The 72,089-nt window shown below is 42.0% G+C and overlaps 1 protein-coding gene across 1 annotated transcript; it reads right to left on the bottom strand.

Annotated features, from left to right (window-relative positions):
• Positions 1-13,796: 13,796 nt before the first annotated feature.
• Positions 13,797-71,765, bottom strand: arhgap35a (Rho GTPase activating protein 35a). Its single transcript, XM_065959966.1, has 7 exons — positions 71,070-71,765; positions 32,894-36,737; positions 27,920-28,061; positions 21,982-22,059; positions 20,243-20,374; positions 18,771-18,876; positions 13,797-17,875 (listed from the first exon to the last, which is right to left on the bottom strand). The coding sequence occupies exons 2-7, from the start codon at positions 36,620-36,622 to the stop codon at positions 17,392-17,394; spliced, it is 4,671 nt and encodes a 1,556-aa protein (XP_065816038.1). The 5' UTR covers positions 36,623-36,737; positions 71,070-71,765; the 3' UTR covers positions 13,797-17,391.
• Positions 71,766-72,089: the final 324 nt, after the last annotated feature.

Here is a 72,089-nt window from a genome sequence, read left to right as displayed (position 1 = left end):
CTCACCTCCACCCACTTACAAACCCCCAAAGCTTTCTTCTTAGCCACTTTTCATCTTCCTCTCCTCCCTCCTTCCCTTTCCCTTTTTTAATTTTCTCTCCTCTAAACCTCCACCTCCAACTAAAGACCCTGGACCCCAACCTCTTGCTCTCTGAAATGACCGCAGCACCCACTCGTCGCCCCCCCCTTGTTCTCCGGGCTCCTGAGCCTTGCTAATCGGACATCGATTGGCAGGGGCCCTCTCCATGATATCTCCTGAATATCGGGATCACGCTAATTGAAGAATTAACTTAGGTGAGACTTGAACCTGGGAAAAGGGAAAAGAGAGATAGGCAAAGAGACAAAATGCTTCGGCTTAAAGAAATACGATAACGTACACACGGGGGTGCATCCAGGCGCATTCTCGGGTGCTCAAATGGGGAAAAGATGTGCGAGGAAACAAAGCTACCATCAAAGACAAACAGGTATAGACGTTTTGCCACATGGTAGGATCCACAAAATGTTACCTTGATCATTAGTATCTGATTTAGAGTCTCTTTAATTAGAGGAACTACCACTCACTCCCTTAATAAAACAAAAAAAGTGAAAATTAAGCGAACCTTCCCAACTTCCTGCCTTTTTTTAATTCATGTCTAGCACACAAATACATCGTTCCTCTGTCTCTCCTCCCTCCAACACACATCCACTTCACATCAATCATGAATGCCAGACCATAACCCCAAAAGCAGAGTGCTGCTTTTGAGTCATTCTAAAATCATGATGGATGACAACTACCCAAAGCAATCCCTCTGCTTGCCAGCATCATTTAACTAAAGCCATAAGCCTGCCCCAGCCAATAGCACTTTTCTGTTTCCCTGGCCTGAGAGAGCCGGACCACACCGTTCAAACCTCACTCGACGCGATTCTGAAAAAAGCCTCCAGAGGAGACATATGAAGGCTGCCACAAAAAAAAAAAAAAAAAGAACGCGCTTCCAAGGTTTGTGATCGTCAATCTGTATTGTTTCCCAACTCTTTCAGGAGCGCTACAGACGACGAGAGAGGAGATTGTGCAGAGGTTAAGCTGACCTCAGGCTTCACGCTTTGGAGCTAGCTTACCCTGGAGTGTGAGATGACAAAACATTTAGCCCGATCTCACTCGCAGCTCACTGACAGGCTGAAACAAAAGAACAGCCTCGGAGGAATTTAAAAATCATTGAATGAATGTCAATTAATTTCACAGGACGGAGTTGAATTGATTAGAATATAAAACAATCTTTCTTGAAAGCAAAAGGGAATTGATGTCTAAGGCCTTCAAACAACGCGAGCTGGAAGACAGAAAAACGACAAAATGAAAGAAAGACGGATGATTTCGTGTGTACGTGCATGTGCTTACAGTGTGTGCGCATGTGTGAGTGTGTTTGCGTGTGTGAGCTCAGCAGTTGTGTTGCACGCTTGGCTGGCGGGGTGTGTGTAAAGTAATTAACATGATAGCCTCCCTCTCAGCCTGATAGCCTGTTCCCTGCAGCGAGGTCGTTCAGCAGACACCAACAGACACCTGAGCTGCGTCTCAGACACAAGCAATGAACGCATGTCTAATGCAAACACACACAAACATGTTCAACTCACATACGTCTAGTACCAACAACTACAGAACATACAGCTATCAGCAGAAACGACAGAGCACATGTATAGCTGTCAGAGGCAGTTTGCAGGAGAGCTGACAAACACCACTTTCAAAGTAAACTGTCTAATATTAATTCACCTTGACGAGCGTGCAGACGAAATGTAAAAGAAATATTTATGAGACAGCATAGCCAGAAATAAAGATAACTAGAAACTAGGGGAGCTCACACCTCCACCAAGGCTTCTAAATAATTTATTTCAATAAAAAGAAAATGTGAAGAGGTTTTTAATGTTCATGTGGATCGGAAGGAAACACGATAGTCTGATAAATGTCTGTCTTTAAAACAGTTGAAACCACTTTTAACCATATGGGTGTTTCAAATGACATGTTTAACATATATGGTTTGAGAGTGAATTCCAGCTCATTCTTAAGTCTACAACTTCATTATGTTGGTTCACTCTCACTTCTCTCGCTTCAATTTGGTTTTCAGATTTAAAAAAAAAGAAAAGGTCCAAAAACACCCTGAATAAACTTCCCTCACAGCACCAAGCAGGAAACAGTCACTGTGTGTAGTTATCTGGTTAATACAGTGAAGCTTTTAACAGATAAAGAGCTTGATACTTCTTTCAGGAGTTGGTGGAGACCAAAACAGATCGGTGTGACGGCTAGAGGTGACACTGTTTGCTAACATATTTTTTATATATTAATACTATGAGGGAATATTAGAGTTTGGTAGAAGGATAGTTTATTCAAAGTAAGATAAGGCTGATTAAAAGTATGGGTTCCTTTAGTGTCTCATAAAGCTGTAATGCCGTACAGTCTTCCAGTTTCTCAAGGGAATGATATGTTCACATTTTATCATCATGTGGTATCCACAGCACATTCACAGTTGTTAGTTTGTAAGTCAAATCCAAAACAATCTGACCACAATTTGGAATACATTAAATATGAAATAAAAAATTATCCTTTTTTTTCAACATCACCCAATTATAATAGTCTGAACTTTATGTAGAAGATAAGATAAGATAAGATAATCCTTTATTTATCCCACAACGGGGAAATTTACAATGATGAGTCACTTTTGATTATAAATGATCACATAGGAGAGTTATCGTCACCTTTTTATCATCCAAACTGAACTAACTGTTAAGTTGGAAAACATGGTGTAGGGAACCATTGGCGGCCAGAAAGTGCGAAATTCTTCTTCTCTTTTCCTCCATTACAACCTATTGTTTTCCTCTTCTTCATCCCGTCTAACCCCTGGACCTTCACTCTGGCCCTCTTAATCCTAAAGCTGTGGCTTCGCGCAGTCCCCAAACACCCCCTTCAGACCCCACAGCCCTCATGTGCTGAAGGATTAGAGTGAGGGCACCGGGGTCAAAGTGAGGCCACCACCAGAGACCCCGAAAAAGACGAAATGTACACACACCAGGGAGCACAGAGAATGGAATACACACGCAAACACACCCACATTAGCATTGTGTAAACTCTGCACCCATGACAGTGCTTTTACGACGCAGCAGACTGAGGAGCATGACAGCATTATGTATTCGCATAATGTAGGTGTGTGTAGGCTGGACCCTCATCCCTAGACACAAACTGAAACAGAGACACAATTGCATGAGCATGTGCTGGACTACATAACTTGACCTTAAATCTCTCACGAAAAATCACTAATAGATATCCGTGCGAAAAAAGCAAGGGTCAAATAACTTCAGAGAAAGGAGGGTTGTTGATAAATCGCAGCAGCTGCAAGTTGGCATGAAGCACACCTCTGAAAGAGAGAGAGAAAGACAGGAGGGAGGATGAGCCCGAGAAGAAAAGTGATTGTCAGGGAGAGAAGAAACATCACTCTGAAAACTTCTAAAGAAGGCCCTGCTCTGGGTTTTAAATGCTCTCCTCCCTCTATCACTCCCTCTCTCTTCCCACTTTCCTCTCATCCCTTTCATGAATTAAAAGCACGGCCGGTCTGTGGGGAGAAGCATAGTTAATTCCGATCAGATCTCCTCCTCCCCCCTCTCCGCCTTCCCCCACCCTCCTCCTCTCCTCCCTGGGCGACGGTTGCCGTGCAGTCTGACAGACGGAGATGGGATCTGACAGTAAACAGGCGTGTGGATGCCCGGCGCGTGATTGACACGTAGGCAGGTCGGCGGGGGCCCGCCCCCCTCCTAATCCTGCCCTGTCAGCTCTAATTGGGGAGGTGGGGCTCCGTGTCACCAAGGTGACTGATTGACAGGACCCCAGCTTTGCATAGATATGAGGGAAAGGTGGGGAGGTTCATGCATGGCATAACACTGTTAACACTACTATACTGCTAATAGAGATGTGTGTGTGTGTGTGTGTGTGTGTGTGTGTGTGTGTGTGTGTGTGTGTGTGTGTGTGGTGCTGCTATTTGCTCATGCACATTCAGAAACACTAAGATGCAGGTAGGTGAGCACGCTCAAGAACATGGTCGAGCACCCAATTCAACCCAAAACAATAACCATGAACAAAATCAATATGGAACAACGTCTGGAGTCCTGGACTGACGCAGAGTGCATCTACAGAGACACACTGACACACAATCTCCTGACATGCTGTGATGAAGAGCAGAGGTTGTTAATGCTACAAGCACTGAGTAACAAGATGCAGGGAGGAGCAATTTAGAGGTCTTCAATATGTTGAGGCCAATGAATGACATGTCAGGGGTCATACACTTTACTGTAACATTTTCACCTGTGGACACAGAACATATGCGCTGTGTTAGATGAAAGACTGTGAGTATATTTGTACGCATATGTGTCGGGGTAATGCCTTCTGGGTACATTTGATTTTCTGTATAGCAGTGGTTGGGTTCCACTATGATGGAAAAGACAGAACAGGTAAGGTTGTAGTTTGGCAGAGACATGACGTGAGCTTAATACTAATGCAAACGTGCTCACACTGAACGTTAAACATGCTGAAGTGAAGCATGTATCATGTTTACAATCTTTCTTTTACATTCCAACAAGTGTTAATGTTCAATCCTGAGGATGTGAATACAACACCATGGCATTCATGCAATAGTTGTAAAGGCATTTACTCCAAACTCAAGCTTGACCAATATACTGGTAGGCTGACGTAATCAAACTGATATGAATAAACCAAAGATTTATCATAATTGGTTTACATGTAGTTCTGATTTGTTATGATATGAAAATGTTCCTTCCAGAACATTTAATTCAGAAAGCAAAGCCTTGGTTCTTTAGGAAGGTTCTTTAAATACTCTATAAGAAAGTTAATTGATGAAATTCACTCAGAATCAGTAACCCTCATTAGTAATCAATACATTCTATTCTATCTTAAATATGTATTGGTCTCAAAAATCCCATCATATCCACCAGACAAAATCAAACACATCAACTTCATGGTTAAGCCTGAAAGAAAGTCAAGCAATCAGCAGTCTTAACATCATCTTGGCACCATGCCTGTGTGTACAAATTGTAATAATAGTCCATCCGGTAGTTAGTGAGCAACTAGAGTGTGGATCAATGATGCAGGCTGATCTCCAAACAAGCTGACAAAGACGATAAAAGAAACCTTCAGTAACTGTTTTATGAGTGAAACCAATGCAGTCTAATACAGCATCTCTCTAATAAATCCTACCTTTAGGAAGGGTTTAATGTTCAAGAGTTGTCACCATTCATCTTTATGGTCATTTCGCAGGCTGTTGTTTATGGTGTTGTTGAATTGTATGAAGTGATTCCAATTTATTGCTTATCCAATGTATTTTACAAAACATGACCTCACTGTCCAAACAATTTATATCGAAGTGGTTAACTACTGTAAGGTGACCTAATAAACTAGTCATGTTGGAGTTTATGTCTGCAAGTTAAACTTGAGTTTGTTTTTTTTAAGACTTTCTCTTTTATTTCCTTTTTTGCTCTGGAAATGTGCAACGTTTATACATCCTCAACCCTCTAAAAAAGTATCTGAAGAAAAATTATAGTGGCTGAAAATCTCAGAAAAGGTGCATGAACTATAGTGAGGGGTCTAATGTTCTTTCTACTCACTTCATTGTGAGGCTTTATAGAGCATAAAGGTTCAGGACAATCATTATGAGGAACATGGAAATTTATACCACAAAGCATAATTTGTATGGATTACAAATTGTTAATAAAAAAACCTGCCCATATCTTTGTGAATGAATTTATTTGAGTGTGTGTGTGAGTGCATGTGTGCACGTGCACGCGCGTTTTGACTGACAGCTGCCACTGACCTGTGCCAGTCAGAGTGCCATGCTGCAGGGCGGGGAGGTCGATCGCTACGGAGACGACCTTCGCCCTCATCTGCATCCTGCCTTCATTAGCAGAGCCAGGCAAGGAGAATAACAACCCAATAAATTAATAAAGAGAAAGGGGGAGAGAGCAGAGGAGAGGAGAGAGGGAGGGAGGGAGGGAGCGGACAAGAGGGGAGCAGGCGAAGCAAGGGTAAAAAGGGAAGAGGGAGCGAAGGAAAGAAAGAGGCCCGAGTGAGTAAAGGGCAGGAAAGGAGAGGTGTGAGAGGAAAAGATCGACGCAGTGAAGTATGGAAGGCTGGGAGCGAAGGAGATGGAGGGGGAAAAAAAAATCAAAAATTGTGTCTATGTGTGCGTGTGTGTGTTTGTGTGTGTTAAGGCTAAGGGTATGCGGTCAGTCAAGGTAGAAAAAAGCTCACAAATGAAAAGTAAGGAGAGGCTGAAGGAGATGGAAAGAGAGACTAAAATGTAAATAAAAATTGTAATTCATCCCCAGCTATAGAATCCATATGTGGGCACAAGAAGCATCTACAGAATATTATGACAACGCACCAAACCAGTTATTCAGAAATGGTGAATTTACCCAAGAAGGGCCAGGAACAGATTTTGCAAAACATATCTCTGGGGCTGATTTAGGAACGTGGCTCCGAGCCCCATTTATACCGAAGAATTGATACATTACCATCTGTACTGGCTGTTAATGCCAGTATAGGCAGGGATGCTCTAGCTGGTCCACAGAGCAGCAGTTTGACGGGGCCAAATGTTACAGATTTCTCTCCTCACATCCATCATTAGGATGAACTTAGCATGCCAACCACACAGCAAATGTGTTGATAAAAATCTGAAGTTTGACCATCAACTATTGAACAAGATGCAGAGCTTTGCCAGTGTTGTTCACTAGCTAGAAGATGGGATAGAGGAAGATACCTCTCAAATACCTCCACACTCGCTGTAAAACACACAGCAGAGTCCAGTGGAAGCTTGCCGTGTAAATAAATTATGAACGGGTATGTTTCGCTGGATAGACTGTTGGTTGGGAGCTTTCCCAGGAGAAATCCAGTAATGATGCGTTCTCATGTTGTAGCAGAGTTGTATAGCTAGCTACACCACCTTCTATTACTCTATCTTAACAGCATGTAGGACGGAGATACAGCCTATCCTGTTACCAGGAGATCTGCGTTTTAGATTTCTTAAGAGAGCAGCTGTTTGCAACAATCCAATCTAGTGTTCTTCATAGCAGAGCAGTGGTCCCACCGCCCTGACTGACTCACCTACCTTTACCTTTATTGATACCACCAGAAAGAGCTGATTTAAAATGGGATGCTCATTATCATTAACACTGATATCTTAACCACTCTCCATACATTCACATTGTCTATGCTTAGGTCACTTTGTTCTAGTTTGTATACTATTATCATCTAGATTGGAAGACCTGTGATGATATTAATGATATTTAACCATACAGTATATCTATTATTTCTGGACAACTATTTCAGGTGTTTATCGATGACTTAAGACTATTTATATAATCAGAAAAGAAAATCTATTTTGATCGCTTATCTTTAAGTTGACTTTTTCATTTACCATTAGCTAACTATTACTGCTTACAGACTGCAGTCCTGAGACAGCACCGTAACAAAGTTCTGCCATCATTACGCTCTTGTGCTTACATATTGCATCCGTAACGGTGTATTATTGGTGTCCCAATGCGAAAGAGTGAAAGCAGCTTATTTGAACACTTTTTTTGTAACCATTTATCAACCAAATATAGATTACTTCTTTAAAAAAATTTGGTTTTCTATCTAACTATTTTTCATCAGCTTACTTTTAGCTAACTTTTAAACCACTTTTTTTTTTGTCTAACAATTTAAAGATGCCTCCTCTACCTTGAGCCAACACTTTTGTCTACTCCTCTATACTTTAAGCCAACAAAAAAGAAAGATTTATCCACTCGTATCTTTTTCAAACACTCTAGTTCAGAACAAAACCTAAGCTATTACTTTTAGCTTTCATTTAACTTGTTTACAGTCATCGAGCTTACTCTTTCAACCATTTACCCATCACTGTAAGGGAACTGTTTAAATGGACTTGAGCATGTATAGCGCTTTTCTCGTCTTCTGACTACTCAAAAGTGTTTCCCAAACGGTCACACCCACCCATTCACCCACTGATGACCGAGTATCTCAGTATTAACTCATCAATTCATACACATTCACACGCCGCTGATGTAGCAGCAGGAGAAATTTGGGGTTAAGTGTCTTGCAAGCACAAGGACACATCGACATGTGGCTGCATGAGCTAGGGACTGAACAAACCCCGGACCATTCACTGAGAGACGATCTACTCGGCCACTGAGCCGCTGCCACCCCAACCAGTTTTCACCAACTCTGGATCTTCACATTGAGCTACTGAAAACTACTGCGTATCCTTTCCAACCCTGGCAACTGCAAAATTGTACAATGACCACTGGTTAGTAAAGGGAAAAAAAGGGAAATAGAATCTAAACTTCTTTCCCTTTTGCTCCTTGTGTTCGAAAAAGGCCGTGTAGATTGCTCAGTTTCAAACATGGAGAGCTGTTTATTGAGCCGATCACAGCCAAGTCCGACTGAATCTGAAACGCCAGCAACGCCAGTGCTCCTAGGAGCAACATGCAGCCTGCTATAATCACCTTATAACACACATCCCATCAACTAGATCCATCTGTTGAGAAGACACAGGTAATGTGCCTGACCCTATTTTCTCCGTCTCTCTCGCTGAGAAGTGCTGCCTGTTCAGGGTCGAGGAGTGTGAGTGCCAGGGAGCCGGGCCTGCTGTGCTGGGGAGGAAATTCTCAGGGCGATCGATGCAAAGGATTAGGGCTGGCTTTGGGGCTCAGAGGCCTGGATCTGAGCAGTATTCTCAGTTGGGCCCATGGGAGAGCTGCAGAGGAAGGCTGGAGGGAAGAGAAGAGGAGGGCCGGGGGAAAGAGAGAGCTAACCTGGAACTGTCAGGAGGCTGAACCAGGGTTGGCCAGGCTGGGAATAGAAGAGCAGTCATGGTCCCACTTGACATTATGAATGGTGCTGAAAGTCTGCCACCCACTCAGGCAAACACACACTGGCCGCTGTGATTAGATAACTGCAGAGCAAAGAGAAGATTTATTGTAACAAGAGATAAAACAGATTAATACAGATGAAGTTAGTTATTTTGTCTCCTTACACTCCATATTTTAATTTCCTTCAGGCCAAATTGGTAGTTGTCTTCTAACTTGATGAGTGCAGCGGACAACAAAAGCCCCCCCCCCTCCGTCTGTATGTCTGCCTCTGATGCTCATGATTGGTCAGCGCATTCGCCAGCTCGCCGCTCTCCCCCGGGTACAGACGGTTGGATCCATGATTCATTTTGCAATGAGGAAAAAAAAAAAAAAAAAAGGAGAGAGCGCATGTGAGAGAAGAAACAGCCAAGACCACAGGGAAATTATACGGTGGAGCGGCGTGGTGGATCTGGAATTAAACGGCATAATTAATCAAGCAAAAATACAAGCACGTTGCTCATACATTTATTATTTGCATGTTTTCCACTCCAGGAGATGTAATCAGCAGATATACATCGGGGCTCCTGATCCGTGTCACAGGGACCTGAAAGGCCGAGCACCCATTTCGACCACTGACCCTGAAAGAGTAAAGTGGTATCAATTTTGTTCTACGCTTTATTTTTTTCCTCACTGACTCTCCTCTTCACGCCGTGCCCTTTGCCTCCAAAGTAATCTCCACAACAAGCAGAACAAGTCCCTTAGAATCATGTTGTTGTCTCCCTGTCCTTTAAATTAGGGTGTCTGCAAAATTGGGTTCACAAGTCTGGGCTCTCTGCAGAATTGTTCTGCATTATGCAGTGTGTGCACTTGACCTCATGAAGAAAAAAATAAACACATTTTACAAGTTTCTGGGATGAAATTATCACAAAAATATATTCACACATCAGTAAGGAGCTGGAGAAAAAAAAATGTACATGCCACGTCGTAAACTCGCCAACAAAGATAACTTTAGGCTGCATGCCAATGACAAACATTGCTATCCCTTGTCCACTACTGTTTTTTTTATTAAATCATGTGTGCTCACTTTCTTATTTTTACTCCTGCCAGTCCTGCACAGATGATCCAACTATACTGAAGCTCTATTGGCTTTCTCATGTTCAATTAAAAACTAATTTATTATCCAAAAAAGATATTGTCGGCAAGTTAATTTTGTATAAACCTATTTTGTTCTTTGTTTTGTTGTTTCAAAATAAAATTCTGACTTGCGTACACACACTGGTTATGTGACCTTTACAATGTACACATTTTGGTCAACTTCGCTGGAGTTTCAATGTTTGTTTGTTTTTTTTAAATTAAAACTTTATTATCCAAAATAGTAGGAACAAGAATTATTTTGTGTCAGATTCATCTGGTTAGACTCCCATTCCAAGGTGGACCTTAGAGTCAAGGTGTCTTTTTAGAGAAAGCATTTAAGTTAATCCTGTAAAGACATTGCATACTCTATTAAAAGTTTTCACATCTTTCATGCTAAAATGTATTAGCCTATTTGTTATGTCTTTATCTTGTTCTATAGGCCTACTACAAATAACCACTTCTCTGATATATGCTGCTGTTACAGTTTCTTAACCCCCTTAATTCATTTCCCAAAAATGATTGAACAATAATTGTAATGTGATGCATTGTTTATATGATGTGGGAATAGTGACAATGTAGGATATTAGGGGTCGCCTTTATAACAAGTTGTTGTTATTGAAGAAATATTGATGTATTCTTTTCACATGTACAGAGCAGTGTTGAATCTTTTTTTGTACCTACATCACCTGTGCCTTCACCTCATGAAGCCTATCTAACCCTCATTATTCCCATTATGCATAAATAGGCTGCATCCGCCTTACAGTTTCAATCGCATCACTTTCCAGTTGGTCAATACGGCTTGTTCCTGGAGCGCCGTCATCAATCGAGGTATCAATATGGAAATACCAGTGTGACCCAGACATTAATCAATTGGGTTCCTCGGGGAGGAGAAGGAGGGCAGGGGCAACGAAAAATCATCAATGAGACGGATCGGGCCGCAGTCCGGCTCGGACAGTCCGTATTGATAAGAGCATTTCCACCTGTAGCGGCTGGAGCGGAGAGACAGGCCGCATCTGAATTCAATACCCGCCGCCGCAGCTGCGAGCTACGAGCCCAGAAAGACACGGTTGAGCGGAGATACGTGCCTCGACTCATCATAAGACCAGTCTCTTTTTCTCCATATATGTCCCCTTCCCCCCCCCTCCTCTGTCTACGTCTGAACTTTTTTTTTTTTTTCCTCGTGCCTCGCGCTAAAGAGGTAGGCTACCTCGCGCCTCTAATACAGAGCAACAATGACTTCAAATTAACTTCTTTGTCTGTATTCCGCGGCTTACTTTCCACACTCCTCACCTCCCCCTCCCCTCCCCTCCCCGCACACTCTCTGGAGTTTAGTCAAACCTTTTTCCCTCCTACAACTTCAAACCGTGAGAGGGGGAGAGGGGGGGGGGGGGCGGAAGCTCGACATCAAAAGCCTTCAGATGCCGCTCTCACGCGCCCATCTCTCTGTCAGCTCGGGATTAAAACGTCGTCTCACTGTCGACAACCAAACCTTGACCCCATCAATTAGGTCCTTGCTCTGCGTTTGCCTCCTCTTAACCAGATACAGCGAACTATTTGTCGTAGTGTGGGACAAGTCGGCCGCCTAGTGGTGCGTTCGCGTACGTACAACTAAGGAAATGAAGCGAAAATGCCCAGTGGAGAAATTTAAACATTAAATAGTAAAAGGGGAAATTACTAACTGACAAAGTATTGAGCTATTTGACAGCTTCCCAAATTGGCCAGTCAAGTAATGTTGACGATCCCCATATTTGCCTTCCAATCATATCTCACACTGCTCTCTCCCTCATGACACTTGTTAAAGGTTAGAGTTCAGGGGTCCTGTGTCCTGTGTGCACACAGACCTGCCCTTTTCATTCCCAATCAGCTGCTCTCTCTCTAACTCTCTTTAATTCCTGTGCCAGAATGGAGAGATGCACCACAAAGGTCATGGACATGGATTTCCTTTGGTTTGACTCAATGAAAAGGTCAGATGAGGGCACCATGAAATGGCAGCAAGGCCTTCACATCGCCCTCACAGGGACGAGTCCTTGCATCACCCTGAAATGGCAAGGCAGGACCCTCAGGGGCTGCTCCCACAACAGCCAGGGGGTCCACTGGGTCCCCCCCCCCTCCCCCCACCTCTGACCTCCTCTGGGTCTCCTCTGGCTCCAGCATATCTAATAACAGTAGGAGATACAGAGCGAAAAGAGGAGCAATTTGAATATCAATTTTTAGAGTAGGCCTATAGGTTTGAAATGAATGTTGCGAATTGATTTCTATTAAATTTAACTTACAAAAGATAAACATTTAAACCGTTTAAATGCTGAATAGGAGTATAAGGCTACAGAAGAAAAATAATGTTACTCTACTCTTCAGGCACTAACTCAAACTGTTTCTGTTAAAGTGTGTTTGAATATGAAATAGCAGCGGTATCTCTTTAGCTAGATCATCCATAATTGGAAAGGTTATAGACTTAAAAGATTCCCCCCGTCAACAGGCGTCCCTGCATGTGCAAGTTTAAGTGCCCCAATAAGCTCAAACTCTTTGTGTTAGATAATATGTGAAATTCCTGCCCCATGACCGCTACATACAAGCTACTATCTAGTCAACAAACTCATATTCTAGTAATGTAATATTCTGTATTTTATGTAAGATGAATTCAGGTATATTGGGACATATTCTAAATTCCTGTCTTGTGTTAATGTTCTTGAATGAATTTTAAAAGGAAATTCAACAATTACATGTATGTCTATCCATTTGAGGATAAACAAATGTTTCATCATTTCCAAGGAGGCACACCATTTTATGTTTAAACTGATCCAAAACCTTTTTTTTTTCTGGTAACATTTGGATGATTGGGACAACACATCTTATTATTGATTTTGGATAGTAGGGACATTTCTAGTAAAGGGTACATTATGAGTAAATTAAGGCAAAACAAAATGCTTTTAATCAACAATGAACAGAATTGTTACTGGACAGTTGTATATGAACTGGCTTTTTGAGGTGTTGTCATCATGACATTTTTTTTGTAGTTGATTAGGGGTCTGCAAACATCAAGAGGCTGGTAGCCACTAATCTAGAGCATACAGAGCTTAAAAACTGTTGAATTGCAAGGTTGATCATTTCTTTTCATGAGTTAAGCCTTTATAGCATTGGCCCAATATCACCCAAAACCATGTTGTGCTGGGTGGCACGACATAAAAAAAACAACCTAATCCCAAAAGTAAAAACATAATAAACACTTTGTTATAATTGATGTAGTCGGAGAAGAACTTAATGTTTTTCCAAATTAGTAGCTTTGACAATTTAATGACCTTAAATTGAAAACTAGCTAAAGCCTCTATGTAATCATGCTCACCACCCGCATTGACCTTGTGCAGGTGTAGTAGGCTACAGGGTCAACTTCCTGTCTGTTTTTTTTTTCCGTCTGATGTTTGCCTCGCTCACCTAGGCCTTTGTGAGGTCACTACAATTAGGGCATGTTATTTTGCATGTAGTAATACAAATAGGGCTCAGAAAAAAAAACGTTTTATTTTCTTTTATTAGGTTTGGAATTAAATCCTATACAATCCCATTCAACCTTGTCACCCTGATATCACCCTAATGATTTTTTTAATAGCCTACTTTTCAGCTATTTCTGACATCAGGTCCTGTACTCTGCAACTTTGCCGCTAGATGCTGCTGCACGCTCCAGAGGAGCGTTCTTTTGTTTAATGTAAAATTAGTCACATATAATTTTCCTACCTTCTCAATCTTGACCCGGATTATCCAAAGGTTACTTTTGTGTAAAGAACAACAACACAAGAAGCAGAAGTTTTACAAGATTTGATTTATTAACTATGGTACAGATCACATAAGGCCTTGCTGTATACATCATTCCCATTGAGACAAATTACCATACTCAGCAAATAATGAAAGTTTTTAAAGTTTGATGTTATCGTTTTACTTTACAGTACTTCATTTATTTATTTTGTTATCCCACCCTCACCCCCATCCCACCCATAATTTCTTAATATTTTTTTTTTTTTATCATCTCTTAAATAGTGAGAGTGGTGGAGCCCTCTTCCTCGGTCAGGAAGAAATCATGCACTATACTGGGCTGGTCTCTCAAGTGTTCACAAAGAAATCGTTTAAAAAATGTTTTGTATTTTTTAATAATTAAAATAAAACATAAAAAAGAAACTTTTATTTCTATCACCACTGACTAAAGGGAAAAATGTTAGACCCCTGACATACCAATAAACAACCATTTGAATATAGTTTGCTTGTTTCTCATTTTAACTTAACAGACATCTGTCACCATTGTTGAAAAAATAAACAAAAAAGAAAAGCAATGCAGCCACATATCACTGAACCAAAGTCACATTTTTTTTAATTCAACTGTTCTTCTAAACTGTCACTTTGCTTCCCCTCTCTCCCTCAACCCTTTATTTCCAGTCTTTGGCTGCCTCACAGTCAGTTCAGTATTAACGCATTGATATACACGGGTAACGCCACTGGCCAGCGTTCACACTCAAGTACCAGTGGTCACCCCTATTTCCTACCTCTGTCTCCCAAATAATGATCCTGTTCACCTGGGTGCCATCTGTCCTCCTCCCCCTCCCCCATTCCCTTCACACTTTCTTTAAGGATCAGTGTGTGTAATCTGGACGGGCTAACAGGGTTACAGGGTAATGATCGCAAGAAGAACTACATTCCTCTCCTATCCTTAGTTTGGATCAGGCTGGTGTCTGGCCATCTGCCAAGCACAGCTTGCTAGGATGTTAGCTCAAACCCACCAACCCAAACACAAACTCTTGATTCTGCTATCCTTGATCACACTCATACACCCACACACACACACACACAAACAGACACATACAAGGTAAATAGGTAGTGTAGACTGATAAAATCTCCCTTAAGAATTCAGTGATTGGTTGAACGTTTTTTTCTCCTTTTGGACAGAGAGGATAGTCCGGGGAGACATGCAGAGATGCAATTCAGTGTCAAACAGAATTAACTGACCTTGGTGAGCATCTGTTTAACATTAACAGGCATACAGTGAGTTCATATGCGCACACCCTTTCTGGAGCTCAAACAAACAGAGACGTAAATGTTTGCACACATACACAAGCTTCCAGATAAAAGCTCAGCAACTCTCAATGAGCACTACCGCGCTGGTTTCTACGGTAACAGCAGGCTGGGGCTGAGGAATTCTGTGATGCTCCATTCCAGTCATGCAGACGGATGAATGGACTGTCTGTTCTATCTGCTGTCTCTCCCAAACCCGGACTGTCTCTGTTGGACTGGGAATGACTGGGGTAATGTGGTTGCATAACGGGGACAACAGCGGGAGTCTGGTGTAGTGGTTACACTTGTGCAAAATACCTATTGAAGTCAATCGAGAGCAGGCTGGAGTCTCCTTTCTAAAGGTGTGATGCTGTATCCTAAAAGGGCAACATGCTGAGGCCTGGAACAGTTGTTTCCAATTATGTTCAACAAATAAAAAGCCTCCGTCCAGTCAAAGCGTGAGCTTGGTTTACAGCTCTTGCTTGTGCCTTAAATGCTACATTGCGCCCCAATCTCCTAAATCTTCATGTCCTGCCACCAATATACAGCAGACGTGGCATGCAAGTTTTTTAGCTGTGTAAAAAAAGACATTTTTATCATCTCTGATTAAATGCAATGTAGCCACGTGTGTGGTGGCTACAAATCCTGAATCTACTTAATCTCAATTTGTGTGTACCAGATTTATAACGGCTGTTCTTATTTTATTCACACGTTTACACTACATGAGCTCTAACGTTAAAGTTACTTGAAATACAATGATGAAAAATCCTAACAATTTAACCTCTTCAAGAGAATCTGACCTTACAAAAACCATGGTAGGAAAATGATGCTACACCCATGCAGTAATGGTGAGGTGAGGTTATGGCTGCAGTACCCAGTTCTTCCTCTAGATGTCAGTGGTGTGCTCCCAGAGAAAGAAAGACCAGGGTGGACTGTCAATAAAGTGAACTGTGGCTGTCATGTCACTCATGTCAGCTCCAATTTAAAATGTGCCTTCAAAGTGCTCAGGGAAGTGCTTTTTTTGAACAAGGTCCTTACTGTGACAACTGCAGCGCTGACTCACTCCAAAAAAAAAAACACCACAGCATTAAAGAAGCAACATGACAGGTGAGGGTCCAACACTGAAATAATTCCCAGCATCTGCCTACAGCAGGAAATATGGGCACAACTAAAAGGCATGGATATGCTCACACAGACAGGTAAGACAGCTGCACAGACACTTACACACAAGGCCACTCGTTGAGTGATGGCCGATTTTCCCAAGATTTTGTCTAATGAAATAAAATAAATGCAAATTAAAAAACAAGATTTTAACTGTTTTAAAATTCCCCTTTTTAAGCTTTTTTGTGTTAGCCAGGAGGTCGAAGTTCAAGCCATGAGAGAAAGAGCAAACAGGAGAAGCCTTCCCAGAATGCCTGAGGTGTAAGAGCCCCCATAATCCTAGGCTCCAATTTGTTTCCTAGCAGATCCAGTCAGTTTGGATTTTTTTTTCCCTCTGTGCTTGGCATACTGCCACAATTGAAACTCAAATGTATCCGTGTGTGTTGCTGCGTGTGGGGTTGATAGATAGGAATGTGTGAGATGAGGAGGACAGAACATCCTGTCGGGTGAGTAGCAACACGTGTCTCTTGCTTAAGTCCTCATGTGCAGTGGCAAAATAAACTAAGATGTGTTCCAGGACTCGCTCTCTGCTTGAATCTTTCCCAGTTGTGGCCTCCAGGTCGTTATAGCAGGTGGATACGTTTGCAAAAATAACATGTGCAGCCCATCTTAATTCCCAGCAAAGTTCGAGGCGAAGGGATTGAGGAGAATGGTTGTCGGAGGCACACTGGCCACTGGGTGTTTTGTTTGTGTGTGTAGTGACGAAATCTCAACATAACATAGTTCAAATCCTCTTGCACATTACTCCTGAGTCCCTCCCTAAGTCCCTTTAACAGTTTCTGCCATAGTCTCACTCATCTATAGTGTGTTTGTGTGAAGGTTCTCTATAAGGCAAGGAGGGCACGTCTAGATGTAGTGAGACAAAAGGATGAAGTTGTGAGGAGAGAGGAAGATACTGCCAGTTCAGTGATTTCCCCTTTTCTGCCTTGTGTGTCTGTCCATTTTTCTAAAAGCAAGAGGGTCAAACAGCTCATCTTCTTCTTCTTCTTCTATTTCTTCTCCTTCTCCCAAACATGTAGATTTCTCCCTGTACATACTGCAATCTCACTAAATATCTCCCAACCTCTCATCCCACTTCCTGTTCTCATTTCAATTCATCTACTTCAATTTGCTCCCCAAAAATCTCGAATCCCTAAGTCCTGTTTTCTGTCTTTGTTTTTTGTTTTTTTATTCTATTATTCCCTTGATCCCTGGTTCACAGTGTGTGTTGTTCCGTAGGGGGGTGATGGGGGTGCAGAGAGGGTGGCAACAGGGCTGGTAGTGGAGACTGAGGAGTAGGAGGTGGGGAGTGGGGCGGGGACTGATGTTGATGGTGGTGGTGATGGTGGTGGTGGTGGATAGGGGGGCCATAGTGTGGTATGACAGGAGGGGTGGCGGGGAAGACGTAGGGAGTTGGCGACGGAGTTGGAGAGGATGAGTAGCCACCGGCCATGCAGGAGTAAGCTGAAGAAGAGGAGGAGGAGAGCGTGGAGGTGGGGGACCCTGGGAGGCCGTCAGCCAGCGGCTGATTGTAGAAGAAGTATGCGCACTGGTGGATGAAGCCTTCGATGATTGTCTGGTAGGTGCGGGTGGCTGTCAGGGCGTCCATGGTAGTGAAGTCTGGTCTCATCAGAGTTGGCCAGAAACAGATGGAGAGGTTCTCACTAGTCATCAGGTTCTGCTTGTAGTTCTGACCCACCCTGGGGGAAAAAAAACAACAACAAAAGTGTGAATTGGAAATCAATTGGCCAAATTTCAATTGCTAATTTTAGAAGAAAATTTAAAAAGGGATACTTCAGTTGATTTGCTGCTATTGCAATTCAATTCACTTAGCAGACGCTTTTATCCAAAGCGACGTACATCAGAAGAGTAAGTACAACACTAGCCCAGTCATACACCGCCACCGAAGCAGCGGGAGCAATGTGGGGTTAAGTGTGAACATTAATTATGTCTTCTACCTTGATAAGAAACATCAGAATGCAGGGGGCTCGTTTTTTTAGGGTGGGGAAATGAAACTAGGTTCAAAATGAGAAAAAAATTGGGGGGGAAACGTAATTTCCCACACATAATTACCCTGTAGTATTGAAAACAATGGCTAATTGGCTATATATTTTAAACCTTCACTGATTGTTCAGTAAATGCCAACCTAAACATTTGGGCTCTTTATGTTACTAATATGGAATCAAAACTGGAAATGAAATGAAACCAGAAACAATAAGCAGAGCCAGAATCTATGAAATTAAAACAAGACGTAGCCCTACTTGTTGACCCATTGGAAATGGGGAATGTACAGACCATTAGCTGAGAAGGTTGTAACAGAATCTACATCTACTACTATGTTACTGTAAGCTCAACGCTAATGCTAACATGCTCACAGTGTAGCATGCTTTTCATCCTCTTTGTTATGCCATCTACACCCAAATAGAGATGAAATCATCACTGCAATAACATAGCTGGTCTTTTAACCCGAGTAAAGCCTCTATTCTGTTACTGTGCTAGGTACGGTGATGTCACAGCGAGGTCACTCGACCGTGTGACCGGCGGTGTAGTCAGCACCACTGTCAGAGACCATCTTTGACCCCGTCACTCACTCACTTGTTCAAGTGGCTGATGACATATTTGAAGACTTCATAATTCTCCCTGGGGAAGCGGCGGAGAATGTCCTTCATCGTCTGGAAGCGCTGTTCCCTATCGTTGAGCTCTGGATAGAGGCAGAGACAGAAGAGAGAGGTTAGAGAAGGGAGGCTGAATGAAAAGATTAAGGGGGAAATATGTCAGGGGTGTGAGAAAGCAGAAAGGGGGAGGAGGGGGGGTGGTGGGGGTGCAATGTAGAAGAGGAGAGTTCGGAGCACAGTCAAAGCAATTGGATTCAGTTTGAAGAAAATCTGTGCAATACAAAGTGATTTCATCCTATAGCCTTGCAAATTTAAAATAAAAAAAAAGGTCATGAAACAAAGAACAAACACATCCCAGAGGAGAAACATACCGCATACACCCATTACAATGTCCTACAGATTGCACACAAACACACTCACACACATACATGGACTGGGTGTGTTAAGCCTGACAGCGAGGAGTGACTCAGAACAGCTGACGTCACTGGCTAACACAGTCCATTCTGTGTGTATGCGAGCGAGGCAGAGAGCAGCAGAGAGCAGCAGTGGGACCAGCAGATGTTCTCCTCCTCATCACAAACATGATTTACAATCAGAGAATTTGACTGTATATTCCCCCAATGAGGTCAGCAGGGATCAAAAGCGGATTTTTAGGCGTACTGACTTTACACAGTTCCTCCCGCTTTCCATCCATCATCTGTAATCAAAACTTAACATCCTACAGCTAATTTTAAGAAACGTCACCATGACAATATGCACTAAAATCCGCCCGCCCTGCTTTTCTTCATCTCTCTTTTTGCTGAAACTCACAGTCAAATAACTCAAATTTGGAAAATGCCAAGCACAATCGTGTGCTTTTCATGTCTCTAACTCCACCTCTCTCTTCTCCTTTTGCTCTATTGTGGCACAGACTGCAGCAGCTTTATCAGGTCTCTGTCACGGCTGAAGGGTCTCACTGGGGCCGTGAAAACACACACACACACACACAAACACAGAGCTTGGTGAGTGACAGCAGCCTTGCGGCCCGGGGGTAAATCTCTCTGGTGCGATGCAAAACTAAGCTACGCCTTAAATCTCCATTGGAACAGATTAGGGGACAAAAAAAGAGAGGCAGTGTAGAGCCTCATTTATCTAACATATAACTGTTTTCTTATGACTTCATCCATAGTGCTGCTGCATCACTGCGTTATATGCAATCATCCGCACATCCTCCTGAAGCTTTAAATATTCTCTCCTCAATCCCTTTTTCCTCCAACCAGCAGGGCAAATCCGATTCTCCCCACGGATGGATTTGGATTGCCAGAGTTGTGCTTGTTAGGTTAAAGAAAAATCACAATGAACAGCGAAGGATTTAGGCAAAAATCCAATACACCTCGGATTTTTTAAGTGGAGAAGTTCCCCCCACATCTTCAGACCCCATATCCCCCTCCCACCACGCAGCCCAGGACTTACTGAAGGCCTCCACCAGCTCTCCCTGCATGCTGTAGGGCACCAGAGGGTCAGGTAACTCGGAGAAGAAGGCCTTCATGGCTCCTGCTACTGTGTTGATGGAAAAGTCTTTCTCCACCAGGTCCAGGCTGTGGTCTAGGGAGAAAAATGGAAATAGAAAGAAGACGTTTTTAAGCACATATCACAATTGTATTTGCATATAGTTAATAAGAGAGGAGCTAAAAAAAAAATTGAAATAACATCTATATAAAGATACTGAAAAATACTGTAATGTATCTTGCAACCGCCCATTAGTTGGCAATTTAAATATGTCAACAGTCAGAGATTTGTCTTCTTTTGAAACTGGTCCTCATTTTTAAATTGTCTGCTCTTATTGTGTTAAGGGTTTCACTACAGCTGGTTTATCTTATCACATATTAGTCATAATAATTACAATAATATGTCCGTGCATTTTCAGGGAAGGCAGCATGAGTTTGGCTTGACCAAACAATGAACAAAAGTTAATAAATGGAATTAATTGAGCTTTAAAATGAGTTTTGCATTGATGTGATGGAAGTATTTTAATTCATAGGGTTGATAAGACACAGATATTACTGTAAGGGAAATCATTCATGACATACAAATAGATGTAATATAAGCTACATTTGCAGTTGTAGAGATTTTTATCCTTCCTCCTTACTTATAACTTACTTTAGTGTGTACTAATTGTAACTTACTAAATTGATTGTTCACACAATTTGTAGACAAACCTACACCATCACCTGTGTTTTAACTTCTCAATTTACCATGATATACAAATTTACCACAGTTTCATTTTGATGTATGATGGACTTTAATAAAAAGCAGAACCTTGGACAATTAGAAAGAAGGTTTGAGAAAATCCAGAGATCCAGACACTACAGTGGAGCTCCAGAGACAGCGTGCACAAGAGACTTAATTAAAAAAGCCATTTTCTGATAAGTTTTGACTGTACAAAAGGTAGTGTGAGTCAAAGAAAGAATGGTAAGAAGAAAGTAGATGGGTGAGCAAGTTCTAAACCAGACTGAGAGAAGCCCCCATTTCTGAGAGTTATTAAAGTGCTGTGCTTGTGATGTTGCTTCCTCCTGTAATGACTATCTGGATCTTCAGGTCGCTGATGAAGGGCCATCTTCTGCCGAGCCATGAGACACCAATGCTGTAATTGTCTTGTTCCATTGTCCCACAGGCTCACCATGTTTCAATGAGGGGCTTCAACTCTGATTACCTGGGTTGGATTTAACCTCAACCACACAGACAGACAGACAAACAGACAGACAGACAGACAGAGAGACACAGACACACACACACACACACACACACGCCATCTTGACCTGCAATCCATCTCTGTCGCGACATGCTTCATTAACCAAACCAATCTGGGGGTAATTAACTGCCCACACCAGATAGACACATGCTCCGAGACACACATTGGGAAAAACCTTGAACCAGCACATGTGTCAACATGCACACGCACACAGGTAGCAGGTAGAAGATTAAGGAGGCAGCTCAACACTCTACAAGGAAGCCGAGGCCAATTCCCTAGGTACAATGCTGCTCACTGGTTAATTAAGGGGATCCAGGCGTGTTATAGACAGACTCAGACGAACCCACCAGCACCTTAATGGCCTTTTCTTTCACACTGAGTCCTATATATGAACAGCTGAAGCAAGAATGAGCAGGTGTCCTCATGTATGTGGGAGAACAGTAAGCAGGGAATAACAAACCTTGGTCAAATTGCCGCTGCATGCTCTCCATCTCTGCCTTGTTGCCGCTCACCCTGTAGATGCCCTCCGTCAATAATCCTAGCACAGGAAGATAAGAGGAATATTGTTAGATCACAGTTTCATGTTTAAAGCGTTAATTGTTGAAGATCAATTATGGTTTGATACATCGTTACGTTAGGTATAGAAGCACAAAGTAAAACTACAACAGGCTGGTTTAATGGTCTCTACATATGTTCACTTCAATTTAAACACACTATTAGCACTACTTTTAAATCTCGTCAATAACTACTGCTGGCCAACTGAGAGCCCACTAACGCAGTGCCACACAATTTTAAATGAGACAATGCAGATGTCTCTGACACAAAAGTGAATATTGAGAGGATATTTTAGTGCATCCACAATTTTCAGATAGGGAAGTGATAAATAATAATAAAAACAACTTCATTTATATAGCACTTTTCCAAAAAAAAAAAAACAAGAGCTTTACCAAGAATACAAATAAATACACAAATTTACAAATAATAAAACCAATAGTTAGGCAAATAAACAGGTATTTGAAATAAACACAAGGTGCCCAATCAAAGGACAAGCGACCAGTGAAGGGAACCCCCCCCCCCCCCATCCCAACCATGAAAGAAGAAATGGGAAAACAGAAAGACTGAGTGTCTGCAGAAAGATTTTGGAAAGAGAAAAGGGAATGTAGAGCCAGGGCTTCATGCTTAAAAAAAGGAGGGAAAAGCTACTTAATTTTCTGTTCAGAGGTACAATATATCGAAAATGTGTCTAAAATGCTTCGTCTGGTGAAACCTGTCCTGTTGGCACCTCTGTGCCAGAATGTGTTGAACACAAATAGAGGGAACATTCAGCCCAATCATTTTTAAGACAAACACTTTAGCTGCGGTAGTAAAAAAAAACAAATGTAGGTAGATACAGAAGTCGACTATAACTGGAGCTCCCCATTCATCACTGCAACAAAACAACTTAATAGAGCAGGAATACAACAGCCTGCTATTTTTCATACAATTATGTCTATCGGTCCTTGTCCCTTTTTCTTGAATGTGAGTTTTTCATGGTTTAATGGCTTTCAGCAGGTGAAGTCTGGTGCAATATGATGGAAGGAGCCAGTTTAATAATTATGTAAGAAGCCTGTTGGTTGTTATTTTCTATGTACAGCAAAATCTATTCAATAAACTATGTGATTGAAAAGACTGTCAGAGTTTTATCAACTACCTAAAATCTCTGACATTGATTTTTCATAGCTTCTGGAGGCACTTTTATTTAATTACTGATCTTTAAGTTGATACAAGGACGACCGAATAAATAATCTATTACTTCCACCCATGTTGGACAACTTTTGTCTTACCGGACAAATTTACATCAACACCAGAAAGTGAGCTTTGCTGTTTTCCAGACATTCATGAAACATGGCTTAAAACAGCCCTGCATCAGATCTCATGTAGCATATTGTATCAATTAAATTTGTAGTTTAAGTAAATATCTTCTTAGTTGAAGTAAATATCACTTTAAATCTTGTTTTTAAAGCAACACACCCCTGTACTCTGGAATAGAAAACACAATCAAACAAGTCCAATGAGGACAGTGACGAGTCTGACGACAGCAAAGACACATCTGGAGTGAGAGAGCTCACTTCATTTTCTCTCATTAATTATTCTTGCAGTTCATATAAAAATAAGCTTTCATCTCCCACTCTTGATATTCTCTCTTCGTTCACACTTTGCCGGTGATTCAGGGAGACAAAGAGCAATCCAGAGGGAGCGAGGGAGATAGGGAGTGGCAGAAAAAAAAGAGGGCGAGATAGAGAGAGAGGCAAGGAGGAAATGAGAGAGCTCTCAGTCGAGGCATACAGCATCGATCTGCTCCTTCTACCAATCAATTATCCACAAAGGCTTTTCTAGCCAGACACTGGGAAATCAGGGATGGGTGGAGAGATAGAGAGAGGGAGAGTAGTGTAGCAGCTGTGAGGAGAGAGAGAGTGAGAGAGAGAGAGAGAGAGAGAGGGGCAAAATAGGACAAGCACCCAAGTTTGAGGAAGATAGTGGGGGAGTGTGAGCACACAGAGGAGAGATTCAGACAGATGACAAAGAGAAAGCGAAAAAATGAAGGGATTAAGATAAGGAGGGATATACAGGGGGATGCGAAATGTGTTCGAAACAACAAAACACATAAAAGATGGAGGTCTACATGAGACAGGAGGGGTGCACAAGGCAGAGGGAGGGGGGTCAAAGTCAGAGGATGATGGTGGTGAAAGAAATAGGTTCGCTCAAACATAGAAGCATAAAAGGATCCTATTCCTCTGTCTCACTGTTAACAATCTTCTAAGCAACAAGAAAACCTTTAAACATCTCATATCACAACATGATGTACAAGTTCAAGTCCATTTACTTTCAATCATTTACATGTGCTGTCATTAAGTGATCTGTTCATATCAAAAAATAATTATCTCCTAAATCTCTAAGTCCAGTGTCCAAGAATGTAAAGTGAGTTTAACTCCTTGTCTGACGATCAGTAAATTCCTCCCTCCGATAGGGCAGTACTCGTCGATGAAGTTGGACTAAAGCTGGTTTATTGCAAAAGTCAACAAACAGTTTAGTGCGTGTCTCTCACAATTGCACAGTCAGAGAGTGAAGAGAGTCTCTCACTTCATATACCCTCATTCAGTACACACACAAATAGAACCTGAAGCCAAAGGATATAACCACATACAGTAATGACCGCTTCAAATAGTATTCATGTGAACAAAAATATAACTGTGAACCTGCAATAACACAGAGTAGAGTATGATAAGTACTCCTGCAGCATGTAACTGTCTGACAAACCTACAGCTGCTCCCAAATCAGCCCAGAACCACAGCGACTGCCAGGAGCCTGATATAGAGTTCAGTCACTGGGTGCTGCCCTTTACGTCTCTATGGAGTTCCCTACAGCAAGCAGGTATGCTGCAACACACTAACACACATTCATCACCTGGCTACCCATGAACAGAACAACAAACTACAGCTCCCGCACTGAGACAAAACTCAGCAGAGCAGAGGACAGATAAAAGCAGTCACTATGGATTGATTTTATACAGCTGTTTTTCCTGCAAGAGTGCAAGAAAATAACACAGAAAAGCCCTTCTATTATTCCCAAGGACAAAAGAGGGAGCATTGAAGTAAAGTTAGGACAAGCAACAAAGAAAAAAAAAAATTGAATCGAAAATCGAAGAGATAAAAAGAAAGTGGAATTTTTGTCTCCAAAAAAAAAACTAGTTTTCTGACTAGAAAATAAAAAAAAATGAAAATTTGTCTGAGGGATATCATCTTGGTAAAAGGTGTCACTCTTTTCCAAAAATGGGATTAACATACTAGACTAAGTGACATATAGGAATAAACGCAGAAATTCTAAGGTAAGGTTTAAGTTGGCTGTAACTATTTTTGTTGAAGAAACTGGGAAAACGGGAAGGATGTAGGTCAGAGCAGCAGGCCGAGGGTCAGCCTCACAACTTCACTCATTATCAGCTCACACTATAGTGACAAACGTATAGTGTCAGCGCCATGTGCTCATTTCCTGAGTGCCATTATACTGCCAGATTGAAGACACAGATACAGGATAAGTAGAGCCTGACTTCTTAGAGCGAGTACATTAAAAAAAAGAAACACATTGTAACGCATTTCCCCTGCCAAATGAAGTCATTCTGTGTGTGTGTGTGTGTGTGTGTGTGTGTGTGTGTGTGTGTGTGTGAGTCATTGTGTACTACATGTGTAAAGTAAATATATCTGCGCAATGTATGTACACACACATATACAGTATAACAGAGAAACACAGAGAAAAAAGCTGAGCCCAAACATTCTTCCAATTTCCCATGTTGTGATATTGACCGGATGGGGGGAGCGATGTGGAAGAACATTACCTGGCAACCCCAGGCTAAAATACATACCACCTCACAAAAACTAGCACACACAAAGAAAGCTGACAAGAGGAAAGAGAGGGCAATGAAGAAGGGAGAAAAGAGATGGAGGAGGAGAGAAATGCAGTGAATTGTGAGAAGTGTCAGGACAGGGGGAGAAAAAAAGAAATATAGGTTAGGAATAAAGATGAAAGATATCAAATGTGACAAGTGAAGGTACTCGGAGCGACAGGGGAGGAAAGATGACTGGATCAGGAGAAGAAAGTAGAAAGGGGAAGCAGAGGGTTAGGCAAAATACTAAAAGAGTGAGTGTGTGTAAGAGGTGGTAAACACCTCTCGAGGAGCTGTGTACTCATCCCGACATCTGAAGCCTCTATGCATATAAACGCATATTCAAACTGGTTTTCTTCTTTATCAAGATGTGTGTGCTGTGACTGTTTAAGTTTACATCCAAATAGCGTGAGGTAAAATCTAACGCGATGCCTTTTTATCCAGGGTTTTTGGCCCATCAACTCCTACACAGAAGGAAGGCACTGGATGTTTTGTAAGGTCACAGTAATCCACAAATACAGAGTCTCTAATCGGGACAGAGATTACAGTGGAATGATTTGGCACGTCAGCCAGCACAGCCATGTTTTGAAAATCTCACTTGCTCTGATGTGACTCACTTTATGAAAGGTGAAAAAAAAGACAATTCTAAGCAATGAAAGTGCAATTTAGGTTGATGATAGACTTTCCTGAACTACATTAAGGTGCTTTACAGTAAGACAAACATTCAAATTAGGAGAGGAACTGTTATTGTCATGACCTCAGTGTTTCATTTAGAACATTTAAGGAAAGATTTTTACACTAACACTTCTGTTAGGCTGATTCTGCTGTTTAAGTACAACTTCACCAACATTTGTAGAGCTCTGAGATTGCATTTACTTGTGTAAAAAAAAAAAAGGAACACATTATTTTATTGGCCCGTCATTTTTTATACTGTATCTCTGTGTGAAGTTTCTTGTTGAAAAATACAGAATTAACTCTTTCACTGAATTCAGGTAAATAATAGGCATAAGTTTCTTTGACAGTTCTTGAAGAACGACTTAAACTTGCTATGCTGAGATAATAAAGACTATTTTATGATCACTTGTACTGCATTTAAATTAAACTTTCAATTAAATTTAACAGCTTGCAAATAAATTAATGATTAGATAAAAATTCTTGATGTCTGGGAGTGGAGGTGTTGGACACAGACGATGGCTTAAGCATCTTAAATCCTGGTGAAAGTCCAGCCAAGAACAGAGAGACAAATTCTGATATCTTTAAATACACATCAGTGCTGCAGTGAGACGCCTCTGGAGGAACAGCTGGTGGCAGACTGAGGGCAGTGGGGCACCAGAACAGCCTAGCAGGGGGTTTGGCATCTGGGCAACAGGGTAACAAGGTTAGAGGAAGCTATCTAAGCACATCTGTCAGAGGAGAGGAGAGGAGATATCTTTCCTCGTCATCTGTTTTCACTGAGCCTCTGACAAATCTTTGTTAGTTTTTTTACTGAAAGCCAACACAACCTTCAAAATAATTCAGTCAGAACTAACTGCTGGATAACACAATCCACTTTGCCTTATTTTTTTTTTAACAGGTCTCTAGCTTTTCAAAAAGTAAAAGTAACTTCAGGTCCATGGAGGTGCTCATCATAAAGCCCAAAGCTTTGCCAAGCGCTTCCTTTTTTTTTTTTTTTAACCGGAACAAAGAATATGGGAGACATAAAAGAAAAGCATAGAGACACAAAGGCTGTTATGAAAAAAAGAGGACTGTAAAATCACACTCGGGCAGACCATTGTAGGTAACAATCCCACCAGGGAGGAGGATTAAGTTGAGGCAAAAGAAAGAAAAAAGAGAGATCAAATGAGAAAGGTATAGCATACTGAAAGAAGAGTGGATGCTTTGATATTCTTATTGAGATTGTAAGAGAAAAAACTTAAAACAAACCTGTCTGGCTTGCTGTCATTTAGCTCTTTTTTTAACACGAAGTCAAACAGATTCTCACCTGTTGTTTCAATAAAACGGATGCACTTTTCAATGAAGACAGGGATGGGCCTCTCCAGACTGACCACGCTGGTCAATGGCATGCCAAAGTAGTTGCTTTCGATCGGTTTGGAGATTGAATGCCTGGGTTTGGATCTTGGTTTCTGGAAAGTAAAAAAGTTGAGAAGAAAGAGCAGGTTATTTGATGAAAACAATTCAACATAAATTGAGACTGACTGACATTGTCACTGCTGACGTAGGAAAACATTTCCCAAACTGACGCTCAAGCCCAGAGGCGTTGCTCTTGAAATAAATGACTTAATCATGACCTTATTTTAATGAGACAATGCGTTTCTGTGTTTGGATCTACTTGAGCTAAAAATGTGAAGAAGCACACGTGCACACTCATCCAGCACATTCCTACAAACCTTAAACTGATAAGTTATCACACATTCCAGTCTTGAGCCCTGTTCTGTGCAAAGTGAGATAAACATCAGATCCTTCATCACTCTGGACTATTCATTCTTGCCCTCCTTCCTCTGGCATTCTGTGTTTCACCTCTCTGCAATTCCCATATAATCAAAGTCTCTCATCTTAAAAGACCTCTAACATACTTCTGCAACATATTCAGCCTGCCTGCATATTGCTGTTGCATCAGTTATTGTATTGCACTTTCATGGAGTTCAGTGGGAATATTTTGAAGGCCCATGAGGCCTGGATCTCTCGTAAGTCTGTCAGGCCCCGGTGGGCTGCGCCCCGGCAGGCTGCACCCCGGCAGGCAGGGTGGTGAGGCAGGGCTGCATGGTTGGCTAGTCACACAGACAGAGGGAGTAGTACAGGTCTGACAGACAGACACAGGAAACAGAGCAGAGGAGTGCTCATTAGAGAGAAGGAGCTCTGCATGCCCTCTGCTCCACATACTGGCCTCACTGCACTCCAAACATTTAGATACCACATATACAAAGTAACTCACAGCTAACTCACAGAAACCACTAATTAAGACTCAAAATCTCACCTAGAAATTCACTGCACTGCCTGATTTGTGAACTTCCAATAGCAATGTCTTTGTTGTTAGTCTTATCTGCAGGCTAGATGGTGCTAAGGTATCACCCTTAATTAGGATTTCATTTAGAGGAGCCAGAACAAATACATCTGCATGCCAAGCAGCAACCTCCGGTCTTGAGAAATGAAGCCAATGCAGAAGTGCAAAATTATTCAGTTCGTCGAGTGTCCGCTTGAAGTCACATACACACCACAGCCCAAAAAAAGCCTGTTTTTACAGCATAAATACACATATTTAAAGCTTGATACAAAAAAATGAAATAGGTCTGATTAGTTTTTGTCATCATGGGCACACATTGTACGGGGCGTGAATTTATTTTAAACGTCTCTGTTTTGATTTTATAAACAATACGTGTAGTCTGAGACGGCATTCCCAGCATGGCGGCTGCTGCCGATGAGCCTCCTGGGCCCCCTACCGTAACAGATGGCATCACTCAGGCTTCACCCATTAATATTTACAGTCTATTCTGCACGGCAATATAAATGACCAAAACGTTTTTAATACAGATAAATCATTACCAGTTTGGTGGAAAATATTTTTTGAAATGATAGACAAAGTAAACTGCAAAAAATCAAGACAATCATTTAATGGCAGCTCACTACCATAAAGTCTATCTTCAATTTTACTACGCCTAATTCTATTAGAGTTTTTTTTTTTTTTATCCTTAAAAGTTCATATTCACATTAACTTTCATTATGTAATTTTCACGGTTTGAAATTTACTGTTATGGTCTGCTTAAAGTATGTTGTCTTATTCTTTCACGTCAAACAGAGATGCAACTAGCAATTCTCTTTATTGCAATTAATCTTGAGTGTTCTTGAAATTGCTGGTACAGGCAAATGATTTCCTCTATCATCATAACACTTTTCAATTATCTTATCAGTTGACCTATCACTGCAGCTCTAACTGAAAACTATCGTTACCCAGACACATTCTTTTTTTCTTTTTTTTTAATGTTCATGTCAACAAGTTAAGAAATGTGGTTAATTTATATTGTTAAGCTGCTCTCTCGAGTTGTTTTTATTTCTATTAGCCTTTAAGAGCTAGAATAATTATGCTCTTTATCTGAGTTTATCTGTAAGTAAACTGGCAAAAACAATACAGTCACGACTTCATCATAGTCAACAGAGTGCTGAAGTGTCAGGACGTATAATGTCATAAAGCTAGCTCTGTTTCGCTGGCTGACTTACTGGAGGAGATTGTACTCTATTCAATAAGGCCCCTGAGATGTTGAAGAAAGCTCTCCGCAGGAAAACATCGAGCTTTAACGACTCCAGACTTTCCCAACAAATATCTAGTCCAGCTATCTTTCTGTTATAAGCCCCACATGAGCCGATTCCTTCCTGGAATGCCTTCACTTATCTCTCCCAGCTACGTTCCCTGCTGCCTCGTTTGATCCCTCTGTGACAATCTACATACAGAGATCCTTACACTTGTGGCCATTAACCAAACATCTGCACATCTAAAATTGAAGCGTGTCTTCATGCGAGCACAAAACCACTCACATGAGGCTTTCATTTATCTACAGAAGTAGTAATAAAAAGACAAGATGCTACAACACAACATCCTCTGTGATAGCGGAGAGCAGTGCTGTCATAATTTACTGCCAAGTAAATTTTGTGGCTCCAAGTAGCAGCTCATAATTTATTTGTGTCCTATTTCACTCAGTGTGATGAATATCTGTAACCTATCTCAGTTTAGCATACTGTCTAAATGCTGTTCCTTTTCCTTCTCACTGTCTTCTCCCCCTGCAGTTTTGCCTTATGGCCACTCCTTTTAGTTGCTGACTGAGACAGGATATGTTGCCAGCGCTGAGAAGACAAAACAGACCTCTACCACAGAAGACAAACAAAACACATCCTTAATAATAACATACAGACACCCTACTGAGGGTTTACATATACAGAACACTGAAAAACAAAAAAACCCTCTTCTTTCTCTACAGCTCTTGATATTCTTTCACTCTCTTTCCCTTTTATTGTCCCCATCACTTCTAATTTTGTTTGACGACATGAGACTGGAACTAGGTGACTGAGGAATTTGAAGCATTCCTCTCACTGAATGAGGAGTTTTGAAAAAAAGCTGTAGCACAGAGAAAGAGAAATAGAGAGAGAGAGAAATAGAGAGAGAGAGAGAGAGAGAGAGAGAGAGAGAGAGAGAGAGAGAGAGAGAGGAAATGTTTCCGGCCTCTCGCTGAGGGAGAGCGGGCAGGATCGAGACACTGTCTGCCGTTGCCTGAGGTAAAGGAGCTCTTAAAACAGACTCAGAGTCTAGTTTCAATTATTCTGTCCAACCTGGGTTGACTCAAAATGGTAGAAACTACTCCTAAGGTTCTGTCTAAAAAAGTGTTTAGACAGCATTACGCCAAACCTTCACCTCAAAAACAAAACAAAATCGGAATTTGTGTTTAACCTGAGAAAAACTTCTGCATCTCCCGTAGTCCTGAGTCACTGATACCCTATTGATCCCCCTTCCCATCTAAAAAGGGGCGTGGCCATATTTATTTTGACGGGGTTGGCTCAATCCCAGAGATGCCAAAATAGCTTACATTTGGCATTTCTGTCCAATAACCCACATAGTCATTGGTTTTTCCTTTAAAGTAGCTAAATAACAAGGTTCAAACAGCCCTATCTCCAGAGGTGTACTGTATAGCCGAGCCTCCGTGCTGGCATTCTGACTAGTTTCTCTACAGTATAAAGGGGCTGACCTGACCGGCACCTCCTGTGGCTCATACACTTACTATTGACAAGTGCCTAAATACAACCCATACAGCCCTCATTCAACCTTCATAAATCATCATAAATAGTGTTTTTTATATTTCTAATTATTGCAAGTGCACTGAAACGCAAGCTTCAAAGTCAGTTGGTGTATAAAGAAAATAATTTATCCAAGGCAGTTTGGAGCTATCTGAGAAGGCAGCCTTCACACACGTTCTTGAACATCACAGCTGAGTGTGTGAAAACATTAATCATTCCCCTCCTGTTCCATCCCACTGACAGCCATGGCAGTTATCAAAGACACACACACAGACACAACATAAGTAGCTGTAACTCCTGTTCAGCTAGCACCTCTGTACCACACCATGTGTGTAAATGCACAGCAGCATACCAGGCTGATAAGCCTACCAGTGTTAAGGTCAAAAGTATCGGCAAAATACGTCTAGGAGAAAAGCAGAGCAATTAACAGGAGAGGGGAAGTTAGAGGTAGAAACTTTAAAGTGGGAGATTCCTGTGTAAGATTTAAAAAATCCAGGATAAAAGTAATAAGGAAAGACAGATTTGAGGAGAACATAATGCAGAGGGAGTGAGATAGAGTGTGACAGGAATGTAAGAAGCAGAATATATGAATCAGTAAAGAGAAGACAAACAGTGTACATATGAGAAATGAAAGGAGGGAAGCAAAGAAAGCCAATCTGGCAGCAGTGGCATTTTCTCCTGGAAGCCAAAGAAAAGCCAGGCTTCTCCATTTTTTTCAGGCTATCTGAATGCTGGCAGTGCATTGAAGAGCTATGGGACTGGAGGCCTTGGAGCATGTTGGTGACCACTACGGGTCTGTTACAGGGGGGCTGAAGCTGCCCTTACATTTTTAATAATTAGAGAAATTAAGAAAATGATTGGAAATAACACGATATGACAGATTTTTTAAACAAACCTTTCCGTCAAAATGACAGATAGCGAGGAAGAGTGAAGCAACCTCTGTCCCATAGTGAACTATGTTGTCTACAGCAAAGTTATTAATTCAATAGAAAGTAGGGGTTTTGCTCATAAATTGATAGAAAATAAATAGGCTATGTAAGATTTTGGAGATGAACTTATCTTCTGAAATAGTAATTTCAACTAATTTAAGATGTTAGACTTAGTTGGTCAAGTAATATTTTTCAGCATTATTGCATGTACAACCCAATATGCCAATATATTCAACCAAAACACTAACCTTTGCATTTCTTCGAAGGCTCTTGAGAATATTTCTCCTTTTGGGGTCCTCAGTCTCTTCAATTGAGTTTTCCTTTTGGGCTCCTCCATCATCTTGGCTTGCCTTGGGGGGACCACCCATCTCGTCATCACTGCCTATAGAGAAGCTTGTCCTAAAACTGCTGAACTTCCCAAGCCGTTTGGATCGGTCTCTGTAAAGTTTAGGCTTTACCCCAATGGCTGACAATTTTCTCCTGCGCTCCAGTGAGCTGCTATCAGCCTCGCTGTCTGACCCATTCCCGCCTGCACTACCATTGGAATGACCTTTGTTGGCGTTGCGAATGGTGATAATCTTGCCCTGTGTGCTGTCATGAGGTACAGAGTAAATATTTTCCTCTTCTGTGGGCCGAGGTTTGCTCACAGCATCCATAGGTTCAGCATAGTCCGAGGGGTCATATCCGCCATCACTGCCTGGAGCCCAGGTGACAGCTTGAGAGCGGCGGTTGGTGCCACCCTGCTGGTCCATGTAGGGGCCAAGGTTGACCTTACGGACAGGCTTGGGCTTCACTTGTGGAGGAACCTTGTTGTTAAGTTTGCTCTCAAAGGTGCTAAGCTCAGAAATAACAGAGAAGGTATCACTTGAATCCAGATCTGGTAATTTGAAGCTTCCCAGGTGGGAACTCAGACTACCATCTTCCCGCAGGGTAGGGTAAGGTGGGGATGGATCGATATCGTCCTCTGAGTCCATAAGAATGTTAACTGGACTAGGAGAGCCACAGCGAGGGCTGATGCTCTCACTGGTACAAGCCTCAGCAATATTATCATACATGTGAGTGGCCTCTACAATAGTGCGCTTCTCTACCACCTCTTTGAGGAAGGGTTGGAAAAGGTCTATTTTATGAAGTCCCCCTACCACTCCACCATGTCCACATATTACTGTGTTAAACCTCGCCTCTATTTCATGAGCCAGTTCCTCTCCCTGGCTGATCTGCTCTTTAGCTGACTCTGAGTCGGACAGCTCCATCTGGCTCTCCCCTACTGCTAGCAACTGGACTGGGATGATGTCTTGGACCTCACACAGGAAAGCGCATAATGTCTCCATAGAGGCCTTGCGGCGAGCAGAGTAAACTGCAATGTAGCCGTGGACTAGCCTAGTCTTGCGGAGGGAAAATGAGGAATGGAAGGACAGCAGTGACAGCTCAATATTCTGCCTCTGACCTCCTACATTGAAATCCAGTAAAACAGTGGTGCCGCTGCTGAGGCTGGAGGCCGGCCGACAATGCTGGGGCAACAGGAAGGGGGCAAGTAGCTGGTCTAGGTCATATGTGTCTCCGCACATCAGGCACATGACTATCCTAAGGTCTGCCTCTAGTGATGGTTGGGACTGAGAGTCTCTGAAGGCAGACGATGGAGGAGGTAAGGGAGGGGAGCTGCTACCTATGCTTCTCCTTGATTCTAAGATGCCCTTCAGCAATTGGTTGATCTGCCTCTCATTGACATTGCGCCCATAGCCCACGCCTGGAGAGGCAGGGTCGAGGTAAGCACACTGCAGCTTTCCAGCCACCTGCTGCCCTTGATGGATAAGAGTCTGAGCTGTCTCCCCCCCAATATCCCCTATGGAGCCCACCCCACGTTTGGTTACCAGAAGGAGGGATAGCGGGAGTTGGGCTAAGCTGTTTTCCCTTTCCCTTCTGCTTATTGTTGACTCCCTAAGCTTTTCTAAACTCTCAGCAACATAAGAAAGGGATTCCTTTGAGTTGTATAAACACAGGCAACCATGGGGTGTAAAGGTTGGTGTATGGAATGAATTGACTGGCAGACGTACATTACCTTCAATAGGACGAAGGGCTAGCTCATACATCTTGCCATCTAAAATATATCTATCGTCACTGCTGCACAAAGCTCTTATCTCATTTGCCATCTCTCGAGCTAGTCCATCTTTCCCTAGGATGACAAGATTTATTCGTTCTGCCCTTCCCCCTTCAAGCCTTGAACTGTCTGACGATGCATAGCGGGTAGGGAATCTGGAGGCAAGTATTTGCTCTATCTTGCTGTCCACACAGTGAGGGCTATTGGGACAAGTATCCTTTGTTGGGTGGTAGACAAAGTGGATATGTTTCAATACCAGAGCATCCCTTTCTGCCTGTAGCTTCTGCAGGGCTTTGAACCTTTGCTCCTCACCCAACACCTCCTGAATGGCACCCATTTTTTCTTTACTTGGCTTTGCATCCACTTCCAGCTCATAAAAGAGCTCAGAGTATTCAAGAAGTAGTTCTTGAAAGTCCTCTTTGGCTCGGTCAATGATTTCTTTCTGGTGTTTGTTGTAAATATCCAGATATTCAGTCTCATCAAGCCACTGGTAGAAGTCTTCATTCATGATGAAGCTCCGGGCCTCCTCCCAGGGTTTTCCTGGTGTGATGAAAGGAGAAACACTAAGCTTTTCCTTGAACTCCCATCTCATCTCAGCCCGTTTGCGCTCATTTCTCAGCTGCTCCAGATGGGTCTCATAGATAACTTCAGCTGCGGATGTCTCCAGGAGGTCCTGGGGAATTCGATCATCCTCCATGTTATCAATGTGTGGTGTGGTTTCCCAAGGGGTGTCATCTAGCACTACAAACCACTGAGAGAAATCTCTCTTTGTCTCCAGGACTTTCTGAACTCCAGACCAGCTCAGGTGGTCTATCTCATCCAACTCTGGTAACATCACAGACAGGGCTTGTGGTAGTGTACTTAAGTAAGCCTTCCTTCGTTTTTCTATATGATCTTGTTTAAGCCTATGCACATGCTGCTGGAAGAGCTTCTTGGCTTTAGCTGTCCCCTCAAGGAAAACATATTCCTTGTACTCAGGGGCAGACTGCATGCGACGACTGACATTGGGCCATGACTCATTGTGGTTCTTTACAATTCGGTTGACCAGCCACTCATAGCGGTCTTTGGCTGAGGCGATCTGTTGACTCTGCTGTTTCAGTGCCTCAAAGTAAGGGATAATTTTGGGTTTCCCCCTACTCTTGTCTATAAGCTGAACCAGTGTAAGAAAAGCTAGATCAACATTCACATTAGACCTTGCTGATGTTTCTACCACCTGTAGGTTCTTCTTGGCCAGGGCAAAGGTGTGAGAGTCTTTAATATAGCGCTCAACTCCTTCATCACATTTGGTAAGAACCAGTACCACAGGTTTCTTCGTTTTGGCTAGCTGGTTGTACAGGTTGGTAACAAACTTCATCTGGTCCTCAAAGCTACGGTTCATGCCCCTGCTGACATCCACACAGAGTAAGAAGCCATCAACCATAATCTTGCCTTCGGGCATCTGTTTCTGCTCAAAGTCTTGCTCAAGCCCCAGTTGATCTGTGCAAAAGTACATCAGCTTTTCAGCAGAAGCCAGCTTGGAGGAAGCCGCTCTCTTGATGTAAGGTTGGAGGGCCGTGCTTCGGTGAGGCTGGAACGTCTGATCATCTATGAACTCTGTCTGCTCCACCACATTCATACGGCATTCTGGCCCCTCCTCCATCACCCGCCCAGCCTCTCCCCAGAAGAGGAAGTGATCATTGTTCACCACTCGGCCTCCAAAGTCACTGGTGCTGAGAACAGAAGTATGGTCCAGGTAGAAGTCATCAGCACTTGGCCTGACAAAGCGGTTACATATGCAGGACTTGCCCACACCACATTGGCCTTTTTCCTTTTCCGTGCCGGACAACCCAACCACGACCAGATTGTAGGTGGGTGCCCGGACATCTTGCTTTTTCGCCATCATTATCGCTGGCAGAGGCTCATCCTGCCATGCTGGATGGTGGCTCTAGGGAGAGGAGAAGGTTGCCAAGGAAGAAGAGTTTCCATGCAAGAGAACCTTACAGGGCTTGGGTCTGGACCTGCAAGATGATAAAAGAGAGAACAAGTGGTGAGTTACAATTGATCTGGAGGAATACAGAAAAAACATTCTAATGACAGGCTTTATTATAAGGGGAACTTTTGTGACTTTCAACGCAATTCCTCCTGTGGGCCGATGTGATATTAATAATGTTTAATCTATAATCCAATTTCTCCACCCAATGTTTCCTAAAAAGATTGAGGTCAGTTGCAAAGCTGCAGGAATGCAGCACATTACTTAACCCAGCTGTATTTCAGTAAAAGGCCATTTTTCCCCATTTAACTCATTAAATTTGTATAATGCCTAGATTGCCCTGCTAGTAGCGGTGCCTTCCACATTTCATTGTTATGTTCATATGTGTTTGGGCTTGTTATCACACATCTGACAGTGTAGTTGGTCGCCTCACTGCCAGCAGCAGTGGTACAAAGTTATGTGGGGTTTTGAATGTCACAGAATATCGGCAAATGAATGTATATAAACACACACACACACACACACACACACACACACACACACACACACACAGGCATACACTCACAGCTACACACTTGTGAAAACAGGCAGACTAAGCTCCCTTCACCCCAAATGAAAGACACACACAAGAAGATGAAAGTAGATAAGTGTTGCAGAGCTAAAATTACTAATTGGCCAACTAGGGAAAGCCATCTGCATTTTAAAAGGCTGCACTGCCTGTTGGCTGACTCGCCTCCATCAAAAACATGTTTTCCTATGTCTAGAACAAAACAGCCCTCTGCAAACAGATCAGAGATGGCTGGTGCACCATCACAAATTTCTCAACATATTTACCTATGGTAGATGCATTAAATTCATACAACCCAGAACATAGAGTCTTGGTCCTTTGGCCAATCAGAGTACAATTTATTCCACCAGTAGCTCAGGCTAAAATTGACAATGCTAGGTTGCTGAGATTAACGAGAGCAAGGATGAGGAACCAGGGATGCTCTTTACGGAATGACAAAACAATTTGTAAGGAACTTTCAAGACAGCTAGCATAGACTTGAAGTGTAAGACCACCTCCTTCATGTCACAACTTCGATGTTAATGCAGTAAAGCAGACATTAAAGCCACTATTAATCATGAATAGCTCTTTTGACAGTGAGCACAAAAGCAGACAAAGACTTCATTGCTGCTGAATTGAATTTGTCAGACAACAGTGAACTGTGGATGCACAAAGATGAACTTCAAAGACGAACAGTGCTACAACAGAAGGGTAGACAGTGAAAAGGAAATGGTAGGCGTCCAGCGAAACACACTGCAAATTAAACTTAAGGCAACCTGACACCTGCTATGTATGGACTACAACATATTCTGTACATAACTGAGCTTTATTTGGAAGCTGGCAGTTGTAGCAGAGCCTTAAAACATGTCTCTTATTAAAGCAAATACCTATTAGGCAGTGAATCAGCATTACAGAGGCAATGACTCTTTGTTGGGAGAAAAGAGAATATAAATATCAAATAGAATACCCTGAAAGAGAATCATATATGAAAAATATATCAAGACTACCCAGACATAGACTTGAGCCGTTTTCACATATGCACTCCGGATAATATCTAGATATTTACAGGAGGACTTCTCCTGAGATTCTCCCAACCTAGCCGTTCACATATGCTCCTTACAGCGGGGGGTGCGGGGGGATTTCCTGAGGTAAGACGTGACGTAAATAAACGCGGAAGTAGCGGCCAAAGCAACAGAGTCCGCTATACAACGTTATAATGAGAATATTTTCCTTTACATCAATGCTATGTGTAGTCCAATGGAATGACAACATCCCCCAAAAGAGCGGAGAACAACATGACGAACAGAAAACATAATGCAGCCGTTTAATTACGTGCACGGAGATCGTAGTGATCGCGTGCAGACACTTTAGGCAGTCACTGTATATAAACGTCATTCTCTTTCTATTGGCTGGAGTTGAAATCTCCGGAGTACATGCTGCGGCGTTCAGACATCAGCTCACTCGGACTTTCTGCGGAAAAAATACTAAGGGTCTGGCCGGAGAAAATCCGGGTAAAATCTGCGCGAAAAATGCGGCTGTTTGCATTCACACATAGCCTAAAGACCCTCCGGGTAGCCAAATCTCCGGAGTTTTTCAGGAGATTTCCGTATGTGTGAAAATGGGTTTCTGTCTATGCAACAGTGAAGTGAGGTTTGACTGTCAGTATGTCAGTATATACGCTCACTCAAATATATAAAATTGGAATAATGATAAATGTGTGTATAGCGTATTGATTTGTATATATAGGGATATTTATCCCTAGCTCCCATAAGTCTTTTAAAGTCTGTGAACCCAACCAGCTTAAGACAGTGCGGTATAGACAGCATATGAAGCCAAACTGTGTCCTGACTTAATCATATTCACATTACAGAGCAGACAGCCTCAGCAACCATCAGGTGCACACAACATGACCAACTGCCTCTAGATGTTTTTCAGCAGCTAGATGTTGTTCAGCATGTTAATACTCATATTTGACATACTGGAACTACACATCCCCTGATCTTACACAGGGTGGTACATTAGCAATGATATCCTATATGTACTTACTCATAGAAATACATGTATAAAGTCAAGCACTCTGAAAGTAACTATGGAACTGGAGGAAAATCCAGGCTTAACTATCTCACAGATACATAACTAACATCTGCTACATTAACCCCACCTACATTTTGTAAAAGATTGTTGCTATAGTATGTGCAGCAATGTGTATCCTCACCTACATAAAAACAAAAATAGTGTGTCTTGTAAAATGTTCCCAGGAGAATAGAGTGGGGATTTGGGGTGTTCTAGTGACAAAGAACTTTTCCCTTTTTGAAATAACCTAAAAGAAATGACAAAAAGAGAGAACACTGAATGCAGTTTTCTTTTTTTCCCTGAACCGTCCAAGTGAAACGCCGATGTGAGACTCAAGCAAACAGCTCAGAATTCCTTCTTAACTGATGTGAGGATGCAGCGGTTTAGAACACAGTGGCAGTTTATACTGGAAAAAAATGCTGCATAAGACTGACTGTCGTGCCCAAGGCAGAGTGACAGAAACATAGAATTTATTTGACATTACAACTGCAAAATTCAACTTGTTCCAAAAGCCTGTCTTCTGGCAGACCAAATGCTACACTTCCTACATAATGCTCTACTCTTTCTCTTTCTGCAGACCTATAAGGAAAACAGTGCCTGAGCTAAACTTGCGTAAGCAGTAATCCAGTAGCAGAACAGTCATTCAGCAAGTCTCCATGTTCACCCTGAGGACTGGTGCGCGTGTTCAGCCACATACCACTGTCTCGAGGCCTGTTTAGGGCTGAGGCAGAGATACGTTAGGGCCTGTGTTGCATCTGCCCCTGACCCTCAAACATGAGGGTAAGCAGAAAAGAGGAGGGCGAGAAAACAGGAGGAGGGGGAAGACATGAGGGAAGGAGTGGAAGGCATTGGAGGAGGGGGGGAAACAGAGGCTGGGAAGTTGGTTCACATTGGAAGGATGGGGAAGAAGAATGGGAAAGAGGGGAGCGGGGTCAGTGGCCTGGGTCATGTGAGCTGCACATAGTAATCCCCTCAGGCTAGAGGAGCAGGGCGTGGTGAGGCCTGGATGAGCTCAGGGTCAGAGTCTGAACCATCACATTGCTAATCACAAACAGAATTACCAGCAGGACATGCCCAAATACCACATCTCTATTTCCTCTTTGCTTGCGCTGCTTCCTTTGTCTTACATTTCCAAGCATTTACAAATCTATTGGATTAAAACAGTCAAAACAAACTCAAGGCAACAATCTCGCCTTGACGGAACCGGCCCTTTCTAGGTCACTGACTTTATCAAGGACAGAACAAGGCAAGGGAAGATAGGATGCATATGTAGGGTATTGGAGTGCAGCCTGGAGCTAATGCTAGGGCGGCAGGGCGTGAAGTTCATCATAACACGTGCTACAAAGGGCAGCAGGGAAGAGGCCAAGTTCACTGCCCATGAGAAGAGAGCATGTAACCTTCACGGGACGGCTACATTCCTTTCATAACTGAGCAAAGAAGGAGAAGAGTAGGCTGGTGAGTATTGCCCAAGAGTTTAAGATACTGTCAGTCAGGCCTGTTTTTACACACGAGAAAATTAGAGATGTTCCAATTCAATTTGTTTCAGTCTGTTGTGAATTCCAAAACCTGGACTTAGGTATTGGACAAAACAAATACCGCCTGGATAACAATGTGATAAGCTTTAGACTATACTTCTTCCCTTGTATAGATATAATAGTGCTGCAATCTTTGCTGTTTGGCCTTGCTCAGTACACTGCAGTAATCCTTACCTAAATAAGCTGTGCACCTAGAAACCAGTCAAGGTAATCTAAGTTAGAGGCAGCTCTGCTAGCCGGTCCTCCTAAAGTCAGAGAAAGACATTTTTTTTTTTTAACTGCTTGATTTGTTGTTTCACCTGTTTTTATTATCTTTACTTAAAAAAAAAAAAAAAATCAACCCTAAAATGTGTGACAGGAAAATGTTGGTTTCCTAAATTCTGCTTAAGTTACACTTTCCACTAGCAGTGCAGTGATGTGGTTTACTGTCATTACATGATAAGTGATCTGATATTTGTCCTTTTTCGCTCATTAACATTTACAAAGTAAAAAAATAATACAAGGGCTGCTGTCACACAGAATGAGAAACAAGACTTAAGGACATATCAGACACATTCAGAATGCCATTTAGAATAACGTCACATAGCGCTCCACTTCCTTGTTTGAGCATGGTTGTGTTCACGCAGACCGTACTCGAGTACGCATGAATCCTAGTCCCTATGTTAAAGCACTCTAAGATAACCATGCTAATTCAAGGCAGATTTTAGGAAATTCCAAGTTAAGAAAAATTGTAACAACTAGATTTTTTTTTTCTGGAAGTGAAATATGGAAGGGTCAAAGTGAAGCTTTTAGTGATAGGTATTGTGTGCTGAAAAGTGAAGGATAGATTTTTATAATTTTAATGAGAGATGCATTTTTTTGTAAATATGTGGGGCTGCTTCGACATAAAATAATCTTCACCAAATGAGTCCTTTGCACATACAATGCTTCCTACAGATGACTTGTAAAACTGCTCAATGCAGATAAATGAGTAGGCCCACTTGTGAGGTTTTCCAGTAAGCCCTCTGGTTGTACAGTATTATACACTCAGGAAGGCTGGGAGTTGACAGAAACAAAGGTCATGAAATAGTCATGAAGTGCTGTGATGGTGATGATGATGACAGAGAGGCAGCAGGGAAAAACTCTCTTACCCTCTCTCTCTCTCTCTCTCTCCCTAGCTCTCTACACGGCTGACCATCCCATCCAAAAAATGTTTTCCCTCTCTTTTTAAGTCCCTCTGCATGATGCAAGTCTGCAACCAGTTTGACTTGTGCTCCCCTCACCCTTATTATTTCTCTGCATCCTGTGCTGTCACCCACATTATCCTCATCATACTGATTTTAGGTCTCCTTGTATGTCAAGGTTTTCTCCCAATCTTACTCCACTCCAGGGGTCATCAACTACATTTGTACAAGGGCCAGCTTTTTTTTTTCTTTACAGACACTGCTCTACTCTGTCTCCATCACTCTCGCCCACACTCTTCATCCCCCGTCTTCTCCTTCTCTCTGGAGGCTTTTTGTCCATTAGTGAGAAATTGTGGGCTGTGGGCAGGGCATGGTGCTGTGGGAGGGAGGGTGTTGTTACTACAATGATTCTACTTCCTGGTTAGGGTATAAAAACAGATTATAGAATAGTGTACCTTTTTCTGTACGGAAAAAAATATTATTATTAGCACAGGTCCAACAAACAGTAAATATAAAACCATGATGTAATTGCAGATATGTGTTGAACAATTACTAATGTATATATACAAATGTATAGAAATCTGTACACACCACACACCACTTTAAATGAGTGTTCTGTGGTGCAGCGAATTTAATGTATCCCCCCAAACAGAAGTCATATGTGTCTTTCGTAAATGCTACACATCCATCTTTCACTCAGCAAACAGATTTCCTCACTCTTTTCCATCTACTGTATGTGTGCAGAAAACATAAACACTGTGACAGCACCATTGCTAATGCATTCCACGTGGCCAGGCGCACAACAAAACCACAAAGCAAATCCAACAGCCATAAATTATTCCCAAAATCATAAAAGCCTTAGCATGACCAGAATCTATCAACCTCCAGTTACCTTAAACAAAACACATATCTGCACACAAACATACGTTTTCTAATGCCACAGCCATATAGCCGTCACATATCCAGGTCCTGATCCAGGAGGTGGGGGGGTAGCTGGGGTTGTGGACTGTATGGATTAGTTACAGCTTTTTGTATCTTTCCATCTGCAGGATCACAAGTGGCGCTGTCTGTGCATTAGCATGATCCGCTCACATGGTGATATACGCATGAAGAAAGACCAGAGATGTGGCAAATCCACGTATTGCTGCACATGGGCACTCAGATGTACTAACATAGAAACACACATATGAGCATTAGGATTTTCCACAGTATGCTGTATATGATATCCATTTCACCCCTATCTGTTATATGTTCTGTGCTATCTGTGTATTATAGCTTTGAGTTACTTAAAAGTACGACTGCCATCTGCCTCTCAGCATTCAGTTCACTTCCATTTCCTCCCCTTGGCCCTGGCACTGCAGATAGAAAGCCAGTTACTGCTAGACCCCCTGAGGAGAGAGGGGGACAGACAGACAGAAGGAGGAAGGATGCAGGATAAGGGCAGAAAAAAGAATAGGAGGGACAAAGAGAGGGCGTACACAAACAGTCAAAAACAACTAGGAATGCAGGATATCAGGAATAAGACAGAAGGAAGAGGTCAGAGAAGACCGAATTCACATCCCTAATCTGAAATTCAAGACTATAACCGAGCAGGAGCTGAGACAGAGGAGAGAGTAAAGTTTAAGTCCGATAAAGAATGGCTCTTGAACGAGTGGACAGCCTATTTAGAGAGGGGAAGGAGAGAGCGAGAAGGGCAGAGAAGGAGTGTGTCACTGTGGTTTAACCTCTTTAACTGCACCAGAAGGCCTCACTGATAGCACAGCTAAAAATAATGTGCTGGAAACATGGACAATGACAGCCATAAATTCGAACTAGGACCATATAAACCCGCCCTTATGAGCACATGCATGCCCAAGTGGTCACAGCGTGGTCACTTCTTCGATGATAAGGTCATTGCTCTCGTAGCTGGCAGCAAGCTAGTGAAGAGAGGCCGCAGTGTTTCTGCAGACTACTCGACTGACTGCAACATGTGTTTTTTGACCTTGCTGTTAAATTATCTTTGTATCCAGTCCCTTAACCTAACATGATCTTCATTTTTTTCACTTTCAGAGACAAAGATACATTTCTAAATTTAGCTGACAGTGCTGAAATCATTGGTCAATTCTTTGTACTGTTGATTGACAGAGAAATTCAGGAAAATAAATTAACTGTTCAATTCACTTATGAAGCAAAACTACAAGGGCTGAACATTTCAGCTTCTCAAATGCAAGCTTTGCTTTTCTTCGGGGGTTTTGTTTAATTATTTATTGAACATCTTTGGCTTTGCAAGAGCAAGCAATTAAAGAAATAATAGAATACTCAATAGTGAGTAATAAATTGCTGAGGCTTTACTGAGTGGGATTTTGTAGAACAAAAAACCCAGAGCTGTAGACTGTTCAGAAGCATTTTGCTCCAGTGATGCTAAAGTGCAACAGGCTACACAACATTAACAACAACAGCAGCAGCTCATGCTTTACATGCACGCTCAGAAACACAGACAAGCCTGTGTTTTCCTTGGGCACAAAAGCTCATCTGTAGGCCTTTTCTCTCCCCCCCTCTTAATTCCCTCTATCAGGCATGAACGGCCTTACTCCTTATTCCACCCCCCCTCCCCCTTTGTCTAACTCTCACTATATTCCCTGTCCCTATATTATCAGCTTCTCACTCAGCTCACCCCTCTCCTGCAATAGTACCCTCACCTCGGGGCCCAGTCTTCTAGTTTGTCAGACTAGCAGACTGTCTGCCGGTGATGTTAGCATACATCTGATCGCTGCTCCCCTGCTAGAAGGCTTGTCAGCATCAGCACAACTGTATACACACATTCAGACATCCAATACAGCTGTCCTGTCCTCACTGCCAAACTCAATGCTGCAGCACAAACAAACAGCAGTGACACAGACAAACATGGAGCATATTAATTGCATATTTGACAAACATACCAAACACAAATGTTTTGTGGCCATAAATGACATCATTATTTCACTTTAGAGCTTCAATTTCAGCAGTTAAGTTTAAGCCTGAAGAATCTGCACTTTGACCTCTAGGTGAAAAGGCTTCAAGTAGTAAATAGCTACTATAGTCTATGTTAAACAGAAATCAGGAATTTACCTTACTTGGATTTTCAGTAATTCGTCTCAGTGACTCAGTTATTCAAAAATACAGTTTTACTCCCAGGCTGGAAAGCTGTCTGCATAAAACCCGTTTTTGTGAGCAATGGATCGACAGCTGACATTACCTTCGATTTAATTGTCATTATTAACCCGTTTTCAGCAGAGCGCTCATCCTTATAGCTAGAGTGGGTGTCTAATAGATGTGCTGGGTGTGTTTTCCAGATGGTGGCCTAGATGAGAAAGCTGCGCACACACTCGCAGACTGATTCTGTTGCCGCCAGAATTACGTTTTTTTTAATCACTTTATCTACTGCAGTAATGATTGTGATAGCCAGACTAAACTCACAGAACAAAGTCTTGATTGCAACAAATTGCTTGATTGCAGAAAAACAGATTCTTTTGTTATCCTCAATGTGGCAACATGTTTCCATTGAGCATCATATGGGCCGCCTTACCTGTGTGTTTTGCATCCCTTACTATGTTTTAGAGTGGCACAGTTACAAAAATATGCATGACTATATAATATTTGCACTTCCTCAAAAATATATTGGTAACTAAGTAACTAGAAAAGTTCCCTATCTAGCTTATTGACTTACTTTAAGAGGCAAAATACGCACCCTAGCATTACAATCAAGGCTACATTAAGTGAGGCACCTGTTGAAACTCACACTCCCAGATTTAATACACCAATGACCTAAACTTGTGTAATAACTGCTGCATTAGGCTACATCTTAAAATAGTATTTATTCTAAAGTCACAGCCACAGTAATTTACCTTCTGATCAGCTCTCAGATTTTTGCGATAATGTTGCTTAAGCTTTCCCATCTGGTCTTGAAACCTGCAGGCTTTGTAAATAATGAGGTGTTATGATCCCTACAGGGAAATCTTACATCAACCAAAGATCACACAAACTGTTACCGGGTGACAGATGGTCATCACAAACACACACAATAAGCAACCGCCTCACACTTACACCATATGCCGCAACATAGATGCGGCACTTTTGATTCTCACACAGTAACATGGCCATTAACTGGCCTGCTCTCTTCCACAATAACAACCTTTTCTAACAAACTGCTGTAAAAAAAAAAAAAAAAAAAAAAAAAAAAAAGCAGTTTTTCTTCCTCCCAACTAGAGAAATGTTCATTGCTGAATCCCAGACCAATTAAGTCCAAGTATGACAAAAAAAATAAAGGGCTGGCAAAGAGGGGAATGGGAGATCATTTAAATATCTGTACACCCAGAAACTTCCTCTGCCAGTAGTGATGGTACAACACTGCAAGGCCATGAATACCATGCTGCCTGTGGTCTGCTCTTATCATGCTCTCATCAGTGGAGGTGCTAATAGGCAGTATCCTTATAGAATCATCGCATCGTGCCAGTATCACATCAAGACAAACTAGTCAATAGGTGTCACTTCCACTCACATCTCCAGTCAATCCCCTCACTCCTTCTCTGCTCTGTGGAAGGCTAATAAAGCAGCCAGCAGTAATAAAAAAAAAACTATGCCTGCTGGACACAGTTTGCTCTGCCAACTGCTTCTGACAGGCGCTCCAACCGTTTGAGGCACAACCCAGATTCACACAACAGGTGTACAAACAACATCCCAATACTGGTTTTGTTTGAGTGAATACGTTTTCATTAAATTGGACCCTTTTGTACCCACAAGCTGATCGTCAAGACGATAGTGATGAGTGGGGTAGCAGCTTGTTATTGAGAATGTAAGAAATAAAAATCGTTTTTGAAGGCTTGTATTGTTTAAAGACATTGAACCAAAATTGATTTTTTTTTTCCTTTTGAAAAGGTCCAAAGACAAATAAATTATTTTTCAGCCAGGATGTGCAGCCTCAAAAACACTTGGGTGTCCCACTCCATAAAATAGAGATGAAATGAGCCAGAGAAGAGAACTGAAGTTTGTTGGGTGTAGATGTATTTTTTTAGGTGGAAGCGAGAGTCTGAAATCATAAATGAAGCAATGAAAAATATTAAGAGAACAAAAGGAGTTTCCAGCAAAGTGAGGTTTAAGAAGGAAAGAGAATGGAGAGGGAGCGTCAGGAGGATGAGAGGAGGAGGTTAACACGAGTGGCTTCTGGTAAGTGCTTAGCACTTGTGGTTGGCTAATGGTACACAGACAGGACTACTACGATCGCTCATCTGCACTTCATGCTGCTGCCGCCCTGACAAGCCTCAACATGAAAGAAATAAGCCCCTTTTAAAAAAGGGATAGACAACCACTTTCTCTACTTCTTTGCCCTCCACCTTCTCTTCAGTGGTCTTTGTTGCTGTTCAATATTTATGTGCCTGTCATTTCCATTTTTATATTGTCCTTTCTGCTCTATCTGTCATTATGCCATCCATCAATACTCCTTGCCAATACTCCTTGGTACAGTGGCACCAAGCTTCCCTTGGAGCTGAATAACCTTACAGGGGAAGCCAGCTGTTGAGATACACATACACACCTCAAATGATACTCTGAGGTAGTTATAAGAAAAGTACACGGCACACTTAAAGAGGGCTGACACAGGACTGAAGAAAAGCACTAGAATAATGTGGAGGAGTGCTGCCAAAGATGGGTGAGTCACTGCGGAGAGAGAGAAAAAAAAGCTAATGATACAATTGAAAACACCTGAACCTGCCACAGTGTAAATTAAAGATAATGACTTTTTACTGGTTGCCCCAGTAACAAACTGTTGGCAAAAAGGATGACAGCTACAGAGGCTTCTTTCTCCCCATAATGTTCCTGCTCCTCCCTTCCCCCTCTTCCTCTATCACTTTTCAAAGAACTACATTCTCCCTCTTTGCCATACCGCGAGCTCTCCCAAAGTGTCATTCATGCAAGAGGCAACACAAACAAACAAATAAACAACATTTTCATAAGCATTTAAGAGTAGAATGAAAGAGTTGGTAAATGGGTGAGTTGGCACAATACATAAATGCATTTGTCCTGATGCCTTCTAAGTCTTAACATGTAGGAATATGTCACTATTCCACCTCTTAGAAGCAACTCATGTGTGCGCACATGTAGGAGTGTCACCTCTGAGCTTCTTGTGCAGTCTGAGTGGAGGCTCTGGGGCAGCTTCTCCAGAGGTTAGAGGGGTTATTGCTTGGTCATCCATTTTAAATCAGTCTCCAGACACTCACTGGAGGAGCCATTACAGCTCAAAAGTTTGCTGATCTGCCTGCAGCTGCAGCAGTAACAGAGCCCAAGGCTGAGCTCTGCCTGCCGAGGCTCCCTTTAGTGGAGCCCACTGCTCAGCTAGTACCCGTCTACATCCCAGTCACAGGAATGTAACCTCTCCACTTTACCATAGTGATATAGAACAACCAAAGAGCTTCTTTAATGCCCTTTTTGCAATTTCATTTTGTTTACTAGTACATACATGGTATGGTCAATAATTATGTGCAAAAAATTAAACAGTCAAAGGATTGATGTTATTTCAAAGGTATTATATCAGTTAAATCATACATGGTGAATGGACTTGGACTTGTGTAGTGCTTTTCTATTTTTCTAGACTTCTCAAAGCTGCTTCAAGCTGCTGAGTTCCCATCAGTTTTAACTAATCACATTCTTATGCATTTACACACCACTGGATATACAACTTGGAGCAATTCCAGGTTCAGTGTTTTGCCCAAGTACACTTCAACATGTGGCTGCATGAGCTATGGATCAAACCCTGACCTTCTGACTACTTATTCAAGGAACCGAATTACCATAAAGTAAAGTGTTAAATCACTGACTTAAAGATAGTGTACCTGATGGAGCTGTGCAACATTACCACTTTTCGATTCTCATTCGATATCACGATGTATCCTCAATTTTCTTTATTACTGCACATGGACACTTTTTCATCAATGAAAACCAGCAGTTAGCTATACTATATATAAACTTCATTTTTTATTATTTAGATAGTGCTTTAGAAATCATTGTCAACAAAAATGTAATAACATAAACTAAAAGGAATAAATTATATCAGAATCAGCTTTATTGGCCAGGTATGCTCACACATATAAGTCCAGCCTACAAGCAACATCAGTAAGAATAATCATTTATGTTCCGTCACTGCATCGATGCAGAAATGTCCATGTCGAGGCACGATTAAAAACGATTAATTTCAACACTCCTATCACCTTTAGCTTAGCATAAAGAACAGAAACAGGAGGAGCCTGATAAGCAAGACTCTGGTTAGTAAATTTGCCAGTGAATGTATTCTTCTCTAACTGTGCATGTAGTTTTTGCACAGCTATGAGAGCTTCAACTCTAGGTTATAGAAGGGGATAAGAGTCGTTCCCCAAAATCTTTAACTCTTCACCCGATATGAAGGATTCTGAAAATACCATAATAATTTCATGTATGCCTTATTTAACAGTTACTTCTTCCTAAGCAAGAGGATCTGTCTCCTTCCGTAAAACTCTGTGTGTTTCAAGACAAGCAGCTGCAAGCCATCAGCAGTCATAACAGTATTTAGGACTATAAGTATGGATCTGGTTGTGGGGCAAATCGGAACATAAAATGCTATAGACTGTTAGTATGTGTTACATATAATAGTGGACCACAAACACATATTCAGCCATAGGAAAAGAAAAAATCGGTCTCGACCTTTGCTGGCCTCTTCCTCCTCCTCATTTTTAAAAGTTGCATTGGTACTATATTATTTATCATTTTACAAACTAGCTTCTCAGCCATGTCTGACCTGTTCCCTCTCCAGGCCCGGAGGAAGAATATGTCTGAGGAAACAGCAGGGGTCAAGAGTAAGACCATTCTCTCTGCTGAAACAGGAATCTAACCAGGTTGTATTTTAAAACAGTTCTCCTGGCTCGAAACAAAGTGTTAACCCCCTTCCTCCCACCAATGAAAACACACACACAATATAAAATTCTTCTTCAAAATTTCTACAATTCTCTTCCTATCTCTGCTCTGATTAGCAAAATTCTTCCTCACTGCCTCATATCCCAGGTTCAGCGTATGAGCCCACTGACCAATCAGGTTAGCTTTTCAAACTCGCCCTGACATTCCTGGTCTTGAGAAAGATACAACAAAGACTTTTAGCTTGGGATGAATAGGTGTGCAATTCATGTTTTATAAGAATGTAAATGTGACATATTAAATACGTAAGTCATCTTTGGGGGTTTACTGGTTTTTGTGTGTGATCATCTTTAGATATGATGACAGCTACTGGTTTCTTCATAAACCTGTATGTGTCTTTATATGTACTGTCAACTGAATTAAAGTACATTAAAGGAAGCTATCCTGCTTTGATATGCAACAATCATGACTTCATAGAAATAAAACCAAAAAGAATGTGTTTTTTATTTTCAATATCCCCAATCTAGTCAAATATTACAGCTATACGTTCTTTTTGAGTGGTTGTGGCTCAGTGGTAGAGTTGGTCATCTCTTAACTGGAAGGTCAGGGGTTCGATCCCGAACTCCTGCAGCCACATGTCCGATATGTCCTTTTGCAAGAAACTTAACCCTGAGTTACTCCTGCTGGTTCATCGGCTGCGTATGAATGTGTATGAATGGTATCAGTTAATAATGATGGACACTTTACATAGCAACCTCTGACTCAGTGTGTAAATGGGTGTGAATGTGTAGGTGTGACCTGCAGCGTGAATGGGCTTTGAGTAGTCCGAGGACTAGAAAAGCGCTTTACAAACTCATTTTAACAAAACCATTTCAGAGAGTTACAGATGCAACAGTGTTGACGTCAGCTCAGATCGCTCAAACCTCACAAAGACACACAAGTGAGCACAGACAGCAAGGCGTACCATCTTTAAGCCTCTCTAATCCTTGATCTCAGACAAAGGAGGGGATGCTCACACAGGCACACACCGTCTCACAAGCCCCCACCTGTTCCCCCCCGTCTCCGTCCCACTGAAGATGTGAGGCTGTCTATTGATGAGTGCAGCCTAAGATCACTACGGAGGCTGCCGTGTGAAGGTAAAGAGGGATTATTTTGCTTGCGTCCACTCAGCACACATTAGGGGACCTAAGGTTCTCCCTTTTGTCTTTATCTCTCTCCTTCTCCAACAATCTCTCGGGCTCACTTTTGCTTCTTTTCCTTTCTCTCCAGTCTCCATGGGGATTTGAGTAGAGAGCGAGAAAGAGGTAAGAGGGGGAGGGAAGGAGGTGTGAGCCAGTCAACAAGAGTTTTTTCTTCATATCAAGAGATAAAGGAAGTGTGCCTGAGTTGCGCGCAAACAGCCTCAACAGACACAGTGACCAAGTGACCTTGAGGGGGCACATTCATAAAGCCGGGGGGGGGGGGGGGGGGGGGGAATAAAACAGAACATCAAAACATGATAAAAATCTACCAGAAGGGGGGCACGGGCGGAAAGAAAGGAATAAACAAATTAAGCCAGATAAAGCCTTGTTCTCATTGCACTCTGGAGAGTTGCTACCATGGCTGAGTGAAAGGGAGAGAGGAAGAGAAAGCTTTAGAAGGCCCTCGGAAGTGAAAGAAAAAGAATGTGGCAAGCTGAGTCACTCACTTCAACCAGCTTCAAAAGCTATTCACAACTTTATAGCAAGGAAAAGATTTTAGAAAAGTCTACACACCAGCAGCCAGGGACATTTTTTACAAAATTTTCAATTTAGAAACCAATCTGATTTAAAACAATACATATGTTCCTAGCATCTAATAACCTTTAATATAGCGGTGGTGCATGGAAAAAGCAGTAGACTACTCCTGGCTCTCATCTCACAATCCACTCTGATGTTAAGGTTTTCAAGTGAGGCTCTTGCCTCAGTAGAAACAACTCACAGTGGGCGCTAAATCAAACTCTTGGCAGCATCAGGGGAGTATGATAATGAAGGAGCAGAATTAAATACGAATAGTTCAGAGATAAATGACACAGCAAGGGCAATTTAAACACAATCTGACACACTCCAGACTGGTAAATATTGCCCTGTTTAAATAAATCTACTATTATTTCTTTGCTGCCTATTAAACCCTATCCCTTCATCTCTCCATTAAGCAGCCTGTCAGGCTGTCTGTTTGCTGGGCAGCACTACACAATGTCATGTTTACCTCCAGTCAGATTTCCATTTAGATCGCTGAAGAAGCACAGAGGGGTGAGGGTGTGTCTGTGAGTCCAAAACTAACATTAAGCCTTACTGCAATTTTTTGTTCTAATTGCATGTGTCGCTAAATGCTTTGCAAAAATCAGCAGTGGAATACGTTTTTTCCTGACTTGTGTTTCAAACCAGTGTCATCCTTGAATATAAACATAGTGCAGAGTTAAAAGGCTTTATATGCGATTTCTTGATCCAGCAGATGTCGCCCTTGAGCACCAGCATGAAACTAAAACAACTCGCGCTGCATTGTTGTGTTAGCATGCTAATGCTAGCGATCTTTATTATGCTCATATCTTCACACTGCATGTAAATTTACCTGAAATGAGCGTGATCTAGAAACACAGTTAAGCAGTGAGTACAGCATGTTATTCTTCTTTTCTCTAGTCCCTCAATTAAACAACTTTTATAAGCAAGGGGATGAACCGGCTGGTCGTCTCGACGATGTAAACAAAGTGACGATAGGGGGCGCTGGTGGCGCAGTGGTTAGAGCGTGCGCCCCATGTATGGAGGCGATAGTCCTCAAAGCAGGCGGCCCAAGTTCGAATCCAGCTTGTGGCTCCTTTCCAGCATGTCAATCCCCACTCTCTCTCCCTGATTTCCAGCTCTATCCACTGTCTTATCTCCCCCGTTAAAAGGCACAAAAGCCCCAAAATAAATCATTAAAAAAACAAAACAAACTGAAGATATGACTCGGAAAACTCGGAAAGCATCACAGACAGTGGGACTCGGGTGTTAAACCCATTGTAGACAGTCATGGCTCACAGAGTTATTTTCAGCGGATATACTTGATTTCTATTACATTCAAGTGTGAAAAAGTAGTGTGGTAAAAACTTGGTATTTTGTGTTTCTTGATTGCAGATGTGTAGTTCAAAGTCTTCACATCATCTCTGCTGTTCCTTCAGCCAATGAATGATCAGGCTGCTCTCATGACAGAAAAAAAATGTGTCTAACCTGTCTTGTAATCTCCAATCCAGAGAGTCTCTACCCTCTGGCAGACGTTATAAATGATCCTATGTAAACTCATCTGTTTTAAAAACCCATTTGTGCCTTCCTCAATTAAAATGTTAAACATTGTTTCCTCAGGCTGTAGAGGTTGTACAATAGCATTCACACTATTTCTCATTGTTGTGTATTTGGTAGAACACGTGCAATATTGATCATTTGCAATATGTGTATTTTGTGGTTTGTGGCTCTATATCAACTTTTTACAGTACATGCAAGATCTACGCGCTCCCACATCCACTGAACACAAATCATAACCTGATTCATAAAGCTTTCCGCTTTAGGCATAAACTCTCTACAACTCTCTACACAAAAGTGTGTGTAGTGTGGTATGTGTGTGAAGTATACTCTCCTTGTCTTCTAAAAGGTGTCCCAGTGGGCCCTTTATCAATGTGTAGTAGAAACCAAAGACCTCAATACCTAAAAGTGAGTTAACGTGATATCATACACTTATGTGAAAACCACACAGCCAGTCCACTGGAAGGCAAATTTATGCGCAAGCGTCACGTATCGCGAATGTGTCTGAAGGCAAATTATTCAGCGTGTGCTTTGACAGCGTTTTCTCAGAGCCCACTGCTCAAATGCTGACATTATCTACATGCTGGCACAGGAGAGACTCTCACGTACAACAAGCAAAAGACACACATAAGTGCTTTCATAATGGTCCATGCAAATCAAGAGAAACACAGCTATTTATACACACACTACATAAATGGCTGAAATGTTCTGCATGTTAAAACCTTGGTCACACATTAACATCACATCAACATCTTAAAACCTTAAAGAAACGGTTCATTGAAGCCACATTAACACCAAACCCACCCACGTTCACTCTTCATCAGCCACGCTGAACGCACTGTTTGTGATATAATTGGAGAACACGCAGCATAAAGACACACAAAGGCAGCTGGACCTGACTAAGACAACCCCCCATTCTTCCCCAGGTCCCTGAGACTCTGCATCCCTCCACAATGATGGCAAACACACACACACACATACACAGACACACACACACACATGCAGATGTGTACAAAGAGCACAAACACAGTGTACAACGGCCCATGTCTGTATTACCACCACCAATCAAGATCTTGTGGGTGTGCGTGTGTGTGTGTTGGTGTGTGAGAGCACGCGCTTGTATCCACATATATTATTCATCTGCATGCTAGCACATGAACCAAGTGTCTCTGGTAGGAGAGATAAGGGGCTTCTTTATTTCAGTCTTTGGCTTGTGTGTGAATGAATGCGGGCAAGTGTGTGTTCTCCCCATCGTCTATCAAATAGACCATTTGTTAAAGGGGGGAATGGAAACATATAGACACCAAAAAGGGGAAGTAGTAAGAGGAGGCAGAAAAGAGGAATTGCATATTGGAGAGATAGCGAGCAGAAAGGCAATGGAAGAGGAAGTGAGGCTCAGGGATTGCAGAGGAGGAGCTCAAGAGCGCTTATCGTTGTCATATTTTCATTTTAGTGTACAACCTTGAATTTATCAAGAGAGATTTGCAGAATTCAAACACAGGTGGTACAAGAACTGCAGATCTGCCTTTCCATTCAAGCCCACAGTACTAGGCCTCCATCCACCCCATCAGCAATAACAAGCCAATACTGTCAACACTCACAGTGGGCTTTATTCCATCTACGACTCAGGCTGCTTTCACAAATGTTTCACATTGGCACAGAATAACACACATACACTCACACAGAAATCCCTCTGAAAGAACGGCCTAAACAGCACCAAAGCTCTCTTTCTCTTTCTCTTACTGGAATGAACAAAAAACCAACCCATTTTTTGTAGGCTCCCTCATCATCCTCCATCTGTCCACGCCCGGGTAAATACAGTCTCATCATCAGCTGGGCAGCAGACAGAGGATGGGATGAGTTAATTTAGGAGAGGGTACGGATTTGTGTTTGAAGCAATATTAGAGTGCTAGAGAGATTCCTTGGCCCAGTATATGCAACTAAGTATCTGTATTAACATGTGCACAGGAAAGAGGTCCAAAGCCTTTCAACTTTACGCAGGGACATTAAAGGACAATGTGTTAGAGAGGGATGATTTGTAGAACTTGTGATTACTTCACAAACTGATAGAGTGCACTTTTGAAATGGCATTTTTAAAATGTGTAATGTAACAGTATGTAGACCACAATTACAGGCCTTAATACATAGTAACTTCTTAAAATGATAAACTGCTGTTTGTTTACTCTATGTGCCTTTTCAGCAGCCACACCCACAACCAAGTGGACCTGTCAAAGCAATGTTATCCCAGTCTCTGGTTTATAGTTGTAATTGGTGTACAACCCTGACTGTATGTGCAGGAATGTAGAGAAACTACCACACCAACACCCTTTCATATTAAAGAGGAAAAGCTATAATAGCATGCATGTATTAAAGTGGTGCAGTGCAGGGATTCAGGGATTTGGTATGTCTGAGTATTAACATGTTTCAAGCAGAAAATCTCAGTCTGCTTTCTAGGCTGAAACAAAAAAAATGGTATACTAACTGTATGCATAATAATGTGTATGCACATGTACACAAAAACATGTCTAAAGGCAGAAAAGACACACATAAGCACACCCGCATTCACAATGGAAAGTCGGTCAATGAATGGGAGGGGGCCGGCAGACTAGCAGGTGCTGTGTTGGAGGAAGATATGGCTTCTGTCCACCTCAGCATTTCTAAACACTCGCAGTTATCTTCCTTCTCCACGGGAGGAGAGGTCATTTCTTTTTTCCTGTCTCCTCCGCCACACCGTCCACTCCTTTTTCTCATTTCTGCTCTAGCCTTTTCTTCTCTTTCATTTATCCACTGTGCCCTCCCCTCCTTTTATATCCTTCCCCCTTAGCTTTTCCAGCACTCTCTGGCTTTTCCTTTCCCCCTCCACCCTTCTCCTCTCCATCGCCTCCTTCCTCCCCTGCTCCTTGTCGGCTCCTGTGTGCTCTCAGTAGAACAGCCCATTCAGCAACAAAACAAAGCTGCCTGCAGCATCACACACTGGCTAATCAAGCAAGACCAGAATTCAGCAGCCCTAAGATCGACTCAACAGCACCATGACACTGGGCAGCAAAGGTGGGGAAGAGGTTTTTGATGAAAGGAGGCTAAAAGGGAACAAAGAAAAGAAGTTGGAGAGTACAAATATGAAAAGGATAAAGTTACCTAAAAGGTTTTGATAGCAAAGATTTGGTCTTTTTTTCATATTTCCCCCATCTGAATACATTTTAATATTCACTAGTACACGCAAGATAAGCCGAAAAGCGTACGTTTGACAGCTAAAAAGGCTGTTAGCACTTCAGGTAAAACGGGGCGGGAAGGGGGTGCTAAATGAGGGCATGAATGAGAGACAGGGGAATAATGGGGTGAAAAGATTCTCTGACAGGCCATCACAAGTGAGGCAGTGCATTCATGAGCATGATGAAACCCAACAATGGTCAGCTGCAATCTCCAGCTGGACGGAGTATGAGCGTTTACTTGCTGGCATGCCCTCCACTCCACTGTTGAAGGAAAATAGCTTCTGTTCAGCTTCAGGGATAACTCAAAACAAGACTGAGAAGCCGATCCTACAAGATGCAAGAGATAAAAGGGATATGTAAACATGCCAAAGCAGCAACAGGGGGGCATATCAAGAGCTGGTGCATAAACAAAGAGTATTGTACCTTAGAAATTTGAATAAAACAGCCACCTCAAGGTAAAATATGCTTGCATGGCCATGGCACAGATTTCTCAATGGTGGGACAAGGAGAGTTTAAGTGTGTTACTGACTGTTACTCCATGAGGAAGAGAGAAGGCTTAGGAACAAGGGCAGGGGAACCGGGTGGAAGCAGAGCGGCTGCAGAGAAGGAAATGTGCTAAAACAGAGCAGACTCTGCCAAGTTACATGTTATAACACTCACCACTTCCCTTGGGCTCTCAGTCTGGCTTCAACCTTTTGAATTTTGATCACAGAAGTGACTATTGGTGTACAACCTCAGAAAGGCCTCATTATGTTGTTTTTGTTTTATGTGCCTTGTTTTCTAGGAACTTTATCACAGAGCTGTAAGCTTAGATGTGCTGCTGGATTGCTTCTCTTTAGGGCTTAACAAGCATGAACCGGGCAAGAAGGGGTTCCTTTCCAAAAAATGACTTTAACATGCACAATTGATCACTGATATCATATATAGGATTCTTAATCATTCATATTCAACACCATATAGTACAACTTTTAAGAGCTTGAGCATTCTGACTCCTTTAATTTCTTCCATCATTTTGTCTTTTATTGCGATGGGACTAATAAGCCACTAAATACTCATCAACACCTAGATTAGAGGTAGACAACTAATCAAAACATATACCGGTAAAGATTAATGTGTTGAGTGAAAAAACAAAACTGTAATATTTACTGCACCTAGGTTTTACTGATGTAAAAACAAAGTACTTCCACTTCTGGGGAGCTACATTTCCACTTGTTCTGAGGATATGCTGGAGCAAAGCAAGAACTTCCTCTGCTTATATGAACCAGCTATAAAGTAAATTCAGAATCTGAACTGTAGCAATTATAAAAGCTGATGACTATGTAGCAATGATTGTTTAAAGCAAAGGGTTTGATGGCTGGATGCGATGAGAGGCACTGATGGTGTTGAAATGTAAAGAGTTGGATGTAAGGAGGAGGGGCAGTGTGTTCCACGAGGAGGAGGAGGAGGAGGAGGAGAGAGTGTGACGGTAGGCAGCTGAGAGGACAGCATAGTGATCAGACAGCGAGGCGCAAGTGATGGTGTGGAGAGTGGAGGAGAGTGTGATGGTAGGATGGGATTTGAGTCTTTTAACTTCATTAGTTCCGCCTCAGTCTGGGGTCTGTAGATTATGTCTAATTAAGCAGCTTAACATGGCTTAAAAAGCACCACACAGAAAGCACAAGAGCCTTATCTGTCAACCTGCTCAAACGATTCTCCACTTCGCCTTTTCTTCCTGTGGCAGACTAACATAAATTCCCTTCGCATGGCCTTTATGCAAGAGAGATTAGAAGCTCTGACATCACCTCGAGCTGGAAAGCTAGCAGACGCAAGCGTTGGCAGTGTGGGCTGTGGAGAGAGAGGGAGAGAGCATGTGTGGTTATCGGCGGGGAGGCAGAGGGGCAGGCAGATGCTTCCTTTCAGAGAGCTGGGGAGAGAGTCGATAAAGAAGGGTGGAGCTCACCAAACACGAATCCTCCAGTCATTCTAATCAGTATTGGTACACAGGCCAGAAACAGACTCTACAGTCTGCTCATTATCAGACATTGTAACGTTGCAGCAGAACAATCCAGCATACTAAGAGCAGCAAGGTCTTAGACAGATAATTATCAATAATTAAAAGGTGCTTAAAGGAACTGCTGAATGGGTTGAAGAGGTTTCATGAATTGTTTTAAGAGGGTAACATGCACACAAGTTATTATGTCTATTAATGTCTTCTGCAGACTGATGATGATACAGATATCGATAAGGCAGCTGAATTTCTGAGCTGGCGTTAATATAAGATCTTTCTGATGTTGATTTTGAACAGCTCTAGCAAAGATATAACTGAAAAGGTACTCAGGCTGCATGGATTCAAGAATTATACAACATTTATACACTGTCACCCACTTATTTGACATCTGCTTCATGCAGCTGCAGACAGTTCTGACAATAGTGTTGAAATACATTTCTACATTGCAAGTCTGTATAGAATGGTTTGATATCAACACATTTTAGAAACCAAAAGAGAAATCTATGCAACAAGCCCATATCATAATATTGTAAACAGGTGTGGAATCTGGTTGTAACATAGAAATCACACACACACACACACAACACAAAAAAACATACACTCAGTCACAGGTAAACAAAAACACTCCCTTCTCTTCAGTATCGCTCACTCTAAAATGTGATTATATGACACAGGTATGCAAAACAAAAAACAATCCCCTCTAATCCCTGAATATTGTCTTCCTGGCACTGAGGAAAGAGGGACTGTATTAAATCTTGTGTGGTTTCAGAATGGGCAAGGCAACATGGCTGCCCTCAAAACTGGTCCATCCTGTTAATCTGCACAAACACACCAGAGAATAGAGTAGACTCTGTGTGTGTGACACACACACACACACACACACACACACACACACACACACACACACACACTAAAACGTTGATGTCGATGAGTAGCCTTGGAGCAAAATCCACAGAGTGTCTCTCTTACTCTGACACGACCCATCTCATTCACTCCAGGTGCAAGGCCCCTGGGCAGAGAAATTCAGGTCTGCTGCACACACAAATAGTTACACCACATGAGGTATTAAACCAAAAAAAAGGGGAAACAAAGGAAAATGAAGACAGGTAGAAGAGATGAAGGTAGTATGAAGACATAAAGCCTGACTGATGTTGTGTAGAGAAAGAGAGTGCAGGCCTTGGGATTGAGGGAGAGATGAAGAGAGAGCTGCTATCAGATAGAAGGGATTTGCCCTTCCCTGGAACAGTAATTTACTAAAGCCATTCTACAGAGGCCCATCAGTGGCGATCTGCTGCCAGATTACACGACAAAACCTCATCCCTCGCTTTCTCTCAGAGCCAATCAGAGCCCGTCTGCAAGCACGGGGCAGAGGATGAAGGGAGGACAGAGGAGGGAGGGGCAAAAATTTTCTGTTTCTGTCTGCTGAATTTAAGAGAGGCCACAAAGAGTCAACACACATGTGCACAAAATACATACGGCAGATCGGTTCAGAGTCATTTATGCTGCCTTTTCCCACCCTCAGGATACCGCAGCTAGCACAGTTTTGTTTTCAGGAGCTTGGGATTTGTCATCTATAATCAGTTTGTTCTGCTCTTCCTCTTCCTCTGCACTTGCTTTTACTTTTTTTGCAGTTTGCATCCTGCCCTGAAGGCCCTCACAGCATTCCTCTGTTGTATCGGTCCAGCCACCCCCCTCCCCTCTCTCTTTGTCTGCCTTCTACCCCATCTCTCTCTCTCTGTCTCTCTTTCTCTACCTCCCTCTCTACATTCACTGCAGAGGTCCATGAAGTGTGCCCCAGCTGCACAAGCAGTGGAGGCTGTTTACCGCTGTACATCATCAGGGAGCTCCAGGAGCATAGCACAACAGACTCACACAGCTCTCACCAACCTTTGGTACAAGATGGTCAACATTATAGACTTTATGAACAAATCAACAACCTAGCATGCACCCAAACCCCAAAAAAATGATCAAATCCTAACCCATTTTGTTCATCATGACTATGTAGAAAAGGCAAGGAAATACTGGATGAGAAAACAGCAAAGTTCTGCTGAATCACAGTTTAAGTTTTAATCCATCAACCTACTAGCACACCAAATGTTGAAGTAGATTAAAGTTATACACACGCTCTTCATAGCAAAAATAAAAACCTTTCACATCCGGTGTCTCCCTCTTCGGCAATGACGTGTGAGAAAACAGAATACAACAACAGCGAGCTTTTCCTTCCCTCTCTCTGCCATCACCGCTTCCTGCTGCTAACCTCACAGGACCCCTGAGGACCAACACCCCCCCCCCCCTCCAAAAAAAACCCCAAGGGGGACTGACATCACCCACCCATGTCTCCTGTCAACTCTGACCTCTTGAGGGAGCAGGGAAGGGGAGAGAGGGAAAAGGCAAGGCCAGAGATGTAAGCTCTGCTCAGTGGAGCTCAAAACGCTGGACGTGGAAAATTTCAGTGTTGCACAATTTCGTAGAATCTAATCTATTATTGCCAAACAGTGAGAGATCAGGGACACAAGGAGAGGATATGTATGCATACATGGTGTCATACATAGTTTTGACGTGAATACAGAAACAATGTGCACGTGGGACTCTAGTATGTTTATACAGAGTTTGCTTGAGGTTTAACAAAAAAGTATGCTGGTGCATAGTTCCTCAGGCTGCGTTTCAAGGGCAGGTTAAACTAGTCTGTAACACTTGTTTGGTTGGTTCTAACGAACAGCACACAAACCAGTTAGCACCCTACAATCACACCAGCATGACTCAAATGAGCTGACATGTTTATGGCAACACCGAAGATGATGGCCTTGATAGACTATTTTCTCTAACATTTCTTCTCTTCCTGTTTCTTTCTTTTCAGTCTGAAAGTGTGTCAGTGTCTTGACTCCTGGATGATTTCCTTTGCACACACATACACATTATCACAATATATACACAGCAGGTGGCAGTGATAATAAATGCATTAGACTCTCTAAAAACTAATAAAGTAATCACCAGTCACTACTATAAGAGTGATATTATAAGAATAATTTAAAAGCTTCACTCATTGTGGAAAACTCTGATCAACATAGTGTCTGAGAAATGACCTGAAACACTGATGCTTTGTTTTAAATCATTATTTTAAAAGCTACTTCCTCCAACATTGTGTAATTTACTGTGTTGGATCACATTTTTCAAGGTATGTAAATCATAAATGCATATTATTAGATTGTAAAGCACACGCTGTAAAATGTAAAACGCTCAGTAAAAGCTGTAAGATCCGGTTCCTTTTACAACGATGTTAAATCTTTTGAGGCTCCTGTAACATTAAATTCATGTTCACATCTTTAATTGTGTACATCTTGTGTTAGACGGTTGCCTACACACTAGTACCTGGCCTGTTAAGTTATTATTAGGTTGTCATAAAACTAGTCCAGTTTTCCAATTTCCTGGAAAACATACACACGTTAATGAACCTCCAATAACCTTACATCCAACGTTTAAGGCATTTTATGCGATTTTTCACACTTACATGTAATAGAAATCAAGTATATCCTCTGAAAATAACTCTGTGAGTAATGACTGTCTACAATGGGTGTAACACCCGAGTCCCACTGTCTGTGATGCTTTCTGAGTTTTCCGAGTCCTATATTCAGTTTGTTTACATCGCCAGGACGGCCGGCCGGCTCATCCCCTCACGTATAACAGTTACCTCGGATTATACTATGTAGAGAGAGAGAGCCAAAGGTCTCATAATCTTTGACTCATGAGCTCTAGGTTACAGGACAAGTCCAAACACAAAACCACGATGTCTCTGAGCTTGTTTCATGTCTGTAATGATTGAGATATTTGTGAGTTATAGTCTTTGTCACTGACCAGATATGATGAACAACTAGGAACAAAAGAGATTCTTAATCAGCATTTACCACAATCACTGCAGGATGATTATGTCATAAGTCATCCTGGGTCGGTGGTGATTAACTACCTCCGTCTTTGAGGACTTACTGCATGACCTGAACAGAACAACAGGCATGTCCGAACAGTGACAGAGAGCACCATTAGCTCCTGACTAATATGAGGGACAGTCTCTATGTTGGCTGGGAAATATCATCAGTTATTATATAATATATAGTTCATGTTTTACTGATTTTTGTTTTAATTCAACAGGAAAATCTAGAGATTTGATTTTCTTCATAGATCTTAAGTTTCAGTTTTAGTGTGTGATAAATGGTGTATAACCTGTAATAATGTTTTGATAAACCTGAAATGATTTGAAAGGTGATTACCAAACATTTTGACGAAAAAGTCAATGTTATAGTGAAGACTACCAAACCTTTACCATTGTAGCTCTGCTTGTGCATTGTGAACAAAGAAAGTTACTCAAAGGGCTTTTTACAGAACTAAATTGTATTATGGGAAATGTAGGATTGAATATTCTTTGAGGTTGTCCTCTACTAGAAACAAAAAGTAAATTTTATAACTTTATTGATGTGAAGCATTTTATCACAACTTTAAAAGGTAATTTAGGAAAGTTAATGTTTAAAGGGTTAAATTTGTCATTAGGAAATAAAAGGTCTGTTGAAATCTAACATTGCCTGAAGAGAGAAACGAATCCCAAACACATCCAGAAAGTTACTTATGTCGACAACATAAACCTGTTGTGGCCTAAAATTCATGTTCAGCCTAAAATGATGTCCAGTTGAAGATCTCCTCTCTCCCCCTCTTCTTCTTTCTGGCAGTCACATGAGTTTAAGCTACAAACAGGCCCAGTTCATCCTGCCCTGACAAACTGCATTCCCTACAACCTTTTCCCTCGTTGGGGCAAAATGGTCTGCATTCTCTCCTCTCCAATGACTGTGACTAATACGAGCCGTCCTCTGTCTGAACAACCCTTAAAACCAAAAACAACTCAGAGATGTTTACATTCTTCCCCCTTGTTTTACTTACTTTTATGATTACAACGTAAAACTTACATGGGAGTCAGCACAGCAACAAAATCATTTCTGTAGAGTCAGGTTTGCCGTTTCTTATTCACAACCAAAAATGATGAATTATAAATATTATTCAGACTAGAGACATTAGCAAAAATTTTGTGAGGCATTTTATGTTTTTACAGTTTGGGATTTACTTTATTCTGGATTTAGTCAGCTGATCCACCACTATTATACACAACTATAAAATCCAACGAGCTAGAAGAGCTAAAAGCCACACTTCTAAATAAAGGTTGGTGGACTGAGACACATTTCTCCAGTCCTCATCAGAAACGTAACAAAATGGTGGATCCTCAGGAGCTGCTCATGCACTGCAACAGGAAATGAACTCTGACGTAAGAGCTATGGACCTTGGGGCCCCCACTGCATCCTGGGAAATTATGGCACTGAGAAGAGAAATGACCTGTGTCCCCCCCCTGTAACCCTAACCCAGAGCTAAATGTATTTACAATTCTCAATAACAGCACAGTGGACATATATCTTTACAGGTTTCATAGCTGGCTTCTCTCAAGGTGATTCATCACTAAGATTATTTAGTCATCATAATCAAATGTGCTGTTCACACAACAACAGGAACAGTAATCAGAGTAACAAGGTCAGAACCAGGCTGAACCAGACACTGGCAGCCTGTCAGAAATCGTGGGCTGTCTTTTTTTATTGCAGACCGACTAAGACTGGGGGGGGTGGGGGGGTGGGGGGACACACAGAGAACTACAAGAAAGGCAGTTCTACCATTCCTAGATAGCATAAAACAGTATGACTTAGCTCAGACTGCTTTGGGTCTGCATGCTCTAATGGTAGAATCCGTCTTCCCCTCTGATCCGTTAGTCGCCATTCTCTAATTTTATGGCTGTTTTCCCAGCTGTGAGACAATGCTATGGACATCATTAGCTAAGTGGTGGCTGGATGACAGGTGGTGGCGCTGCGATCGATAGCAGCAGGTCCGACCATCAGCAGGCTGAGCAGTACTTACTCATCAGCCCTGGGCCTGTATGAGCCCAGGCCTGGGCCAGAAACTGGAACTGGGCCAGATGAGGGATGTGGAGGTGTCGGGGACTCGCTGCCTGTGATAACAAATGGTCATGAAAAGCCACCTTATCTTCTCACCATACATAGGATATGATGTCCACTGTCACACAGCTGCCCAGTGGCCTAAACCATTCCGATGGTGTGTTATAAGGTTGAGGACAGGTCAGTTAGTCACATACAGTTTAAGTCTGTGTACAGCACAGCTGGGGGCGATTCGCCCATCTCACGATTTGATCGTGACACTTTAGTGCTGATTTAGTAAACTGAAATTCTTAAACAACGCATCTGGTTCGTCCAATGTATCTGTAATGTCCATGCCAAATAAAGTCTATCTATCTATAGGTATTGAACTTCTATGAGTATTACCACCGCTGAGAGATTTCACTACTGCGAAAAACAGTGCACCTAAAAATAAGCAAATCTGGGCAGCGGTGGCCTAGTGGTTAGTTTGCGTGCGACACTTTCTCCCACGTTAGCGCTGTGCATTAACAGTACATTCTTATGACCAACATCAACAGTCAGTCGTTTACAATACCAACTTCCAAACTTTGAAAGTTAAGTTGCTTCAGCCATGAATACTAAACAATAACAACCATATAATCATCTGCAAAAGTTGAAATGCCTGGGGCGTGCTCCAAGTTAAGAATACCTAATCAAACATTGTAAAAGAAAAAAAAAGAAAGTAACTTGTGCAGGGTTCTGTGTGTCCTTGTATGTGTAGGAAAGACAGTGTCAGCAAACGTTCACTGGGGAGACGCCAAAGGCCGCCACAGTGGTGGCCAGATCCCCCTGAAGTGGCATCTGAGACAAACATCTACTGACAAGGTGGTGCCCTTCCTGTGTCCTTAACCACAGCTGACAATAATATTGCACTGTGCTGTGAGGGCAGAGGATTTTAGGGATCTAAAGGGGCCATGGGAACAGAAATACTCAGCAACAATGTAAATAAAGAAAAGAAGAAGCAAAGAGGAAACAAGAGCGATCGATTTGAGCTCAGGAAGAGTTTGAGAAAAGTCAGAAAATGTGAGGTACTTCCCAAGAGCTCCAGTTGTTTGGTTCTACAGGCCTTTACCCTCTTCTCTCTCCTCTATACATCCGTCCCCCTCTTTCTCATCTGATGCTTGTCAGTCTGTGATTAAACCTGCCAGCTTTAATTAGAATATACATTAGAAGAAGAACACCTTTCCGCTTTCCACTTTCCAACTCTCTCGAAGCCTGCAGGTGCAGGAGGACACTTCCAATAAAGTTGTCAGAACACTGGACAGCAACAGCATGCTAGAGACATCATGATGAACACGATAAACACAAACTAAACATCTGGTTTCAACAGCATCAAAATGCACTAACATGAGCATTAATATATGAATATATGCACACTTTGCTGTGTTGTAAAACTAGTATATACAGAAATACTAGTTTGAACTGGTGCATAAATTTGCAACAGCTTGATGATTAAATTATGTTTACATGACTCTGTGTCAACTCCATTTCAGTAATTAAATCATAGCACTTATTTTTAAACTGTGTAAACCTGAACATTGTATTAAAACAACAACAGGAACAAAGCAAGCCTTCTAGACATGTAATCCAATTATTTGTAGTGTTTAAAAAATGAAGCAAAAAAATCCAGCTACTTAAAGGCTTTATATGCTTTTTGATCCAGCAGATGTCGCCCTTGAGCATCAGCATGTAACCAAAACAACTCGCAGTGCATTGTTTTGTTAGCATGCTAATGCTAGCGATCTTTATTATGCTCGTATCTTCACACTGCATGTAAATTTACCCGAAATGAGCGTGATCTATAAACGCAGTGAAGCAGTGAGTACAGTATGTTATTCTTCTTTTCTCTAGTCCCTCAATTAAACAACTTTTATACATGAGGGGAGGAGTCAGCTGCTGTCTTAACGATGTCAACAAACTGAAAATATGACTCGTAAACTTGGAAAACATCACAGACAGTGGGACTCGGGTGTTACACCCATTGTAGACAGTCATTACTCACAGAGTTATTTTCAGAGGATATACTTGATTTCTATTATATGTAGAAATTCTATTATAAGTGTAAAAAATCGCATATAAAGCCTTTAATAAGTTATCGGCCATATTCTTTCAAATACAGATTTTAAAGAACAGTTTGACTGAAACTGAGAAGCTGCAGGTGAGGAAGGATGTTTTTGTTGCATTACTGCACACAACAGGTGCAGCTTCAACATACAGCCTGTTTTCTTCAAAGATAATAGTCCAAACTGTGTGTTCTACTCATCCAACAAGTGGGGTCTGAATAGGAGAGAGCATACACATTACTTACTGTAATCTGCATAAAGGAACTGTTTCTAGCAAAAGTGGCTGGTTGGTTTATCATTTTTATATCAGTTAAAAAGGAGCCACTGTTGCAGACCTCCACCATCATTCACCCACAGCTCTCCTCTTCTACTCTTTCCTATCCACCTCTCCCAGCCAACCAACCCAATCATAGGTAGACTTCCAACAGGAAACCCAGGGGCGCCACACTGGAGAATCTCCAGAGAAAAATCAAACAATGACACACAAGGACTTCTCCTCCTGACTCCGGTTCCAATTTAGGGAATAAAGTGTGGATATTTGGGGAATGAGATTAATGATGGTCATAGCGAACAGGTTTGGACAAAAATGAAAACTAAAGTCTTGAGTTAATGTGGGAAATGTGTCCACAGAGCCCAAACATGCTCAAAGTTGTCCTTTAATACGTGTGTAGGTGGATTTCAGGGCAGTCCATCTTTGTTTAAGAATCATGCAGTGTCTACAGCTTTTTAAAACCCCAGACAGCGTAAACACTGACTCACTGGAAAACTATTAGAGCCTATTATACCTTTAACATGACAATTTGATGGAGTTTGTATTCATGCATGACAAACATCTCTTTGAAGGCTTGTCCATTAAAAAAAATCCAAAAATGTTTTTAAAACATTTTGGCTTTGTATGAAGGTGGTGCAAGCCTTTTTTGTGTGCAACTAAAGTCCAACCTATTGAACTCCAGGCAGTGGCCTAATTTCACTGGCAGTGACTCAATCATAACATCTTATCTACGGACATGCTGAGTCATGGAATTCGGCTGTGGCCAATAGCCAAGCAGAAGGGTTACTTATGGCTGTCATTGATTGGTTGATCCCTGAGCACAAAGCTGAAAGGGCACATACCAGGAACACAGCCTGAAGCACAAACTGGCAGCCGTTTGCTTGCGCTTTACTCTCTCCAGTTCCTGCACCGTTTTTTCTCTTCTCCAACTGACTACCAACTTTGTTGTGTCACTCTCTCTCTCTGGTTCTCCCCTCATGTTCCCTCTATACAGCCTTTTCAAATTACCACAGCCCCATTACCCTCGTCTCCCTTGTTGTATAATTGGAGCTGGAAAAGCATAACAGGGCCGCTCACGTACAGAGGTCACCATTCCTCTGTGGCTTAAATCCTAGTCCTTCATCTCCGTGGCCACCAGGCTTCCAAACAGTGTCAGTCTTTTTGTGTGCAGAGAAACATGAAGTCTAGTTAGAACTATCTCATCAGAGCCCTATGACCACTACTCAAGCCCTTACTCTCCCCTAGTATTATACACTAAGAGGGCATCAGCATTGGAAAAGCAATATCATAATAGCATTGTATTGGAATATGGAGCAAATGCAATCTTTTGAATTGATTGATTTTAATGATAATTGTTGGGTGAACCATTCGTTATAAAGGCCTCATTCACAGGAATACTAGAAGTATATCTTTCAACATAAAATCCACTTCAATCAAAATCGGGCAAAGCCACGATTTCTGACTTGTGTTTAATTCCCTCAAACATAATTCATCTATTCAGGACACTGGCTCAAAAACAGAACAGGCCACACTACAGAGGGCTTTATATCAGGCTGTCTCCATCTGCAACGCTGTAATGAGCGAGAGAGCTGGAACAGTGGGGAGAGAAGGGAACCTCAGTTCAACTGAGGCAGGCACACTTTCTAATGGAAATTCAGATACAATCATCCCAGAATGCACTTCTCTCTGCCTAATAATCGGCCACTAGAACAAGGCCGCCATTGAGACGAAAGTGACTGTAATCTGGTCCACCAAACTCCAAAGCTGCCCGCTATAATTAGCTCCTTTCTCCATCAAACACAGGCTACACACTGACTCCCAAGCAAACCTCTCCTGTAATACAGGAGAGAGGAGAGATTTAGCAATGGGCACATTTTCAGTCGCCCTACCTTGACAAGTAACCTAGGGGTGAAATCTGCAAACGAGACGGTGAGAGGCCACCGTTTAATTCAGTGGAACAGTGGATTGTTGAAGTAAAACCTTGAGTTGACATTAAAATATAATGGTATGCTGCAGGGTTTTAAATTGTTGTGTTAAATTGTTCAGTATCAAAATAACCTGCTCACTGATTGGCCAAATGTTTTAAGCATTTTAAAGACAGGTACAGCTCAGGTACTTAATAACCTCTCTCATTTGATTACTGGGAAGTCAAGTGCTTACTTCTATCATTAGACATGATGTGAGAAGTAGATATCCCCCTCCACCATTTCCGTTAGGACGTGTGCCAAACCCTGTGTTTATCTGTCCACATAATATGGGACAGAATCTCTGTTACAGTGCCCTCATCAAAGCATGGATCCGCATCTCTGGCCTACATCCTGATGAACAAAGCCTGCCCTCCTCTAATCCCAGGAACATGTTCTAGCCCAGGAACTCACAACGAGCTCTGCAACCACAGACAGGCAAACAAGACGGGTTAGCAGGCAGGCAGGCAGACAGACAGACAGACAGACAGGGGTGAGTGGGTATGCTGATAGCCTGCATGGGCAAATGGCACAGCTATTAAGGGGAGAAGGAGGCTTCCTGAAGAGGTGTGACTGCACAGCAAAGGGCCCAATCAAGCAGAGAACAGAAGTGCTGACAGCTGCTAATGCTTTTACCTGAGAGCCAAAGAGACCGTCTTACTCAGGAAAGTGTGTGTGTGTGTTGTGTCTGTCATCCATAGAAAGGTCTATAAAATAAGGCTGATTCTGATCAAAGGAAGATAACTGCATCAAAAAGAAGAGTTGATGAATTCTATGTTTTCATTCCTGATACAGATTCAGATATTTAGACTTGACTTTTGGCCTATACTGAGTACTCCTCAAATGACAATGCAAAAAAAAAAAAAAAAAAAAAAATGAATGGCAGAAAAACACAGATTCATGGCATTTTGCTTGCTTAGAGTAAAATCACACACTCCAACAATTCCAAGCAATTGTCTATTATTGCATATCAATAACGAACCCCAAATAAGTGAGGCTTATATAATAAATTATGGTATTGTTTGGGTGCATTGACTGGTGTACATGTCGATACAGTATACTGCAATATAGGCTGTGTCGGAAACCAATATCTGTGCTGGTATTGGATAACCAGTCAGAATCACTCAGTCAAAGCCCACAGTGTTAAGGCCCTATTACAACCCCGCGCAGACATTCACACACTTATCTCACTCTGAAGTGAAGTATGTTACCATCATAATCCAGAGGTAGGAGAGGGGGGAAAAAATCACTTTTAAAATGAAAGAACTTAAGTCCAGTGTGAGGACTCTTGACAGAAAGGGAGTGGCTGGCAGGGTGATGATGACCACTTTGCAGTGGCAGTAAGCCGTGACACACCAGTGACTATTCTAGCACAGAAATACACTGGTAGGAGAGTTACTTAGGAGAATTATCACCCTTAAAAATCATACTCTGAATTTAATCTTACAACATGGAGTGGTAGACATGTAGCATCAACAGAGGCGAGTTAAATATCTCCACCTGAGATATCTAATTGGTGGAAAAATGGCGAGACATTCACTGCACATCCTGTCACCTCCCTACAGGGCGTAAGGCGCATTAGCTGACTGTGCCACCAGGAAGCCCTGTACATGCAGCTTTGATGTTAGTGGGACATTTAATGAGAGGCGAAATAATTACTCCTCACTAAAGTTGTTTTTGATGTCATGACCTAAATCTGTTCTGGACAGCTAAAAATGTTACAGATAGTTAACTACCTGTGAAGCGCACAGATTAGACAACATAAAAATGCCTGCTTAGCTGTAGTTTTTTCATTTTACAGGAGTTTATCCGCACATTGATTAAAGAACAAAACATGCAGACGCGGCATCAAACTGTAGCTTCAGTCCTCCTGTGAGTCCAACCCAAACACTGCAAGCCTTTAAACTACTTACATTCAAGGAGTTTCTCAATGACAAATGTTTTCCAGGTGTTGATGTAGGCTAAACAGTTTTAATGTGTCTGGACAATATCCATTATGACCTCCTTTTTTTTTTTCCTCTCTCTCTGCAAACTTCCCATTTAAAATTGCACAGGGCAATTAAAGCAACCCTGCATATAGGAACCGGTTTTATTTTCTAAACACCCAGCCATACTCACTGGAAATATATATATATATATTTTTTTTACAATAAAAGGCTTTTAACCAGAGCAGCACTCAGGGAGCTGAGGTTGACTCCCAGTTTCTTCATATTCACAGCACTTCAAATTAGCCCAAGTAGAATGAAGGAAGAAGCTGACGCATTAAAATAGCCCTTACTGCCATGTCCTCTCAAGCCTTGTTTAGTCTATTAAAATGTCCATTCACTTGTACAATGTGTTGTAAAAGAAGAGTTAATGCTACATACCATAGCATTCCTCTCTGTCCCCAGCTTTTCGTCCACTCCTTTCTTTCTCTCTGCGACTCACAGCCGGTGAAAGACTTTTTTAAAAAACAGACGAAAACACTTCCCACCAGCACTCACATTGATTATTTTTCCGCTTTTGTTTCAGCGAACAGGCTCTGCTGCGCACACTGCTCCCAACATTACGTGGTCGCTTCCACCAGTCTGAAGTTTTCAGAAACGAGGTTCATATCGCTCTTTCTCTGTCTCTGAATGAGATGAGAGAGGGGCAAAAGCAACCAAATTGTCGTCAGGAAAGAAAAAAAAATGTTGCTCAAACTCCAGTTTTCACCACGGCAAGGCGAGAGGAGAAAGGTGGGGGGGGAGGAGGAGGAGGCGTCGGAAAGCGCTGTTTCGGTGTGTTTTTCCCCCTTCTTGGTTCAGCCACCACGTTGTTTTGACCAATATTATTTCCTTTGTTGTGTCAAAAAATAAAAGAGTCCGTTTGAAACGCGATAAACAGCCTCTGCCATCATTAGGTTACGCGTCGCTGTTTAGTGTCCAACAGCGTGTCGAACCCCCGCTGTGTTTTTCTTTCTACTGTAAAGCCCCGTACAAGCTTAATGTGTGACGGTGTGTTTAAGTCTATTTTTTTCAGCTTCCCAATAATGGCGGACCTACTCCTGAATCCAGCATCTCCCCTCCTATTCACACAGAGAGAGAGAGAGAGAGAGAGTGGGAGAGAGTGGGAGAGAGAGACTCGCCCAGTGGTTCAGAGACACAATTACAACACACGCACACTATCACTGAAAACTATTGCTTAGTGACGCCGATTATCACTATTCAACATTTAAACGATGACTATTACAGGGAAAAACACCCATTTAATGCATTTTTTTTCATAAACGTCGTGAAATTAAGAGATAAAGGCTACATAGAAAATAGGCAACATTAAGGCCTAGCATTTTTGTGTAAAAAAAAATATTTGATTCATATATTTATTAAGACCTAAAGTTGGGGATTTTACGTAGAAGTGAAAACACT

Source organism: Labrus bergylta, chromosome 11 (genome assembly GCF_963930695.1).
Source record: "Labrus bergylta chromosome 11, fLabBer1.1, whole genome shotgun sequence".
Taxonomy (NCBI): Eukaryota; Metazoa; Chordata; class Actinopteri; order Labriformes; family Labridae; genus Labrus; species Labrus bergylta.
The sequence above is the reverse complement of the archived record's forward strand: the minus strand, read 5'-3'. Positions and strand labels throughout refer to the sequence as shown.

Excerpts from the sequence above, each read along its gene's own strand:
- arhgap35a (XM_065959966.1), bottom strand. The coding sequence starts at position 36,622 with ATGATGGCGAAAAAGCAAGATGTCCGGGCACCCACCTACAATCTGGTC. Across the intron at positions 18,877-20,242 it reads AGAGCTGGTGGAGGCCTTCA|AGCTCAACGATAGGGAACAG; the intron begins GTAAGTCCTGGG and ends GCCTCTATCCAG. Across the intron at positions 17,876-18,770 it reads GTCATCAGCCACTTGAACAA|GGTGGGTCAGAACTACAAGC; the intron begins GTGAGTGAGTGA and ends TTTTTCCCCCAG.